This window comes from Triticum aestivum, chromosome 6D, assembly GCF_018294505.1.
Source record: "Triticum aestivum cultivar Chinese Spring chromosome 6D, IWGSC CS RefSeq v2.1, whole genome shotgun sequence".
NCBI classification, from domain to species: Eukaryota; Viridiplantae; Streptophyta; class Magnoliopsida; order Poales; family Poaceae; genus Triticum; species Triticum aestivum.
Window position 1 is genome coordinate 399,216,983 of NC_057811.1, and position 71,046 is coordinate 399,288,028.

The 71,046-nt window shown below is 47.4% G+C and overlaps 5 protein-coding genes across 6 annotated transcripts; 2 read left to right on the forward strand and 3 right to left on the reverse strand.

Annotated features, from left to right (window-relative positions):
* Positions 1-30,609: 30,609 nt before the first annotated feature.
* LOC123145350 (cellulose synthase-like protein E2) lies at positions 30,610-35,078 on the forward strand. Its single transcript, XM_044564749.1, has 8 exons — positions 30,610-31,042; positions 31,679-32,000; positions 32,188-32,328; positions 33,023-33,154; positions 33,254-33,466; positions 33,579-33,797; positions 33,943-34,290; positions 34,384-35,078. The coding sequence occupies exons 1-8, from the start codon at positions 30,744-30,746 to the stop codon at positions 34,924-34,926; spliced, it is 2,217 nt and encodes a 738-aa protein (XP_044420684.1). The 5' UTR covers positions 30,610-30,743; the 3' UTR covers positions 34,927-35,078.
* Positions 35,079-35,308: 230 nt separating this feature from the next.
* LOC123145351 (protein NOI4-like) lies at positions 35,309-36,206 on the reverse strand. 2 transcript variants are annotated; one of them, XM_044564751.1, is made up of 3 exons: positions 36,071-36,206; positions 35,700-35,912; positions 35,309-35,616 (listed from the first exon to the last, which is right to left on the reverse strand). In XM_044564751.1, the coding sequence occupies exons 1-3, from the start codon at positions 36,074-36,076 to the stop codon at positions 35,572-35,574; spliced, it is 264 nt and encodes an 87-aa protein (XP_044420686.1). In that variant the 5' UTR covers positions 36,077-36,206; the 3' UTR covers positions 35,309-35,571. The 2 variants fall into 2 exon arrangements, with proteins under 2 accessions (XP_044420686.1, XP_044420685.1); XM_044564750.1 differs by having other exon boundaries at positions 35,700-35,924.
* A 1,857-nt stretch (positions 36,207-38,063) lies between these two features.
* LOC123145353 (early nodulin-like protein 1) lies at positions 38,064-39,142 on the reverse strand. The gene is made up of 2 exons (XM_044564753.1): positions 38,873-39,142; positions 38,064-38,735 (listed from the first exon to the last, which is right to left on the reverse strand). The coding sequence occupies exons 1-2, from the start codon at positions 39,066-39,068 to the stop codon at positions 38,275-38,277; spliced, it is 657 nt and encodes a 218-aa protein (XP_044420688.1). The 5' UTR covers positions 39,069-39,142; the 3' UTR covers positions 38,064-38,274.
* Positions 39,143-39,416: 274 nt separating this feature from the next.
* Positions 39,417-42,184, forward strand: LOC123145352 (tRNA (guanine(9)-N1)-methyltransferase). The gene is made up of 3 exons (XM_044564752.1): positions 39,417-39,889; positions 40,592-40,951; positions 41,608-42,184. Exons 1-3 carry the CDS (start codon positions 39,488-39,490, stop codon positions 41,878-41,880), a joined length of 1,035 nt encoding a protein of 344 aa, XP_044420687.1. The 5' UTR covers positions 39,417-39,487; the 3' UTR covers positions 41,881-42,184.
* A 16,082-nt stretch (positions 42,185-58,266) lies between these two features.
* On the reverse strand, positions 58,267-59,454 carry LOC123141729 (nuclear transcription factor Y subunit B-3-like). The gene has a single exon (XM_044560806.1). The coding sequence runs from the start codon at positions 59,360-59,362 to the stop codon at positions 58,622-58,624; it is 741 nt and encodes a 246-aa protein (XP_044416741.1). The 5' UTR covers positions 59,363-59,454; the 3' UTR covers positions 58,267-58,621.
* Positions 59,455-71,046: the final 11,592 nt, after the last annotated feature.

Consider the following 71,046-nt stretch of genomic DNA (forward strand, 5'->3'; position numbering starts at 1 on the left):
GTCCGCTACAGCCCGGTTCACCGGAGTCCTGCTAGCCCAGCACTACTGCTCTGGACACTTGACTGGCCGGCATGTGTTTCATATCGTTCCTGTGTCTGTCCCTTCGGGAAATGTCACGCGGTGACATCCGGAGTCCTGCCTAGCCTGCTACAGCCCGGGTTCCCGGAGTCCTGTTAGCCCAGTGCTACAGCCCGGATTCGCACGCTGCTGACCGACACGTTCGATGTTGATTCATGTATGCCTGTTCCCATACGTTAGTGCCGCTTTGGGTTCACGACTAGCCATGTCGGCCCGGGTTCTCTGTCATATGGATGCTAGTGACATTGTCATATACGTGAGCCAAAAGGCGCAAACGGTCCCGGGCCATGGTAAGGCGACACCCGTGGGAGTACCGTGCGTGAGGCCGCAAAGGGATATGAGGTGTTACAGGCTAGATCGGTGTGACTTGGAATCGGGGTCCCGACACCTCTCCTGGTCCTTAACTGCCATTTTGATCTGATGGTAACCAGAATATGCATCCAGAAAGCTCAAACGCTCGCAACCCACTGTAGCATCAATAATTTGATCAATCCGGGGGAGGGCAAAAGGATCTGCTGGACAAGCTTTGTTGAGATCTGTGTAGTCCACACACATACGCCAAGTGTCGTTCTTCTTAAGGACCAGCACCGGATTAGCCAACCACTCTGGATGAAATACTTCGACAATGAATCCAGCCGCCAAGAGCCTGGCTACTTCCTCACCAATAGCCTTGTGTCTTTCTTCATTGAACCGGCGAAGAAACTGCTTGACCGGTTTAAACTTGGGATCAACATTAAGTGTGTGCTCAACGAGTTCCCTCGGTACACCTGGCATGTCAGAAGGCTTCCATGCAAAGATGTCCCGGTTCTCACGGATGAACTCGATGAGCGTGCTTTCCTATTTCAGATCCAAGTTAGCGCTGATGCTAAACTGCTTGGATGAATCGCCAGGAACGAAATCAACAAGCTTAGTCTCATCAGCCATTTTAAACTTCAAGGCCGGTTCATGCTCGGTAGTTGGCTTTTTCAGAGAAGTCATATCCGCCGGATCAACATTGTCCTTATAGAACTTCAATTCCTCGGTTGCACAAACCGACTCAGCGTATGTCGCATCGCCTTCTTCACATTCCAAAGCAATCTTGCGACTCCCGTGTACTGTGATAGTCCCCTTATTACCCGGCATCTTGAGCTGTAGATAGACATAACAGGGCCTTGCCATGAACTTAGCATAAGCCGGCCGTCCAAACAGGGCATGATATGGGCTTTTAATTTTCACCACCTCAAAGGTTAACTTCTCTGATCTTGAATCATGCTCATCGCCAAAAGCAACTTCCAGGGCTATCTTACCAATAGGATATGCCGATTTACCAGGTACCACACCATGGAAGACCGTGTTGGACGGTTTAAGATTTTTATCTGTTAACCCCATGCGACGGAAGGTTTCATAATAAAGGATATTGATACTACTCCCCCCATCCATGAGTACTTTGGTGAACTTATAACCTCCCACCTGAGGTGCCACTACCAACGCCAGATGGCCCGGATTATCAACCCGGGGCGGATGATCCTCTCGACTCCACACAATAGGCTGTTCAGACCAGCGTAAATATCGGGGAACCGCCGGTTCAACGGAATTTACTACCCTTTTATGAAGCTTCTGATCGCGCTTGTCCAGGCTAGTGGTGAAGACATGATATTGCCCGCTATTCAACTGCTTCGGGTTGCTTTGGTAACCCGACTGCTGTTGCTGATTCCCTTGATTATTATAACCACCTTGGTTGCCCTGATTGCCTTGATTGCCATGTCCACTCTGGTTACCGTGAAAGCCTGAACCGGAACTACCTCCACCGTAACCCGGCCCATGAGATCCGGGGCCTGAACCGCCACCCGGTCCATGGTCATACCGAAGAGAATCAGAATTTTTGAACTCCTGGATGATATAGCAATCTTTCCAGAGGTGCGTGGACGGTTTCTCCTTCGTCCCGTGCTTTGGGCAAGGCTGGTTCAACAGATAAGACAGGCGGTTCGGGTTAGGATTTGGTCCTCCACCACGCTGGGGCGGTTTACCTTTATGTCGTTGGCCTTTGTCCTGCGCGTTGGTAGTAGCCACAAAACCCAAGCTATTATCCGCTTTACACTTACCGTTGTTTCCATGGCCCGCCGGGTTGTGCTGCTGTCCCTTGGTATGTCCGCTCTTCTTTCCCTTCCCTGTCTTGTCATCGTCAGACTCGGGGTCCTTGGTACCATCAGAGTCGGCATATTTCACCAGAGCAGCCATGAGAGTCCCCATATCATTGCAGTGGCATTTGAGCCATCCCAACTTCAGCTTCAGAGGTGCAAACCGGCAATTGCCTTCCAACGTCAAAACTGCTGTATCAGCGTTAATGCGGTCCGATGAATGCAAAATCTCCGAAACCCGGCGCACCCAATGGGTTGTTGATTCTCCTTCCTCCTGGACACAGGCAGCTAGGTCCACAATTGACATGGGCTGCTTGCACGTATCCTTGAAATTCTGGATTAACCGGGCCATCAGCTCGGCCCATGACCCAATGGAGTTAGCCGGCAATTTTTTCAACCAAGTACGAGCTGTTCCTTCCAACATCATGGTAAAGTATTTAGCGCACGCAGCATCGTCCACATCCAGCATCTCCATTGCCATCTCATAGCTTTCCACCCATGACTCGGGGATAAATCGGCGGTGTAATTCGGCACTTTTCGTGGGCCTTTGAAATCCTTGGGCAGGCGCACGTTGCGCAGTGCTGGGACGAGACACGATACTCCCAAAGAGCTAGAGGTAACTCCTGGTTCCACCGACGTGGTTGGACAAACCGGAGTAAGTTGGCGAGCTTCATGCTGTGCTGCTAACTTGGCCTCTCGACGAGCTCTAGCGCGATCCACCACATCCTGAGCATCACCGCCACCACCCACCGGGTTATGGCCACGGGGTGGATCACGGTTTTGCGCATTGCTTGACACGGCCGGTTCATCAATACGCCTGTTGTAGCTCCAGCTTGGGCGGGGAGTAGAATGGATCCTCTCGCGACTATATGGATAAGCCTGCTGCTGAACCAGAGCTGTCTGAAGAAGCTCCCTAGCCCGTCACGTCTCGACTGCCATCGGAGACTCGCCTTCGATCGGGAGGGCCGCCAGCCGTGAAGCGGCTGCGACAATGTTTTCCATCGGGTTAGAATAATGACCTGGTGGTGTTGGGACATGCTGTGTCGAAACGTTGTTCTGACGAGGCGGATCCACCAAGCGTGGCTGAACCGGCGCCCCCGCTCCATGTGCCTCCGCCCGGTTTACCACCGGCGGATTACTGGTCCCCGCTCCTGGGGTATTAAAGAGGTTCCTGGCCTCATAAACCGGCAGCACGCGAGACCGGTACCTCCTCTTCAAGACATCGTTTGACGCGCTCTGATCCAGCATAAGCCGGTAAGCCTGTGCATCCAATGCGGCCCGTTCCGCAGCCATCCTGGTACCCTCAGCTGCCAAGTCGACTTTGGCCTGGGTGATCTGATCTTTCACCTTCGTGATTTCTGCATTATGCGCCTCTTGATCCGCCGGGTTAACCTCCGCCATCAGTGTCGCCAAAGCGTCGAATAAATCAGATAGAACCTGAGCCAGCGGCCGTACCGGGCCTCCTGCCCCAGCTGCCGTTGCCGCTGCTGATCCGGAAATCATCGCCGATGCGGTCGAAGAGTGAAGCGCTGGCTGCGTACCGGCCATGAAGATCGCAACCCGGTTTGGCGGATCAAAGGGGTCCGGAATACTGTCGCCATCAGAGCAGCCCCCAATCCGGCCGTCTTGCAACTGGTACAATGACTTGGTCTCTCCGGTCGATGATTCATCGTCAGAATAAACGACGGTATCACCACCATATTCCAATGTATCCTTAGATTCCACTCCGTGGATGACTCCCACGAAGGCACGCTTCACGGCAGGCTTAACCCGGGCAGATCTCGCATGCTGAGTCGTCTCGACGATGTCGGTGCAGATGTCCGGCTCAGGGCCCGGTTCGCCAATCTTACTAATGAAAACGTGTATACCGCCGAAGGGGACCCGGTACCCGTACTCGATTGAGCCGGCCTCGGGGGCCCAGCCTGCGTCATCGATGTAGATCTTGCCACGACGACTCTTAGTCATCCGGCCCACGGCGTAACCCTTGAGTCCTTCGAAGCTGCTCTCTAAGAACTCGAAACCATCGTGCGATAGCCCCACGGTGGGCGCCAACTATCGTGGTTTTGTCACAACAGATGTCCTAGAGAAAGGACTTAGTCGTGGAGCCATCGCTACGGATTAGCTTAAAGGGGTTAAAGCGGACAAGGGACGCAGAGAGTTTATACTAGTTCGGCCCCTTGCGGTGAAGGTAAAAGCCTATGATCCAGTTGTTGTGGGATTGCCTGGGTTTCAATGACCAGGGAGCGAATACGCTTTGCCTGAGTCTCGAGTTGTTGTCTGTTGTCCTCAAACCGCCGCCGGGTCGTCCCCTTATATACATGGGTTGACGCCCGTTGGTTTACAGAACCCCGAGGCCGACTCATAAACGTGTCCGGCTCGGTCTCTGTTCTTTCTATCTTATAACACAAGTTTACATATTAATGTCGGTTTATGTCTACAGGCCTTAAACCGGCTCTGGGCCTTGGGCCTTCATAAAGCGTCATTGTCCTTCTCTTCATGGGCTTCAGGTACAGTGAACCATTAAGGGGTTAACCCGGCCTCTCCTGGCCAGTTTATGCCCAGTAGTAATATCCCCAACATTAACCATAACCAGTGTACTTAGACCGGCACAATACCAGTTTGAATGACCATGTTTGCTTGTTGTTAAATGTTAGTCCTGTTGCAGTTAGCACACCTTTCCACTTGTTTTGCTTTACTAGCGTGCTTAAACCTGCACACTGAAGCTATCTTTTGGAGATTATTTTGTCTGCCATGTGTAATTTTGGTTGATGTTTAGCCTGTTGTGCTTAACATGCTTCTTGATGTACCTACACAGGACAATTTTGGGAACGACTGTTGTTTTCCATCGAGGTTAGTTTCATCCCATGGCTTATATCTGCTCACTGTTCAGGATATCGGTAGCTGGTACCATATAGGCCGGCGGCTGATAAGGGACTAATCGGTGAATCGGACTTTTAACTGAATATATCTGGAACCCATTTTTCCTTAGGTTAACTAGGGCCATATGTAATATATCTGAGGCTACATAGCAACATGCATTGTACTTAATGTCTAAATATACAATCCTAGGCTACATAGCAACAAGGAAGAGTGTTACATTAATGTTCTAGTGATGTCTAGATATACATAGAAGAGCAGCAGCAGCAACATCAACAACACAACCCTGTTTGGATACTCAACTTAGCTAGAGGTTAGACTTAGTTTCTAGCTCATTACTAACCCTGAAATAACTCCATCCAAAGAGTTGTTTGGATGGCAGGGTTAGATTGACAATAAATGCACTAGGAGAACTAGCTCCAATTAGCACCTCTTGGGTTGGATACTAGTTTTTTGGGGTGGGTTATGAAGGAAATATGCCCAAGAGGCAATAATAAAGTTATTATTTATTTCCTTATTTCATGATAAAGGTTTATTATTCATGCTAGAATTGTATTAACCGGAAACTTAATACATGTGTGAATACATAGACAAACATAGTGTCACTAGTATGCCTCTACTTTGACTAGCTCGTTAATCAAAGATGGTTAAGTTTCCTAGCCATAGACATGTGTTGTCATTTGATTAACGGTATCACATCATTAGAGAATGATGTGATTGACTTGACCCATCTGTTAGCTTAGCACGATGATCATTTAGTTTGTTGCCATTGCTTTCTTCACGACTCATACATGTTCCTACGACTATGAGATTATGCAACTCCCGAATACCAGAGGAACACTTAGTGTTCTATCAAACGTCACAACGTAATTGGGTGATTATAAACATGCTCTACAGGTGTCTCCGATGGTGTTTGTTGGGTTGGCATAGATCGAGATTAGGATTTGTCACTCCGTGTTTCGGAGAGGTATCTCTGGGACCTCTCGGTAATACACATCACTATAAGCCTTACAAGCAATGTGACTAATGAGTTACTTGCAGGATGATGCATCATGGAACGAGTAAAGAGACTTGCCGGTAACGAGATTGAACTAGGTATTGAGATACCGACGATCGAATCTCGGGCAAGTAACATACCGATGACAAAGGGAACAACGTATGTTGTTATGCGGTTTGACCGATAAAGATCTTCGTAGAATATGTAGGAACCAATATGAGCATCCAGGTTCCGCTATTGGTTATTGACCGGAAGTGGGTCTCGGTCATGTCAACATAGTTCTCGGTATTATGAGTTTATGTGTTTTGATGTACCGAAGGTAGTTCGGAGTCCCGGATATGATCACGGACATGACGAGGAGTCTCGAAATGGTCGAGACATAAAGATCGATATATTGGATGAATATGTTTGGACATCGGAATGGTTCCGGGTGAGTTCGGGCATTTACCGGAGTACGGGAGGTTACCGGAACCCCCCGGGAAGTATATGGGCCTTATTGGGCCATAGTGGGAGAGAGGAGAAGGGAGCCTAGGAGCCCCCCCCAAGCCTAATCTGAATTGGGTGGGGGGCCGTCCCCCCCCCTTTCCTTCCTCCTTCCCCCCCCCCCCTTCCTTCCTCTCCTAGTCCAACTAGGGAAGGGTGGGGGAATCGTACTCCCGGTGGGAGTAGGACTCCTCTAGGGTGCGCCATAGAGGTGTTGGGAATCATAGCATAATTTTAAAATTTCCCTACGCTCACCAAGATCCATCTATGGAGTATACTAGCAACGAGGGTAAAGGAGTGCATCTACATACCCTTGTAGATCGCGAGCGGAAGCGTTCCAATGAACGTGGATGACGGAGTCGTACTCGCCGTGATTCAAATCACCGATGACCGAGTGCTGAACGGACAGCACCTCCGCGTTCAACACACGTACGATGCAGCGACGTCTCCTCCTTCTTGATCCAGCAAGGGGAAGGAGAGGTTGATGGAGATCCAGCAGCACGACGGCGTGGTGGTGGATGTAGCGGGTCTCGGCAGGGCTTCGCCGAGCTTCTGCGAGAGGGAGAGGTGTAGCAGGGGTGGAGGGAGGCGCCCAAGGCTGTTGTGTTGCTGCCCTCCCTCCCCCCCCCTTTATATAGGCCCCCTGGGAGGGGGGGCGCCGGCCAAGATCCCATCAAGGGAGGGGGCGGCGGCCAAGGGGGAAGACTTGCCCCCCAAGGCAAGTGGGGCGCCCCCCCACCCTAGGGTTTCCAACCCTAGGCGTAGGGGGGAGGCCCATGGGGGGCGCCCCAACCCACTAGGGGCTGGTTCCCTTCCCACTTCAGCTCATGGGGCCCTCCAGGATAGGTGGCCCCACCCGGTGGACCCCCGGGACCCTTCCGGTGGTCCCGGTACAATACCGATAACCCCCGAAACTTTCCCGGTGGCCGAAACTTGACTTCCTATATATAATTCTTCACCTCCGGACCATTCCGGAACTCCTCGTGACGTCCGAGATCTCATCCGGGACTCCGAACAACTTTTGGGTTTCCGCATACTCATATCTCTACAACCCTAGCGTCACTGAACCTTAAGTGTGTAGACCCTACGGGTTCGGGAGACATGCAGACATGACCGAGACGCCTCTCCGGTCAATAACCAACAGCGGGATCTGGATACCCATGTTGGCTCCCACATGTTCCACGATGATCTCATCGGATGAACCACGATGTCGAGGATTCAATCAATCCCGTATACAATTCCCTTTGTCAATCGGTATGTTACTTGCCCGAGATTCGATCGCCGGTATCCCAATACCTTGTTCAATCTCGTTACCGGCAAGTCTCTTTACTCGTACCGCAATGCATGATCCCGTGACTAACGCCTTAGTCACATTGAGCTCATTATGATGATGCATTACCGAGTGGGCCCAGAGATACCTCTCCGTCACACGGAGTGACAAATCCAAGTCTCGATCCGTACCAACCCAACAGACACTTTCGGAGATACCCGTAGTGCACCTTTATAGTCACCCAGTTACGTTGTGACATTTGGCAAACCCAAAGCACTCCTACGGTATCCGGGAGTTGCACGATCTCATGGTCTAAGGAAAAGATACTTGACATTGGAAAAGCTCTAGCAAACGAAACTACACGATCTTCTATGCTATGCTTAGGATTGGGTCTTGTCCATCACATCATTCTCCTAATGATGTGATCCCATTATCAACGACATCCAATGTCCATAGTCAGGAAACCATGAATATCTGTTGATCAACGAGCTAGTCAACTAGAGGCTTACTAGGGACACGTTGTGGTCTATGTATTCACACATGTATTACGATTTCCGGATAACACAATTATAGCATGAACAATAGACAATTATCATGAACAAAGAAATATAATAATAACCATTTATTATTGCCTCTAGGGCATATTTCCAACAAGAGGGTCGGCCCTCCCCCCTCCTCCACTCCTTTATATACGGGGGAGGGGGCACCCCATAGACACACAAGTTAACATTGTCTTAGCCGTGTGCGGTGCCCCCCTCCACCATAATCCACCTCGGTCATACCGTTGCAGTGCTTAGGCGAAGCCCTGCGCCGGTAACTTCATCATCACCGTCATCACGCCGTCGTGCTGACGAAGCTCTCCCTCGAAACTCAGCTGGATCGAGAGTTTGTGGGACGTCACCGAGCTGAACGTGTGCAGATCGCGGAGGTGCCGTACTTTCAGTACTAGGATTGGTCGGATTGTGAAGACGTACGACTATATCAGCCGCATTGATATAACGCTTCCACTTTCGGTCTATGAGGGTACGTAGACAACACTCTCCCCTCTCGTTGCTACGCATCACCTAGATGGATCTTGCGTGTGCGTAGGAATTTTTTTGAAATTACTGTGTTCCCCAACAGTGGCATCCGTGCTAGGTCTATGCGTAGATGTTATATGCACGAGTAGAACTCAAAGAGTTGTGGGCGATAATAGTCATACTGCTTACCATCATGTCATACTTTGATTCGGCGGTATTCTTGGATGAAGCGGCCCAGACCGACATTACGCGTACGCTTACGCGAGACTGGTTCTACCGACGTGCTTTGCATGCAGGTGGCTGGCGGGTGTCAGTTTCTCCAACTTTAGTTGAATCGAGTGTGGCTACGCCCGGTCCTTTTTGAAGGTTAAAACAGCACACTTGATGAAAAATCGTTGTGGTTTTGATGCGTAGGTAAGAACGGTTCTTGCTCAGCCCATAGCAGCCACGTAAAACTTGCAACAACAAATTAGAGGATGTCTAACTTGTTTTTGCAGGGCATGTTGTGATGTGATATGGTCAAGACATGATGATAAATTTTATTGTATGAGATAATCATGATTTGTAACAGAGCTATCGGCAACTGGCAGGAGCCATATGGTTGTCGCTTTATTGTATGCAATGCAATCGCCCTGTAATTGTTTTTACTTTATCACTAAGCGGTAGCGATAGTCGTAGAAGCAATAGTTGGCGAGACGACAACGATGCTACGATGGAGATCAAGGTGTCGTGCCGGTGACGATGGTGATCATGACGGTGCTTTGGATATGGAGATCAAAGGCACAAGATGATGATGGCCATATCATATCACTTATATTGATTGCATGTGATGTTTCTCCTTTATGCATCTTACTTTGCTTAGTTCGGCGGTAGCATTATAAGATGATCTCTCACTAAATTTCAAGGTACAAGTGTTCTCCCTGAGTATGCACCATTGCAAAAGTTCGTCGTGCCGAGACACCACGTGATGATCGGGTGTGATAAGCTCTACGTTCACATACAATGGGTGCAAGCCAGTTTTGCACACGCAGAATACTCAGGTTAAACTTGACGAGCCTAGCATATGCAGATATGGCCTCGGAACACTGGAGACCGAAAGGTCGAGCGTGAATCATATAGTAGATATGATCAACATAGTGATGTTCACCATTGAAAACTACTCCATCTCACGTGATGATCGGACATGGTTTAGTTGATTTGGATCACGTGATCATTTCGATGACTAGAGGGATGTCTATCTAAGTGGAAGTTCTTAAGTAATATGATTAATTGAACTTTAATTTATCATGAACTTAGTCCTGGTAGTATTAGCATATCTATGTTGTAGATCAATAGCTCGCGATATAGCTCTCCGTTTATTTTGATATGTTCCTAGAGAAAAATCAGTTGAAAGTTGATAGTAGCAATGATGCAGACTTGGTCCGTGATCTGAGGATTTTCCTCATTGCTGCACAGAAGAATTATGTCCTTGATGCACCGCTAGGTGACAAACCTATTGCAGGAGCAGATGCAGACGTTATGAACGTTTTGAAAAAGCTCGGTATGATGACTACTTGATAGTTTAGTGCACCATGCTATACGGCTTAGAACCGGGATTTCAAAAACGTTTTGAACACCACGGAGCATATGAGATGTTCCAAGAGCTGGAATTGGTATTTCAGACTCATGCCTGAATCGAGAGATATGAGACCTCTGACAAAGTACTTAGCCTACAAGATGGAGGAGAATAGCTCAACTAGTGACATTTCCTCAGAATGTCTGAGTACTACAATTGCTTGAATCAAGTGGGAGTTAATCTTCCAGATAAGATAGTAATTGACAAAGTTCTCTAGTCACTATCGCCAAGTTACTAGAACTTCGTGATGAACTATAATATGCAAGGGATGACGAAAACAATTCCCAAGCTCTTCGCGATGCTAAAATCGGCGAAGGTAGAAATCAAGAAAAGCATCAAGTGTTGATGGTTGACAAGACCACTAGTTTCAAAAAAAAGGGCAAAGGGAAAAGGGGAACTTCAAGAAGAACGACAAGCAAGTTGATGCTCAAGTGAAGAAGCCCAAGTCTGGAACTAAGCCTGAGACTAAGTGCTTCTACTGCAAAGGGACTGGTCACTGGAAGTGCAACTACCCTAGATACTTGGCGGATAAGAAGGATGGCAAAGTGAACAAAGGTATATTTTATATACATGTTATTTATGTGTACTTTACTAGTGTTTATAGCAACCCCTCGACATTTGATACTGGTTCAGTTGCTAAGAGTAGTAACTCGAAACGGGAGTTGCAGAATGAACAGAAACTAATTAAGGGTGAAGTGACGATGTGTGTTGGAAAGTAGTTCCAAGATTGATATGTGTTGGGTTCTACGGTACGGTGCATCGACTGCAAATTAAAATTATCCTACGCGCAGAACAACCAAGAACATGCTACGGGAATGGATCACATATCGTTACCACTAGACGCGCAGTGCCGTGCAGCGAAAGAAGAGTTGGGGCAGCGCGTCCGCGTGGATCGTCTCCTCCTTGTCTGATCACCCTCGAACAGCCGGTCGTCGGTTCCCATGTACAGGTTCGCCGGAGCGGCGCAAGTGCACCGCCTCTAAGGGTATCCACGCGTGCAGGAGGAACGTCGTGCGGCGGACTGCTAGGTCCGATCGCACAACCGGCGGCGAGTGGAGGTGTCTATTTGCAACACATGCAAACCCTAGTGACAGCGTCGACGCGATCAATCTGCATGAGTGTGCACCACCCCCACTTTACATGGGCGTCCGTCGCGGGCTCAACACTTGGGCCTCGCACGGACCCTAAAGCCCACAAGTCTACTCAGACACAATCCGAATACAGCTCAGATCACATCCGACCAGTGTCCTCGGATCCGACCTCGTAGGTTCCTTCCCTTAAGCGCGCGACCCCTTAGGTTCTAGCCGGCTTGGTCGCAGTTCGGATCACCTCCGAACTGCACGGTTGGTAGCGGCCTCTAGCAAGGCATGCCGAACACCAAGCAGACTATGAAGCTGGTTAGGCGAACCTGTACATCACACTTCCATTCCTTTTGCCACACGATATATGTTGTCGAGCTCAAGGCGAGTCTGTCATCCTTGTGCTAGCCCGACCTCTTTCTCGTTTCAGTGATGCCGACCACTATCCGGATTATCTCATAATCCTTGTCGCATGGCCATGCTTATCCTGGTCGGATCACACGAGGGGCCCAGAGTATATCTCTCCTGATCGGAGGTGCAAATCCCATCTTGCTCGACCATGTCTCGCAGCATGGGATTGGACAAGCCTGAAACCTACCTTTGTAACTACCCAGTCACGGAGTAGCGTTTAGTCGGCCCAAAGCAAGTCTGTCACCATCCCGAGTACATGTGCCAGCTCAGGTCTTAGGACATAGAACATATGTTGTACTAGAGACTCACAGATGACATATCGCTGCGTCTCATAGTTGGGTCTGTCCAACTCGGACCTTATCTCGACTCAGATCCGACTACGTTGAATCCGACCGGATCCTTCCAAGTCCATATTATCCGGTTAGCATCCAATGCCCCATGGCTAGTGAGACCAAGCCATCGACCGTGTCATGTGCTAGTCTAGGTGGCGGCGTGTCCACACAGCCCTTTCGACTAGGGACCTTTTAGGACAGTCATCATACAATGCATAGTCCCACAAACAAGTCACGTACTTGCTGATACACATCATTGATAACGTCCAAGGACTATCTTTATTCATAAACACATAGGAAATATCATCATACATGATTGCCTCTAGGGCATATCTCCAACAGTCTTCCACTTGCAGTAGAGTCAATCAAATAGACATCGAATGCCTATAGCTCTAACGTGCCCCTCATGCTTGGGTTGTGGAAGCGGCTTAGTCAACGGATCTGCAACATTTGCATCCGTGTGAATTTTTCATAACTCTACATCACCATTCTTTATGATCTTTCGTATTAGGTGATATTTCCGATCTATGTGTCTGAGCTTGTGGTGATTTCTCGGCTCCTTGGCTTGTGCGATGGCACCAGAATTATCACAATAAAGGTCCAACGGTTTTACCGAGGCTGGGAAAATACCAAGATCATCCAGAAAAATGCCGGATCCAAACACCTTCCTTTGCAGCTTCACAAGCCGCAATGTATTCGGCTTCTATGGTAGAATCGGCCACCGTATCTTGCTTGGAACTCATCCAGCTCACTGCTCCTCCGTTCATGATGTACACGAAACCGGACTATGATCGACAATCATCTCTGTCGGTTTGGAAACTAGCATCGGCGTAACCCCTTACGACGAGCTCTTCCTCACCTCCATACTAGGAACATCTCTTTAGTCCTTTTCAGGTACTTCAAAAATAGTCTTTACCGCTGCCCAGTGACTCTCGCCTGGGTTGGCATGGTATCTGCTTGTTAGGCTTATTGCAAAAGCAACATCTGGCCGTGTACATATCATGGCATACATGATGGATCCAATTGCCGAGGCATACGGAATCCTACTCATCCTACTTCGCTCATCAGATGTCGAAGGACTCTGAGTCTCGCTTAGCCTTATACCATGTGAGAGTGGCAAGAACCCTTTCTTCGCCTCACTCATGTTGAACCGCTTCAACACTTTATCTATGTACGTGCTCTGGCTTAAGCCGAGCAGCCTCCTCGATCTATCTCTATAGATCTTAATGCCTAAAATGTACATTGCCTCACCAAGGTCCTTCATCAAAAACTTGCCATTCAATGACTCCTTGACCGAGTTCAGCATCGAAACATCATTTCCGATCAGTAGTATGTCATCCACATACAAGATCAAAAACACTATCGAGCTCCCACTTAACTTCTTGTATAAACAAGAGTCCTCTTCGCTTTTGATGAAACCGAGACCAGTGACGACCTCATCAAAACGAATGTTCCAGCTCCGAGATGCTTGCCTCAACCCATAAATGGATCTCTTGAGCTTGCATACCTTACTAGTGCTAGTCGGATCGACAAAACCCTCGGGCTGTATCATATACACGTCCTCGGTTAAATTTCCGTGAAGGAAAGCCGTCTTGACATCCATCTGACATATCTCGTAATTGAAATATGCAGCTATAGCTAGTACGATCCTCACCGATTTCAGCATCGCTACCGGCGAGTAAGTCTCATCGTAGTAAATTCCTTGAACTTGTCCATAACCCTTAGCGACAAGCCGAGCTTTATGGATCTGAACATTTCCATCCACATCGGTTTTCTTCTTAAAGACCCATTTGCAACCAATGGCTGTTACACCAGGCGACGGATCAACCAAGTCCCAGACTTGATTCTCATCCATGGACTTTAACTCAGATCTCATGGCCTCTAGCCATGCCTCAGAATCTGGGCTCGCCATCGCTTCCGCATATGTAGTCGGCTCGTCGCTTTCTAGCAACAATACATCGCGCACTCTGTGCAATCTCGTCGACCTCCGTGGTTCCGGTGCCGCTTCCACTACGAGTTCCTTGACTGACTCCGGTATGATCTCATCACCATCCGAATCGTCACCGAGTGGTCCTTGAATTTCTTCGTGTCGGACCGTCCTCCCACTGGCCTCCCGACTGAGAAACTCTTTCTCAAGGAAAACCCCGTTCCGAGCAACAAACGCTTTGTTCTCTTCCCGGTTGTAGAAGCTATATCCCAAGGTTTCCCTCGGATATCCCATGAATATGCATTTATCTGACTTGGGTGTAAGCTTGTCTGACATAAGTCGCTTGAAAAATGCTTCACAACCCCAAATCTTTAGAAAAGACAAACTGGGACTCTTCCTGGTCCATATCTCATGTGGTGTCTTGTCTACGGATTTTGATGGTACCCTGTTAAGTGTGAAAGCTGCAGTTTCTAGAGTGTATCCCCAGAATGACAAGGGTAAATCCAATTTGCTCATCATAGACCGGACCATGTCCGACAAGGTCCTATTCCTCCGTTCTGACACGTCGTTTCGGAGGTGTGAGCTGAGGTACTATACCTCGCCTTTTCAGATGATCATCAAACTCCTGGCTCATGTACTCACCTCCACGATCAGATCGTAGAAGCTTTATAGTCTTGCCGAGCTGATTCTCAACCTCGTTCTAAAACTCTTTGAACTTTTCAAAAGTTTCCGACTTGTGCCTCATCAAATAGATATACCCATATCTACTCAAGTCGTCGGTAAAAGTCACGAAGTACTGATAGCCACCTCTGGCAGTTGTGCTCATTGGACCACACACATCACTGTGTATAAGTTCCAACAGCTCAGACGCCCTCTCGCAACTCTTTGCGAAAGGAGACTTAGTCATCTTGCCGAGCAAGCATGATTCACATGTCTTGAACAACCCAAAGTCGGACGAAGTTAGGAGCCCATCATCATGGAGCCTCTTCATGCGTTTCAGACTAATGTGTCCAAGCCGACAATGCCAGAAGTATGTCAGATTTATCTCATTAGGCTTATGCCTCTTGACATTCACGTTATAGACCGGTTCTTGTTCCAGATTCAATATAAATAGCCCATCAACAATGGGTGCATAGCCGTGGAACATTCCATTCAAATAAAACGAACAACCATTGTCCTTTAAATTGAATTCATAACCCTGACTCATCAAACATGAGGTAGAAATAATGTTCCGACTAAGTGTAGGAATGTAATAACAATTATTCAATTCCAAAATAAATCCAGAAGGAAGCTGGAGTTGCATCGTGCCGACCTCCAACACAGCAACTCTTGCTTTGTTGTCGACCCTGATGTCAATCTCCCCTTGTGTCACACGCCTAGTTCTTACCAGCCCCTGCATCGAGTTGCAAATATGAACAACCGATTCGGTATCAAATACCCAAGAGCTACTAGGTATGTCAGCAAGGTAAATGTCTATAACATATGCAACAAGTGTACCTTTGCCTAAAGCAGCATTCCCGGCCTTCTTTCCATGCCCTGCAAGCCACTTGCTACAGTTCCTCTTCCAGTGACCGTTCTCCTTGCAATGATAGCAAATGGTCTTCGAGTCTGGTCTAGACTTCGGCGCAGTGGCGGAGGTTACCGTCTCCGTGCCCTTTGCCTTAACCTTTTTCTTGGACCAAGTCTTCTTGAACTTAGCCGATTTCTGCACCATCAACACTTGATGCGTGCCTTTCTTAATATCATGCTCTGCCACTTTGAGCATCCCATGCAATTCGGTGAGCTTCTTATCCATGTCATGCATATGATAGTTTGAGATGAACGTCCCATAGCTGGGCGGAAGAGAACCCAGAACTGCATCAGTAGCCAGCTCATCCAAGAGTGGGAAGCCCAACCGATCCAAAGCTTGCACATATCTGATCATCTTGATCACATGTGGGCTCAGTGGATCACCTTCCTTCAGCTTGCAATCCATCAAGGATCGCCATACGTTGAACCTTTCAGTCCTAGCCTGTGTCTGAAACATGCTCTTGAGACTCTCGATCATATCATAAGCCTCAACATTTTCAAAATGCTGTTGCAAATCGGGCTCCATAAAAGCTAGCATCAGACAGCTGATCTCCATTGATTCATCGACGAGTTTCTGGTAGGCATTCTTAGTTGTGGCATTAGCATTATCGGCAACTTCCTCTAGAAGTGGATCCTCTAGAACATGTTCCTTTTTGTCATGCTTGAGAACAATTCTCAGATTTCTATACCAGGTGGTAAAGTTTGTTCCATTCAGTTTATCCTTTTCCAGAATTGATTTCAATGCAAAGTTGGGTTGAGCAGGTGGTGCCATTGATCTACAACAGAAAATATGCAATCACTAAGCAATGTGTTTATGTAGAGTAATTCAAGCCTTAAACAGAAATACTCCCACTGAAGTTGGCATCCCTCGGCAAACTCTCAGTGATTCAGGATCCGACTAACACATGCGACTAGTGAGCTTTAGCATCACTGCTAGACAACATGCCTATCCGGTAAGCAACTCCTTGCTAATCGTATCTCTATACGACTCCTGTCGGTCGGGAAGGTATCTCATACCCCGGCCCCAACCTTCTTTGCCACAAGGCCCAAAACCGTTTTGATAGCCTTGTCAAGTTAACCTGATGCAGTGCATGTCCGTGTCCGACACGAACCCTTCAGTTCAAGGACACCTAGCAGCGCCCCAATTTTATGAGCCCACCACTAGACGTACTTGACGTGCGAAGGTGCAACATCGGGGATGACAATTCGCTTGATATTAACGAGGGATCTTTCTACCATTCTAACATGCATAGAAACAAAGAAGCATAACAATCACAAATAAACATATATTATGAAATAGTATGGATCCTTCATGGATGTTCTTCCAGGTCGGCTTCGACTCCGATGACCATCTAGGAACTCCATCTTGTTTGTCACGCCGGGGCGCCAAGCCACCAACCTGATCTCTATTATCCAACTACTACTACTAGTAATGAATTTTACATAGAGTCACAAGTCGACACGCAGGTTATTATACAACATAATGACGGCACTTCAGCTCCTGCCGACTGACAAACATGACACGCAGGCCATGTATAAATTACACACATGCATCACATACACATGAGCCATACTATTCACATCAAACCCTGCAAAATAAAGTTATTCATAGAATCGCATTCTACCGCTTTGAGTGATCATGTATGAAATACAAGGCGCTACGCACACAGCGGTCCCGATCACACCGAATTTTCCGATCTGACCGATCTTATCGATCATCGCGAGTCCAATTTGGATTTACATTGCACTGTTAACCCCGATAGCGGATACCGACCGGTAGGGGTAGGTTATGTCACGACCTCATCGACTCCGATCATCAGAAACCATAGCCACATCGATCCCCATGTGCAGTTGATCTTATCAACCGTGCACAAAGCCGATCTCATCAATGACAACAGATCTCATCTGCCGCCTCCACATATCTAATATGCATACGATCTGAATCCAAATCCTATAGCAGAGGCTCTGATACCACTGTTGGGTTCTATGGTAGGGTGCGTCGACTGCAAATTAAAATTTTCCTATGCGCAGAACAACCAGGAACATGCTACGGGAATGGATCACAGATCGTTACCACTAGACGCGCAGTGCCGTGCAGCGGAAGAATAGTTGGGGCAGCGCGTCCGCGTGGATCATCTCCTCCTTGTCCGATCTCCCTCGCACAGCCGGTCGTCGGTTCCCACGTACAGGTTCGCCGGAGCGGTGCAAGTGCACCGCCTCTAACGGTATCCGCGCGTGCAGGAGGAACGTCGTGCGACAGACTGCTAGGTCTGATCACACAACCGGCGGCGAGTGGAGGTGTCTATTCGCAACACATGCAAACCCTAGTGACAGCGCCGAAGCGATCAATCCTCATGATTGTGCACCACCCCCACTTTATATAGGCGTCCGTCGCAGGCTCAACACTTGGGCCTCGCACGGACCCTAAAGCCCACAAGTCTACTCGGCCACAATCCGAATACAGCTTGGATCACATCCGACCAGTGTCCTCGGATCCGACCTCGTAGGTTCCTTCCCTTAAGCGCACGACCCCTTAGGTTCTAGCCGGCTTGGTCGCAGTTCAGATCACCTCTGAACTGCACGGTTGGTAGCGGCCTCTAGCAAGGCAAGCCGAACACCAAGCAGACTATGAAGCTGGTTAGGCGAACCTGTACATCACACTTCCATTCCTTTTTCCACACGATATATGTTGTCGAGCTCAAGGCGAGTCTATCATCCTTGTGCTAGCCCGACCTCTTTCTCGTTTCAGTGATGCCGACCACTATCCGGATTATCTCATAATCCTTGTCGCATGGCGATGCTTATCCTGGTCGGATCACACGAGGGGCCCAGAGTATATCTCTCCTGATCGGAGGGGCAAATCCCATCTTGCTCGACCATGTATCGCAGCATGGGTCTGGACAAGCCTGAAACCTACCTTTGTAGCTACCCAGTCATGGAGTAGCGTTTAGTCAGCCCAAAGCAAGTCTGTCACCATCCCGAGTACATGTGCCAGCTCAGGTCTTAGGACATAGAACGTATGTTGTACTAGAGACTCACAGATGACATATCACTGCGTCTCATAGTTGGGTCTGTCCAACTCAGACCTTATCTCGACTCGGATCCGACTACGTCGGATCCGACCGGATCCTTCCAAGTCCATATTATCCGGTTAGCATCCAATGCCCCATGGCTAGTGAGACCAAGCCATCGACCGTGTCATATGCTAGTCTAGGTGGCGGCGCGTCCACACAGCCCTTTCGACTAGGGACCTTTTAGGACAGTCATCATACAATGCATAGTCCCACAAACAAGTCACGTACTTGTTGATACACATCATTGATAATGTCCAAGGACTATCTTTATTCATAAACACATAGGAAATATCATCATACATGATTGCCTCTAGGGCATATCTCCAACAATATGATCATCATCGCACACTCCCTATACTTTCAGGATTAGTGTTGAACCTAAATAAATGTTATTTGGTGTTTGCGTTGAGCATGAATATGATTGGATCATGTTTATTGCAATACAGTTATTCATTTAAGTTAGAGAATAATTGTTGTTCTGTTTACATGAATAAAACCTTCTATGGTCATACACCCAATGAAAATGGTTTGTTGGATCTCGATCGTAGTGATACACATATTCATAAATATTGAAGCCAAAAGATGCAAAGTTAATAATGATAGTGCAACTTATTTGTGGCACTGTCGTTTAGGTCATATTGGTGTAAAGCGCATGAAGAAACTCCATGTTGATGGGCTTTTGGAATCACTTGATTATGAATCACTTGATGCTTGCGAACCGTGCCTCATGGGCAAGATGACTAAAACTCCGTTCTCCGGAACAATGGAGCGAGCAACTGACTTATTGGAAATAATACATACTGATGTAGGCGGTCCGATGAGTGTTGAGGCTCGCGACAGGTATCATTATTTTCTGACCTTCACAGATGATTTGACCAGATATGGGCATATCTACTTAATGAAACATAAGTCTAAAACATTTGAAAAGTTCAAAGAATTTCAGAGTGAAGTAGAAAATCATCGTAACAAGAAAATAAAGTTTCTACGATTTGATCGTGGAGGAGAATATTTGAGTTACGATTTTGGTCTTCATTTGAAACAATGCGGAATAGTTTCGCAACTCACGCCACCCGGAACACCACAACGTAATGGTGTGTCCGAACGTCGTAACCACACTTTATTAGATATGGTGCGATCTATGATGTCTCTTACTGATTTACCGCTATCGTTTTGGGGTTATGCTTTAGATAGGTTCCATTCACGTTAAATAGGGCACCATCTAAATCCGTTGAGACGACACCTTATGAACTGTGGTTTGGCAAGAACCCAAGTTGTCGTTTCTTAAAGTTTGGTGTTGCGATGCTTATGTGAAAAATCTTCAACCTGATAAGCTCAAACCCAAATCGAAGAAATGTGTCTTCATAGGATACCCAAAGGAGACTGTTGGGTACACCTTCTATCACAGATCCGAAGGCAAGACATTCGTTGTTAAGAATGGATCCTTTCCAGAGAAGGAGTTTCTCTCGAAAGAAGTGAGTGGGAGGAAAGTAGAACTTGATGTGGTAATTGTACCTTCCCCCGAATTGGAAAGTAGTTCATCACAGAAATCAGTTCCAGTCATGCCTACACCAATTAGTGAGGAAGTTAATGATGATGATCATGAAACTTCAGATCAAGTTACTACCGAACCTCGTAGGTCAACCAAAGTACGTTCCGCACTAGAGTGGTACGGTAATCCGGTTCTAGAAGTCATGTTACTAGACCATGACGAACCTACGAACTATGAGGAAGCAATGATGAGCCTAGATTCCGCAAAATGGTTTAAGGCCATAAAATCTGAGATGGGATCCATGTATGAGAACAAAGTGTGGACTTTGATTCACTTGCTCGATGATCGGTGAGTCATTGAGAATAAATAGATCTTCAAGAGGAAGACGGACGCTGATGGTAGTGTTACTATCTACAAAGCTCGACTTGTCGTGAAAGGTTTTCGACAAGTTCAAGGTGTTGACTACGATGATATTTTCTCACTCGTAGAGATGCTTAAAGTTTGTCCGAATCATGTTAGCAATTGCCACATTTTATGAAATCTGGCAAATGGATGTCGAAACTACATTCCTTAATGGATTTCTTAAAGAAGAGTTGTATATGATGCAACAAGAAGGTTTTTTCAATCCTAAAGGTGCTAACAAAATGTGCAAGCTCCAGCGATCCATCTATGGACTGGTGCAAGCATCTCAGAGTCGGAATATACGCTTTGATAAGTTGATCAAAGCGTATAGTTTTATGCAAACTTACGGTGGAGCCTGTTTTTACAAGAAAGTGAGTGGGAGCACTACAACCTTTCTGATAAGTATATGTGAACGACATATTGCTGATCGAAAATAATGTAGAATTTTCTGGAAAGCATAAAGGAGTGTTTGAAAGGAGTTTTCAAACAAAGACCTCGGTGAAGCTGCTTACATATTGAGCATCAAGATCTATAGAGATAGATCAAGACGCTTGATAAATTTTTTCAATGAGTACATACCTTGACAAGATTTTGAAGTAGTTCAAAATGGAACAATCAAAGAAAGAGTTCTTGCTTGTGTTGCAAGGTGTGAAGTTGAGTAAGACTCAAAGCCTGACCACAACAGAAGATAGTGAGAGAATGAAAGTCATTCCCTATGCCTCAGCCATAGGTTCTATAAAGAATGCCATGTTGTGTACCAGACCTATTGTATACCCTGCCCTGAGTTTGGCAAGGGAGTACAATTTTGATCTAGGAGTAGATCACTGGACAACGGTCAAAATTATCCTTAGAGGACTAAGGAAATATTTCTCGGTTATGGAGGTGATAAAAGAGTTCGTCATGAAGAGTTACGTCGATGCAAGCTTTTACACCGATCCGGATGACTCTAAGTCACAATCTGGATACATATTGAAAGTGGGAGCAATTAGCTAGAGTAGCTCCATACAGAGCATTGTAGACATAGAAAATTTGCAAAATACATACGGCTCTGAATGTGACAGACCCGTTGATTATACTTCTCTCACAAGCAAAACATGATCACACCTAAGTACTCTTGGGGTGTTAATCACTAAATCACATAGCGATGTGAACTAGATTATTGACTCTAGTAAACCCTTTGGGTGTTGGTCACATGGCGATGTGAACTATGGGTGTTAATCACATGGTGATGTGAACTATTAGTGTTAATCACATGGTGATGTGATCTAGATTATTGACTCTAGTGCAAGTGGGAGACTGAAGGAAATATGCCCTAGAGGCAATAATAAAGTTATTATTTATTTCCTTATTTCATGATAAAGGTTTATTATTCATGCTAGAGTTGTATTAACCGGAAACTTAATACATGTGTGAATACATAGATAAACATAGTGTCACTAGTATGCCTCTACTTTGACTAGCTCGTTAATCAAAGATGGTTAAGTTTCCTAGCCATACACATGTGTTGTCATTTGATTAATGGGATCACATCATTAGAGAATGATGTGATTGACTTGACCCATCCGTTAGCTTAGCACGATGATCGTTTAGTTTGTTGCTATTGCTTTCTTCATGACTCATACATGTTCCTATGACTATGAGATTATGCAACTCCCGAATACCGGAGGAACACTTAGTGTTCTATCAAACTGCACAACGTAACTGGGTGATTATAAAGATGCTCTACAGGTGTCTCCGATGGTGTTTGTTAGGTTGGGATAGATCGAGATTAGGATTTGTCACTCCGTGTTTCGGAGAGGTATCTCTGGGCCCTCTCGGTAATGCACATCACTATAAGCCTTGCAAGCAATGTGACTAATGAGTTAGTTGTGGTATGATGCATTACGGAACGAGTAAAGATACTTGCCGGTAACGAGATTGAACTAGGTTGAGATACCGACGATCGAATCTCGGGCAAGTACCATACCGATGACAAAGGGAACAACGTATGTTGTTATGCGGTTTGACCGATAAAGATCTTTGTAGAATATGTAGGAACCAATATGGGCATCCAGGTTCCGCTATTGGTTATTGACCGGAAGTGAGTCTTGGTCATGTCTACATAGTTCTCGAACCCATAGGGTCCGCACGCTTAACGTTCGGTGACGATCGGTATTATGAGTTTATGTGTTTTGATGTACCAAAGGTAGTTCGGAGTCCCGGATATGATCACGGACATGACAAGAGGGGCCTCGAAATGGTCGAAACATAAAGATCGATATATTGGATGACTATGTTTGGACATCGGAATGGTTCTGGGTGAGTTCGGGCATTTACCGGAGTACCGGGAGGTTACCGGAACCCCCCGGGAAGTATATGGGCCTTATTGGGCCATAGTGGGAGACAGGAGAAGGGAGCCTAGGAGGGGGCACCCCCCCCCCCCCCAAGCCCAATCCGAATTGGGTGGGGGCGCCCCCCCTTCCTTCCTCCTTCCTCCCCCTTCCTTCCTCTCCTAGTCCAACTAGGGAAGGGGGGAATCCTACTCCCGGTGGGAGTAGGACTCCTCCAGGGCGCGCCATAGAGGGCCGGCCCTCCCCCTCCTCCACTCCTTTATATACGGGGGAGGGGGCACCCCATAGACACACAAGTTAACATTGACTTAGCCGTGTCCAGTGCCCCCCTCCACCATAATCCACCTCGGTCATACCGTTGCAGTGCTTAGGCGAAGCCCTGCGCCGGTAACTTCATCATCACCGTCATCACGCCGTCGTGCTGACGAAGCTCTCCCTCGACACTCAGCTAGATCGAGAGTTCGTGGGATGTCACCGAGCTGAACGTATGCAGATCGCAGAGGTGCAGTACTTTCGGTACTAGGATCAGTCGGATCGTGAAGACGTATGACTACATCAACCGCGTTGATATAACGCTTCCGCTTTCGGTCTACGAGGGTACGTAGACAACACTCTCCCCTCTCGTTGCTATGCATCACCTAGATGGATCTTGCGTGTGCGTAGGATTTTTTTTAAATTACTGCGTTCCCCAACAGGTTATAGATGCAACTAGCTCAAACTAGCCCTCATGTTTAGATATACTTTAGGGCTATTTGAGCCCGAACTAGCTCAAACTAACTGTAACCCGTGGATATAGCAGCAGATAATATGTAAGAATGAACTAAACTCCTTCCGGCCCATAATATAAGATGTTAATTCATCTAATATTTGAGTATATTGGATGTTATAAGATACTCCCTCCGTTCCTAAATATTTGTCTTTTTAGAGATTTCAAATGGACTACCACATACGGATGTATATAGACATATTATAAAAGAGTGTTGTACTATATCATTGTGCAATTGTTGTTTCGCTTCTAATATTAACTTGGTGCTTTTAGGTACATATGTCATTGGTAAAGATCCGCGTTTCGACCCTTTCTGCGTATGGGGCAATGAGATATCGATGAACCAGCATCAAGTGAGGAAGCTGATAAAGATTGTTAGTAAAATGGGTCCAAAGATGGCAATTAAACTATTTGTTTACACTTTATCCAAGACAACAGCGAACTGCAGGATGGTAAGTAAGAACTCTGCAGCCTTCTTTTTACTGCCCATAATGAGTTGTGTTAGATGACAATGTCTGAAATCTTTTTCCTTTGTAGTGGTTGCCAAATCAGTTTACTCAAGATTACCTCTCAAACTACATGATTGGTGGGCATGCAAAGGTTAAAGTATTTCTACGAGAACACGATGATTATCTAGATGTTTTCATGAAGACCGTGAAGGATGGGCGGTCAGCCATCACAAGGGGTTGGACTAGAGTCGTGCGTGCCTTCTGCATGGAGGAGGGCACAATATGGGCATTCTGCTTCACCTTGTTCAACAACCATAATATATTTCGCCTCTTTCTTTACCGTCTTTAATAGTACAAGTATACAACTGTGGTTCATCATTCTTTATTTGGTTCTTATGTAATTCTTGAACATATGTACCTATGAATTGAATAATGCATTGGTTGTTTGAACCTTATGGATATGAATAAAGCTGTAGCATACATTCAAATTCAAATCCAAATCCGGTACAATTTGGAAAAGTAGCAATTAAATTACGATGAAATTACGCTCTCCAGGTTGTTACGGCACACACGGTTGGAAAACACAAACGTTTGTGATATGCACCATAATCCGAGACGGTTCACAGAGAGGAAACGTGTGCAAGCATGCACACAGTTGTCGTTTACAAAGCGTGTGCGATGTCAGACAATATCACAAACGGTGCGGGCAAACAAAACGTTTGTGTTAGTTGCCTTATCGTACACGATTCGCAACCATGAACTGTTTCTGATGAAGTATGCATCGTAAATATTGCACCACAGAATAGCGTGTGCGATAGTTCTCGTGTAAGACGATGTTACGACGGTCCGACATTTTGTAATCCTGTCCGACACTCGTATGACGATTAGCTAATCTTTTTAACGGTGAACCGTTTGTGATGGGTCGTGCATCATACACGTTCTATAATAGTGAACCGTTTGTGATGGGCCGTGCATCGTAAACGTAGCACCACAGAATACCGAGTGCGATGGCAATGCAAGCAGAAACGAGTAGGAGTACTGTAGGGGCCCTATCCCCGATGGTTTCTGGGTCGTGTGGGAAGGACCCCCTATCTCCCACACTCACTTGGCGACGGTTCCAACTGCCGTCGCGGAAATGGGTTTTAAACCGTTTGTTTAGGACCGACGCGCACCAGTGTGTGTGATGTTACTCATACTAGTAGTAACTAGCTATGTTACTACATGCCTCTCTTTCTTCATTTATTGCTTGCCACATCATCTATTTTATCTAGATACGTGTGATGTTTACTACCTATGTTAGAGCAACTCCAATGGGGCGACCCATTTCGTCCGCCGCCATCCGTTTGGGACGGCGGAGACACAAAAGGCGGCCCAACGCGCCGACCCAAACGGACGCGCGTCCGCTTTTCGTCCGCGGGCGACCCATTCCCGGCCCATTTTTGAGCCGGATTTGCGTCGGCGCGGACACGCGACGGACGCGCGCACGCTCGCCTTCTCTTCTCCCCTGGCCCGCTGGTTGGTGGCTCATTGGCCTCCCCCTCACCCCCCAGCCAACAGCAACCCTCGCCCGCCTCCTTCGTCGCCGACGCCACCGCCCATTTTTGCCGGCGACTCTGCCAGCTGTCGCCGCCTCCACATCCGCCCAGCAACGCCGCCCACTCCCCCGTCGCCCGCCACCGCCGTCTTGCCGCCGGGGAGCAAACTGCTTCCCACCGCCGCTCCCCCCATCGCACAGGCGCCCGCGACCAAGAAGACGCCTCGCCGCCCCGGCCAGATCCTCACCGGCACGCTCGTCGGACGCCGGCCCACTCATCGGACGCTGGCAGGGTAGCTAGCTGGTCCGTGCGCGCCGCGATTCCCCTCGCCGGCCGTCTCCTTCTTCGACGTCCGCAAGTTGTTCGACAGTTTGCCAAGGTACGAAAATGGACTGCGCCGCCGAGTTCTTTTTCCACAATTTCCTTTGCGACTCCGACGATTCGTTGTCCGACGACGAGGATGAGATATTGGCTGCCGTGTTGGTCCATCACCACCTCAACAGCCAGCGGCCGTTGTTCCGTGGCTCCATTCCGGGCCACCTTCCGGCGTTGAATCGCAACCGAGAGAGCGGGCATTTCCTTCTTTGGAAGGACTACTTTGATACAACAAACCTGTTGTTCAAATATCAAAAATTCCGCCGCCGTTTCCGTATGAGTAGGCATTTCAACCGTATTAGAGAGGGGGGGGTCGGCTATGATGACTATTTCGAGTGCAAAGAGGATGCCGTCGGCAAGATCGGTTTCTCCTCTTATCAGAAATGCACTGCCACCATCCGAATGCTTGCATACGGAGTGCCCGGTGATCTCATTGACGAGTACGTCCGTATGAGTGAGTCTACATGCCTAGAGTCTCTATATAAGTTCTGCAAGGCTGTTATTCCTGTGTTTGGCCCTGAGTACTTGAGAGAGCCGACAGTTGAAGATACAACCTGTTTGTTGGCGATAAATGCCAAAAGGGGCTTCCCAGGGATGCTTGGCAGCATAGACTACATGCACTGGGAGTGGAAGAACTGTCCTTCTGCCTGGCAAGGGCAGTATAAGGGACATGTCAGGGCTTGCACTGTCATACTAGAGGCCGTGGCGTCTCAAGATCTCTGTATTTGGCACTCTTTCTTTGGCATGGATGGATCACACAATGATATCAACGTGCTTCAGCGCTCGCCGGTTTTGCTAGGCTTGCCGAAGGCAACAGCCCACCGGTGAACTTTATGTTGGGGAACGTAGCAGAAATTCAAAATTTTCTACACATCACCAAGATCAATCTATGGAGTTTACTAGCAACGAGAGGGAAGGAGTGCATCTACATACCCTGTAGATCGCGAGCGGAAGCGTTCAAGAGAACGGGGTTGATGGAGTCGTACTCGTCGTGATCCAAATCACCGATGATCCTAGCGCCGAACGGACGGCACCTCCGCGTTCAACACACGTACGGAGCAGCGACGTCTCCTCCTTCTTGATCTAGCAAGGGGGGAGGAGAGGTTGATGGAGATCCAGCAGCACGACGGCGTGGTGGTGGAAGTAGTGGGATCCCGGCAGGGCTTCGCCAAGCGCAAGCGGGGAGGAAGAGGTGTCACGGGAGGGAGAGGGAGGCGCCAGGGCTTGGATTGCTGCTGCCCTCCCTCCCCCCCACTATATATAGGGCCAAGGGAGGGGGGGCACAGCCTTGGCCCTTCCTCCAAGGAAGGGTGCGGCCAGGGAGGAGTCCTTCCTCCCCAAGGCACCTCGGAGGTGCCTTCCCCCTTTAGGACTCTCCGTTTATCTTATCTGTTGGCGCATGGGCCTCTTGGGGCTGGTTCCCTTGGCCCATATAGGCCAAGGCGCACCCCCCACAGCCCATGTGGCCCCCCCGGGGCTGGTGGACCCCCGGGCCCCTTTCGGCACTCCCGGTACAATACCGATAAAGTGCAAAACTTTTCCGGCGACCAAAATAAGACTTCCCATATATAAATCTTTACCTCCGGACCATTCCGGAACTCCTCGTGACGTCCGGGATCTCATCCGGGACTCCGAACAACTTTCGGGTTACCGCATACTAATATCTCTATAACCCTAGCGTCACCGACCTTAAGTGTGTAGACCCTACGGGTTCGGGAGACATGCAGACATGACCGAGACGACTCTCCGGTCAATAACCAACAGCGGGATCTGGATACCCATGTTGGCTCCCACATGCTCCTCGATGATCTCATCGGATGAACCACGATGTCGAGGATTCAATCAATCCCGTACCCAATTCCCTTTGTCAATCGGTATGTTACTTGCCCGAGATTCGATCGTCGGTATCCCTATACCTTGTTCAATCTCGTTACCGGCAAGTCTCTTTACTCGTTCCGTAACTCACATCATCCCGTGATCAACTCCTTGGTCACATTGTGCACATTATGATGATGTCCTACCGAGTGGGCCCAGAGATACCTCTCCGTTTACACGGAGTGACAAATCCCAGTCTCGATTCGTGCCAACCCAACAGACACTTTCGGAGATACCTGTAGTGCACCTTTATAGTCACCCAGTTACGTTGTGACGTTTGGTGCACCCAAAGCATTCCTACGGTATCCGGGAGTTGCACAATCTCATGGTCTAAGGAACTGATACTTGACATTAGAAAAACTCTGAGCAAACGAACTACACGATCTTGTGCTAGGCTTAGGATTGGGTCTTGTCCATCACATCATTCTCCTAATGATGTGATCCCGTTATCAACGACATCCAATGTCCATGGTCAGGAAACCGTAACCATCTATTGATCAACGAGCTAGTCAACTAGAGGCTTACTAAGGACATGGTGTTGTCTATGTATCCACACATGTATCTGAGTTTCCTATCAATACAATTCTAGCATGGATAATAAACGATAATCATGAACAAGGAAATATAATAATAACCTATTTATTATTGCCTCTAGGGCATATTTCCAACACTTTACTGTCAATGGACACAACTACGACAAAGGATACTACCTGGGTGACGGTATCTATCCTCCGTGGACCACAATTGTCAGGACAATACCCAGCCCTGTCGGAGAGAAGAGAAAAAGATTTGACCAAGAGCAAGAGAGTGCTAGAAAGGATGTCGAGCGTGCATTTGGTGTTTTGCAATCTCGATGGGGCATCGTTCGGTATCCTGCTAATACCTGGAGCACGCAGAAACTGTGGGAGGTGATAACTGCTTGTGTGATCATGCACAATATGATTGTAGAAGACGAGCGCCCGGAACGTTTGTACGATCAAGGCTTTAAGTTTCGGAAAACAGTTTGACTAATTCACATCTAGATGTTTTTTAAGGATGTCACATCTAAGCTCCCACAAATATATAATGCAGCAATAAGAAGCAAAAAAAACTATGACAAAAAAATAGACCACAAACAGAGTGGACATGAGCTTAGATGTGACATATCTATATGTCACATCTAGATGTGTCCTAGACAGACCCTTTGGAAAAACTAACGCCCACATGTGTGTGCGTTTGCACATCGCCCACACGCCTCCATCACCACTCATTTTGCCACGTATGAACAGATGACATCAGCAGAAATCTTTTTGGTTTTCGGCTTAAAAATATTTTATCTTCTAATTAAAAAAGCGAATTAAAAATCCATTTTCACCATTAAATCCGTCTCGACGAGATCTTCAAAACTAGACCCCATGTTGATATGTTTCGACGAATTTTTTTTACCCAGAAGTTGCCATGATGTTTACACTGTAGTTGCCATAGTGCTTAAACTAAAGTTGCCATGTGGCAATTTTAGTTTGTAGAACATGGCAATTTTAGCTTTTTATGATGGCAATTCCAGTACTTTGATCATGAAAATATTTTTTTGTATGAACCATGACAATTTTAAGTGCATGTATCATGGCAATTTTAGTTTATGATGCATGGCAAGTCTAGTTTCTTAATTCCCTGTTTTATAATATGTCAAAATTTATTTTTAAATGTAGAAGAAAATAGCTGAAACAATCATGGCAACTTCAGTGTAAACATTATGGCAATTCATGTGCAATAGACACGGCAACTTTTAACCAATTTTTTTTTTTGAAATATATTGATATGAGATCTAGTTTCGAAGATCTCGTCGTGAGGGATTTAATGGTGAAAACGGATCTTTAATCGGATTTTTCATTTAAGAGATAAAACATTTTAAAAACGTAAAATCCAAAAAAAAAATCACATGCATGCGGTGACATGGCGTAGTCTGTATGTTATAGAGGATGTGGGCGGGTTTGGCTCCCACCACACGTGTGGGCGTTAGCGTTGTCCTTCAGTTTCAGGGTGAGAATGTTGTGCCTAAGAATGGAGGAGCGGCAACGTTTGAACAGTTCATCCAATTTCATGAAGACATGCGTGATTGAGAAACTCACGTGCAGCTGCAAAATGATTTGGTTGAGTATATGTGGGCTCATGTTGACAACCAATAGATGTATTTTTTTATTCGTTTGCAAAACTATGTGAAACATTTTTATTTGTATCCGGCTTGTAAAACTATACTATTTTATTCGGTAAACTATGTTATTTGACAATATGTTTGAATGCAAATCAATGTAATATTGGGCGGCCAGCCGGCACATATGGATCAGCGCATTGGGCGCACTGCCGACCCAAATCTAAAAAAGGACGGATGCCGGGTGGGCGGCCGACCTAAACAGACAAAAAATGGACCAAATCGCCGTCCGCTTTGGGTCGCCCTATTAAAGGCCCTATTGAAGTTGTTCTTACTCCTAGTGGGTAGTCTAAGCTACAGTGTCTACTAGTAGACGACTGACAAGAGGTCAAAGCTCTCCAACACAGAGGCGGCTCCAACGGGGAGGATCGTTGACTATCCGCTACATACCCGGCCTCTGCACCTCTGACCCAGGGACCCAGGCCTACCCGTCACGCTCCACACCACACCTGCGTTCTCGCTCGCTCGCACTAGCAGGCAGGGAGGATGGCCGGGAGCAGCGTCTCCGGCGGCGGCGGCGGCCGCCCGCCGCTGTTCGCGACGGAGAAGCCGAAGCGGGTGCTGGCGTACCGGCTGTACGCGGGCACCATCTTCGCGGGGATCCTCCTCATATGGTTCTACAGAGCCACCCACATCCCGGCGAGGGGCAGCAGCAGCCTGGGGTGGCGGGCGGGGCTGGGGCTGCTCGTGGCCGAGCTCTGGTTCGGCCTCTACTGGGTCCTCACCCTCTCCGTGCGCTGGAACCCGGTCCGCCGCGCCACCTTCAAGGACCGCCTCTCGGAGAGGTGAGTGCCTGATCTGCGCTGCACCTTTTCTGTTTCTCGTAGAGCAGAGACTGTTTGATGAAATGGTTAGCTAGACAAGTAGAACTCCGGCAGACCATGTGAGTTCAGGGGGCTTGCCTTTAGAGGCGACTTCCGTTCAGATTCTGAATCACACCAAGTCCAGCAACCTGCATCTGTGATCCGTGAAGGCGTGTTGTTGATGAATAATGTGACATCGAGAAGGAACCTTGCATTGTAGTGTATGGCTGCAGTGTCGATAGCACATTGCCCATTTCCTATTGCAATCCAGATATTTTGCACGATTAGACCAAATTACGAAGTTCTTTGTCAGCTGGGCTGAAGCCTGTTATGTCTACTCAGAGTTGTGTATACAATTGAAACATCACGCACTAGAATACGATTTGTTATATAGATATATTTCAGCTAGGAGTCACAGCTACTGCCAAAAATCAGATACCGTAATACCCCATCCAGGACCTCCATGGATATTGTAATACTGCACATCCATGGGCCATGGCTAGTTACATGGTTCAGATAGTGTGATATCTGCATAGCAACATCATATAAACAAAATTAGTTTGACCGTATTACCTATGTCTGTGGTGAATGACATGTTAAAGTACTGGCCACAAACAGGTATGATGATGACCAGCTCCCTGGTGTGGACATATTTGTGTGTACAGCGGACCCAGCTCTTGAACCACCCATGCTTGTCATCTCCACGGTTCTGTCTGTTATGGCTTATGACTACCCGCCAGAGAAGCTAAACATCTATTTGTCTGATGACGCTGGTTCCGCTGTAACATTCTACGCTCTTCATGAGGCATCTGAGTTTGCAAAGCACTGGATTCCATTTTGCAAAAATTACAAGGTGGAGCCTAGGTCTCCAGCTGCCTACTTTGCCAAAGGGGCTACCCCTCATGATGCTTGTAGCCCTCAAGAATTTCTTCGCATGAAGGTAGAGCGCAAACTTGTTCTTCATCTATCCTGATGGGATGCAGCTTATCTCAAAAGAAATAATGTTGTGGCAGTCTGATACAATATTAGTGGTGTAAGGGCCTGTTGGCTTTCCATTTGTGCCGTGTTAGGCTGTGAAGCCAACACATTATTTTCTTATTAGCTTTACCCTCATTTCTGAATTGCAGGAGTTGTACAAGGATCTGACAGATCGCATGAACTCAGTAGTACATTCAGGCAAGATTCCCGAGGTTCCAGAATGCAACCATAGAGGCTTCTCTGAATGGAATGAGACGATAACTTCTGGAGATCACCCTTCAGTAGTCCAGGTAAAAAATGGTAGTTTGGTCAGAGTCTGACTACTAGATGGAGTGCATGGTAATTGATTTTGAAATTTAAAATCATATGATAACTATGAGAAGTGTGAAAACCAACTCGTGTAGCTAATAGAAAGCTGGTGAATTGGTTATAAAAGCTAACATATAAGAGTGTTGGTGAATTGAAGTATTGTGGAAAAATAAATATGTTTTTATGTTTATCAAGTAGTACCTACGGCGAATAATTCTAGCAATCTGTCTCACTATTAAAACTATTCTAAAAGGAGCTTCCATGTTCGCTCTGAGAAACTAGAAACCCCACATTAGTCGGAGGAAAAAGAAAAAGATATACACCGCTTATTTTAGTGGCTCTGCAGTGTAGCGGTGCAAATTAGTCAGTGTACAATAGAGCGGTTATTACAATTATAAAAGTTTAAGCATCATGTTGGTGTAAAAAATACAATTGTTGTTTAGTTTTTTTAATATCCAACCATGCAATTGATAGTGAATTCAGGTAGTTAAAATAAAAGCATAGGTGCTTGTTTGGCTGAATGTAATTCAACCTGATGTAAGACGAGCCAGACATGGTTGATATTCATCCAGTGAAGAATCTACCTTCACAGAAAACTGTAATAGAATAGTACAATTTATCTTTCTCTGCATAATTTTGGTGATCCCATCTAATCAAATGGTTCTCCATTGCTAGATTCTAATTGATAGAAACAAACGGAAGGCAGTTGATGTAGATGGAAATGCATTGCCAAAACTTGTGTATATGGCACGCGAGAAGAGACCTCAGGAGCAACATCACTTCAAAGCTGGATCATTAAATGCTTTGGTAGGTGTCCTCTCTTGGTATAGTCAATGATTTTCTAGAATTACCATTTAGAATCAACCTTCATTGTGTTTATATACCTTAATAAGGTCAATTGTGCAGATAAGGGTATCTTCGGTGATAAGCAACAGCCCAGTCATTCTTAATGTCGATTGTGATATGTACTCCAACAACTCTGAGTCCATTAGAGATGCATTGTGTTTCTTCCTAGATGAAGAGCAAGGTCAAGATATCGGTTTTGTGCAGTACCCTCAGAACTTTGACAATGTGGTGCACAATGACAGCTATGGCAATCCCATCAACGTTGTCAATGAGGTCAATCGAAAGATAATATAGCACCTCCTAAAATTTCGACGAAGGACACACCTATGTCCGAAGCTGTAATTAAGACTAATCTGGTTTGTTGTTTCATTGACTTGATGTTCAGTTGGATAACCCTTGCTTGGATGGATGGGGTGGAATGTGTTACTATGGCACTGGATGCTTCCATCGCAGGGAGACCCTCTCTGGACAAATATATAGTAAAGATTACAAGGAAGATTGGGCTAGAGGAGTGGGGATAGCAGAAAATGCAGATGAGCTGGAAGAAACGTCCAAGTCACTTGTGACATGCACGTATGAGCATAACACCCCATGGGGCATTGAGGTCTCTTTATCTCTTTCTACAAACCTGAATATGAACATACAGAAAATCCTTCAGTGATGCCCGCAGGATGTTCTTCCTTCTATGTGTGTACTGTTAAGTCTGTTATGCAGATCATTTTTGATGAGTTTGTGTTTCTGAATTGCAGAAAGGAGTTAGATATGGGTGCCCACTGGAGGATGTCATTACAGGATTGCAAATCCAATGCCATGGGTGGAGATCGGTGTACTACAACCCGGCCAGAAAGGGCTTCTTAGGCAAGGCCCCTACCTCACTAGGCCAGATCCTGGTTCAGCACAAGAGATGGTCAGAAGGGTTCCTCCAAATGTCCCTCTCCAATTACAGTCCCTTTTTATTAGGCCATGGTAAGATCAAGCTGGGTCTTCAAATGGGTTACTCGGTCTGTGGCTTCTGGGCCCTGAACAGCTTCCCCACCTTTTACTATGTCATCATTCCTTCACTTTGCTTCCTCAGTGGCGTCTCTGTTTTCCCTGAGGTAATGATTAACATTCTACAGTATGTTGCCAAGCTCATTTTTACACACCGCAGTTGAGTTCTGACACGATGCTTGCATGTGCAACTCATTCAGATAACCAGCCCTTGGTGCATTCCATTCATATACGTCGTGGTAGCTTCATACTCCTGGAGCCTAATGGAATCGCTGCAATGTGGTGACACTGCAGTGGAGTGGTGGAATGCACAAAGGATGTGGCTCATGAGAAGGACCACCTCCTACCTCCTGGCGGCCATCGACACGATTGGTGGAATGCTGGGCGTCTCCGAGTCCGGATTCGAGCTGACGGTGAAGGTGGATGAGTCGCAGGCTCTGGAGAGGTACAAGAAGGGGAAGATGGAGTTCGGGCCCATCTCGGGTATGTTTGTGATCATCACCACGATCGCGCTGTTCAACCTGGTGTGCTTGGTGCTCGGGCTGGGCAGAGTTCTGTTGCGCGGAGGCGCGGAAGGGCTGGGGCCACTGTTTCTGCAGGCTGTCCTCTGCGTGGCCATAGTGGTGATCAATGCCCCGGTCTACGAGGCCCTCTTCATCCGCAGGGACAGCGGAGGCCTGCCTTATTTCGTCACCCTCGTTTCCCTTTGCTTTGTGTCGTCGCTCTGCCTACAGGCTATCTAGAAATGAATTCGGGCGTGATGACGATAGACAGACATGAATGTGGAATGTTGGGTTTGAGCCTTGCTATGAGTAAACATTTTGAAACAATCTATTTACATGGCTCTGAACTTGCATGTTATTGGACAGCTGCGACAACGATGTGGTATTCTCTACACCCATACGATTAACAGCTAGTGATGCATCATCATTTTTGCATATACTTTTAGCCCTATCATCTGGTGGTTGTGCAGGGCAGATTCCACATCGAACGGGGCATCTCGGATTGAAGCTGCCGGTGGCAGGCAGGATGGGGTCGTGCAAGCAGCCTGAACATGAGGTGAGCCGGTTTACGCACGCACCTGAGGCTGAGAACATCTGAAAGGAAAGCAGATGTATCCGCATGGTATGAGCAAGTTTCTTTCTCTTATGCGAAGCCATACATCACGCCTGGCGACAGGGCCACGCACGACCATCACATAATTACATCAACATCGTCTCATCTCATCCCCGAAGTGGCAAGTGTTTGTGTATGTACGATAGTAGTACGTTTGTTTATAAACGAAGCAGCGGCATTGACACTCCCCTCTCCTCCGTCCCATCGCATTCGCATTCGCGCGACACTCCGCCCGATCCCCTCCTCCTCATCATCATCATCCTCGTCCTAGCTCAAGGCTGCGTGGGGCTCGGCGACACGCAGCAGAACCATTTCTTCTGCAATATCAGATGGGAATGAATGGATCTCTTGAGAGAGAGGAGGAGGAAGAAGAAGAAGAAGAAGAAGAAGAAAAGAGTACCGAGGTGTTGGGCCTGGAGTTGCTGTAGGATTGGTTCATCTTCGAGTCGGGCCTGGCGTCCTTGCCGTCGGCGGACTTGCTGGCCTTGTGCACGTTGACGGGGGCCTTCTTGTCATCCCTGGCCTTGCTGAAGATGACCGTGAACCCGTCGGCGGAGGCCGGGTTGTTCACGTCCCAGGCGCCGAACTTGGGGATTGTGCGGCCAGCCTCCGTCTGAACCATTTTCTTGTTTCAATGCATCATCACGTTATTTGTTTGCGACGACATTAAAAGAAGATCCATATATGATCAATCAAGGCAGTGCAAACAAGATGAACCAGAGATCGATGAATCCATAGGCGTAAATTCACACAGGATCTTGATCAACTCACCGACATGTTTTATGTCTTGACGGGGTGGCGCGGTGCCCTTCAGCGGTAGACGCGAGAGAAAATTTTGCCCCCTTAAATGGATATGAAGCGCTTCGGGGCAAAATTTCCCCCGGGATGAGAGGGAAGGCGGTCAAATATAGCAGGAGGAGAAGATCGCAATGGCACCCGCCCACTTATACCCGCTAATCTCATGCATGCTCTGCGTGGGACGTTGCCTGCCTAAAATTAAGCACATTTCCCAGCGGATTTAGTTTACTCCTACTAACTTTTTTTAACACGGCGGCTCTGGTTTCGGAGGCAGCAAAACGGCCTAGGGAGCCAGAAAAACTGGATTAGAGGGGCCAAGTGCTGTCAAAAGAGGCTGGGAGGGCCAAACTATAGGAAAAAGATTTTTAGCAACAAATAGTGACTATTTTCCCCCTGCTCATAAGTAAAATTAGGAGCAGTCCTTGAGGGGGCTTGCTGGCACTCCCTGTCTCCGTCACTGCTTCCGCCGGACCCACCTGGTAGCTGCGTCCTGTTTGAAGCTAGGTGGTGGAGTCGATGGATCACATGCCTTTTTTTTGGCATCCTCGGAGTAGTGCGTGGAATAGCGAGCAAACACGCACCTTTCGTGCACACCGTGCCTTTTCCTAGGCTCGGGCCAAGAAGATGGAGTAACGGCGGCGAGGCGTAGGAGGTGGCGGACGGATGAGGAAGCACTGAGCCTGAGTCGGTGACGACGCGACAGTGGAGCGATTGTTGTGAGGCGTAGTTGATGGTGGACGGAGGGCGAAACACTGAACCCGAACCGCTGACAACGCCCGACACAAGTGAAGGCAAGGACGAAACTTGAAGGGGAAGACCAGGGCGGCAAGGGTAGGGAGAGACACCGAGGTGGTGCAGCATTGACACTGGCAATGGGTGGTGGGAGCGAGCGGTTTAGCTGATGCCGACCAGCGGGTCGTTGACGCGCGGATATGTCGATGAAAAGGGAGAACGCCGGTGGCAATAAAGAGGAAGAAGGTGACGGGGAGACATGACATCCCACAGACTCGCAAGGCACATGTTACCTCCTCTATTCCGCGCATTGAGCACTGAATAGGAGGACTCGTATGCGAGTAGCGGAGCGAGATCCAAAAGGTCCTTCTAGTTTCATTCCACGAAGTGCGAGAGAGATGGCACTGCACAAGACATGGCTTTGTGTCAACTAAAGTTTATAGTAACAGAGCAAGGGATTTTTACGGAATCATGTAAAGAAATACTATATAAATTTAGGTGATGAATGTGCTTAAAAAGACCAAATAGCTGAGAATATATTTGGAGGAATGCTGCAAAGTCACCGTCGGGGGAAAGGCAGGGGTATAAGGGAGGGGTGTAACACCCCGACCAAACCCACTGGTTACTGCCCATTGCTTCTGAGATCTACACCAACAATAGTTTTTGTTGCGCACTTTCATCCTCACTCGCATCCGAGATCAACTTCTCGGTCGACCACCCATTCTTAAATTACTCCAAGTCAAACACGCTTATTTTTTATGTTTTTTTCGAATGGGCTCCTAAAAAAGGTGAGTAGTCTATCTCCCTTCGTGCCGGAGGAAGAAGACAGTGAGTCATTCGGCCAAAAGTTCACATAAATTCAAAAATTTACAGAGGGAGTAGTTTGGTAACTGGTATGTTGGCCCTACGTTGGTATGTTGGTTCGTAGTTATGTCGTTTCGGGAGGCACAGGGCCTCTGCCATAGCTTCTGAATTCGTGTCGGTAAGTCTACACATGGAACAAAATAACTAACACAAAACATTCTAAGAGCAACTACCACCCCTACAAGTCATCACGAGAATAGTGGAAATGCTGGAATACTCTGACTTCTTGGAAGCAGTAGACCACACCGAATTTGTGGGCAACTAGCTCAACAGACCTCCTACCGATTGGCAAAATGCACCGTGAGAAGACCTCCTACCGATTGCTGCTGATCGACAGGAAAACGGCGATGGTAAACGAACATCGACAACACAAGGCGAAATTTATCCATTTTATTTGACTGGATCGAATGGATTACATGACACCAAGGTCTCGCCTGAGTAATTCACCTAAGACTCCATAACGGATGTTCCTCTCTACCATTACCTATAGATCTCAAGACTAACATTAAACCCTACATCGATGAAACAGACCTAACGATCGATAGCCCACATTAATAACCTCTTCCAAGTTCCAAGTAAGATCACGCCAACGCGATCATGGCGACGACACCGGCGACAAGCCCAACGACAGTGGAGAGCGCCCGCCTGGACGCGCCACTGGGCTCGGTCGACGGGCTGGGTCCGAAACCGGTCGTCGAGGTGGATCCGCCAGAACTGGACCCGTACGACGGGGACTCCGGGGCCGAGACTGCCCGGCTGGGGCTGGGGCTGGGGCCGGGCGCGTGGCCGCCGACGACGCCGACGGAGGGCGGTTTGGCCGGAGCGGCGGCCAGCGTGGAGTGCCCGATGACGCTGGCGATCATCCGCTGGCCCGCCTCGCAGTGTCCCGGCACGCCGCTGACGAAGAAGAAGAAGCCCGTCCGGTCGAACTTGAACTTGGTGTCGCCGTCCGCGAACCGGGTCAGGGGGGTCACCGTGCTGCACATCTTGTAGTCGTCGTGGTTCACCAGCAGCACCGAGTCCTTGGCCGCGTACTTGAAATCTGCACGCCGGCCGGCCGCCATGAATCAAGAAGTCAAAGTGAGACGCGCACCAAACTAATCAACCAGGAATGAATGCTTTGCAATGATCAAGAAGAGCGTTATGGGGTTCGATCTGGATGCGGCGGTAACTGCTTACCCAGGACGTCGCCGACTTGGAAGCGGTTCTTCTTGGCCCAGTGGTTGTACGTCTCGGTGCCGTTGCCGGCCGGCACCGTCCACCCCCTCCCGTCGCCGACGCTGTACACCGCGGGCTCTGACGAAGCCGGCGATACCGAGGCCGCTAGGAGAATGCAGCAGCAAGCAGCAGCAGCGAGGACGACGACGCTGGCCATTGGCGTGCACCGGAGAAGGATCAGTAAGGGCACTAGTGTGTAGTGTAGTGGTGTTGGTGTGAGATCTACCGATGGTGGCAGTGGCCTTTTATACCGAGGATCCGGCAGCGAGTGGCGCCGGCGAAACGGAGGTCAGTTGCCTAACGTGCAGGAGGAGAGAGCGGGGGTCGTTGCTGCACAACGGGAGGAGCCGTTGGGCTGTCCGGTCTCCGCTGCATGGCGATAGGAGGCGTTAGCTTCTGCGACGAGTCGCGGGTTGAATACGTTAGCCTCGTTAGAAGACGTATTTACTGAAAGTACGTCAACGAGCGTCTGTTTACGGTAAGTACTCATTTGTGCCTACCCTCCACCAGATTCCACGGAGAAACCCAAACCCCTCTCCGAACCCAGGACTGCTCCCTCGGCGGCGGCGCGTTGAGATGGCTGACGGCACGGAGAGCGAGCAGGCCGCGGTCGTGGGGGACGGGAACCCTTCGCAGTTGTCTAAGAGCGCGAAGAAGAAGCTGCTGAAGCAGGAGCGGCAGGCGGCGCGGAAGGCCGAGCGGAAGGCGGGGGAGAAGGAGCGCCGGCGCGCCGACATAGAGCGGCGGAGGCGCGAGTGGGAGGAGTCTCTGGCCGCGGCACCCTCGCAGGAGGCGCGCGAGGCGATGCTGGCCGCGCGCAGGGAGACGCGACTCGAGCGGGTGGGAAAGCGCGTGGAGGAGCGGGGCGCGCGCGCCGAGAGGCTCCGGCGCGCCGCCGAGGGTGGGCAGAAGGTGGTGCTCGACCTCGAGTTCGCGGACCTCATGCGGCCCAACGAGATTCACAGCCTCACGCAGCAGGTGAATTCCCCTTGTCCTTCTTGTTGCCTTCCTCGCTATGTTTTATGCTCACCGTAAGTAGTACTAACATTGATGATCAGAGACTCATAGTAATGCAATTGAAAGGGGATTATGCGATTCTTTATGATTTAAACTAGTTCGTATGCACGGGGAGAGTATCTGGCCTTGTTGCTGTAATTGGTGAACTGGAAGTGCTAGTTAGATTAACATTAGACTCTAATGTTGTATTTGTTCAATTTTCAGATAAGCTCCTTCGTTGTTGTAGTGAAAGCTTTAGTCCCTTTCTTTATTATTTTGATTAGTGGGATGATTACATCTACCTGAAGGAGATGCGATCTTAATAATTGGCTTAATTGTGAATGCATATGAAAGATCATTTGCGACATGGCCTATTTCTCGGTTTGCATCTTGAACATATCGCTATTCTCCCTCTAAGAACTTATCAATTTGTGTAGTGTTGCTATCTATCAAATGTTGATCATGGATGTGATATACCCAATTCTTTCTTGTCTATCTGAAACATCTAGAGCAATGTAAAATGCACTAGTATCAGCATCTGCCAAGCAAATAAAAATGAGAGTGTCATTTCCGATACTGTGTGCTTAGGTATATATAAATTCCTATGTCTACCAAGATCCTTACCACCTTCATGAATGTTTAGTCTGAGTAAACATCCGAACCGTGAACTAATGCAAGTTACAGATTATGTACTGCTATGCAGTGAACGGGAGATCAGCAACCCCGGCTCATCTCTGGTTGACAGGTTGCAGCGGAGAAATGGGGACCCAGGTTCAGAGGATACCTGGCTTTGATAAGTGGATCATAGAAAAAGAAGCCAAGTCTTATCTTGAAGCATTTGCAGACTGTAAAGAAAATCTTGTGTATCTGACAGCGGATGCTGAGACTGTCCTTGATGATCTCGACATGTCGAAAATATACATCATTGGTGGTCTAGTGGATCGTAACAGATGGAAAGGCATAACACAGAAGAAGGCAGTTGATCAGGGCATTCAGTCTGCCAAGCTCCCCATTGGAAATTATTTAAAGATGTCAAGTTCTCAGGTGCGCATATATGCATGTTCCTCAATTTTTTCATTAGAAAATGTTAGCTTGTGCAGTTAATATTATATATATACTTTGTTGCCTCAATTGTTTATAAGGCGGTAAGGCGGCCTAGGGCGAGCACCACCCTCTCTAGCGCCTAAGGCGGGCATATTTGTAAGGCGCTGCTAGGGCGCCTTATCACCTAAGCGTCTAGGGCAGGACACCTTAAAAACAATGGTTGCCTCTGTGGCATTAAATTTGTTATTGTGTTTGTATTTCGAAATATACCTCGGGTATGCCTCTGTGGCTAAGATGCCTAGATGTTGTCATGATGTCTTCTTTCAAATAATATGGACAGCTTCGGAATCATATCACCATTTCTAACATGTTAAAAGAACCTGAAGAGCATTTTACGAAGGGGAAATATACCACACATGTTTTTCCTGATTTTCTAGAGAGTACTGTTTTCACATTTTAATGCAGAAACTGGAGAACCTTTATAATTATGCTGCTGCTTATTTTAAACCACTACAGCAAGTTGTCAATTGTTGATCATGTAGGTTCTTACAGTCAACCAAGTGTTCGAGAATGTATTAGTCTTGGTTTTGATGGACCTTGGAGAGCTGTACTAAGAATCTAAGATTATTGACTCTCTGTGCATGTTGATCATGTAGGTTCTTACAGTCAACCAAGTGTTTGAGATAATGCAAAAGTTTGTGGAAACAAAGGACTGGAAGACGGCATTCTTTCATGTGATCCCACCGAGGAAACGAGGAGAAGCTGGAGCAGCAAATGATGATGATTCACCTGAGGGGGCTGCAAACGGAGATCTTGACAAGTGTTTAGAAGAGGAGGTTGATGATGATGACGATGATGGTGATGGGGATGAAGAAGCCGATGTTGCTAACAAAAGACATTGTTTTAGAAGTGAAAATGGAAAATCTTAGAATCACTCTTTTGGTGCAGTGGTGGAAGCGACTCCTGGATAGGTTATTATCTCCGGGGAAGAGCAGAGGGAAAGAGCAATCTACTGTGCCGACGACTGAAATATGATTCATCTCCAAGTGTATCATTACTATTAACTTTGCTGAACTGCTTTGTTTACCTAGGTTTACTTGTTTGGAGTACTCTGAGGTGTCGTAGTATTTTTGTTTTTGTTATCTGAACTACACCCTGTACTTTTGTACGGCGCGAGGAAGGAACGCGCTATATAACAGCACAGATAAATAGAGTGCTTTTGTTCTCATCTTTGATGGTTTTCTCTTGGAATTCAGAAAACACATGTAATTTTGTAGACAACACAGGCATATATCTGCTTTAGAAACACAGATATCACCCAAACTCCAGCGTGCCTACAGACAGATTGTTGCGTTCGTTTGGGTTCACATGAACAACCCAAACAGAAACCATGGTTTTGTGTCACACGGACAGGAGACGGACATGCCGGTCGTCCGCTTGGGCCCACACGTCAGCCACCCAAGGCGACATCCGGCTCCTTCTAAATGCCACGAGTGTGCGGGGGTGGGGGGACCCATCCGTACCACTCTGGTCCCCGTCGCCAACAGGCAAAACCCTAGTCCACCGTCCACCGCCGGCGCAATGTTGTGGAAGTGAACCCCGGCCAGCACTGCGAGGAGGCCGACTCCTCCTCAGGGCGATGCCGCACGGCACCTTTCACCGTGACGTCAACGGGGGCTGCACTCCCCGTGCGCGACCATATGTACGCATGTATGTTCCAGTCGTGACGCGTCAGAGGTACTGGGAGGCAGTCATCCCGGTGCCCTGGCCAGATGTGCAACTGCCCAACGGCTGGCATTTGAGCCCGAAATGGTTTTAGTGCCGGTCGTTCTGGCCTCCAGTCGCACGGTGGAGATCCACGCCATCACGATCTACTGCCCGATGATCTCCTCCACGACTCGACGTTTGCCGAGGACTTCCGCCCCCCCCTCCCACTAGGATATGTGGTTCGACGACGAGCATGTGCTCCAGCGCCATCGCACGAGCCGCCCGTGGTGAAGGAGGAGGGCGACCAGGCCCTCAAGGCCTCCGAGCTGGGCGAGCTAGCACACTGGTCTGACCTGCCACTGTCGCTCCACTCATCAACGGTCGTGGCCACTGCACCGGCGTGGCCATACCCATGATCACCTTAGTCTACATCGACCTCGTCAGCATCGAGGATGAGGACAAGGACGACGAGCAGTAGATTTAGGTTTCTTGAGTTATGTTTTTTAGTTCAATTAATGTAATGAACGCACTTTTGGCGGCAATTTATATTTTTTATTTTGAAAAAATGATAGTCGACGTATTGGGCGCACTGGGGAGCCGACGAACACAAGCGGACTTTTGTTGACCACATGACCACCCAAATAGACAAAAAAGGACACATTTTGTGTCCGTTTGGGTCATCCCGTTGGTGTTGACCTAAGGAAAAGTCTCGCCCACCCCCATGGCTTTTCCTATTTGGCGCCTCAGACGTTACTATGCAATTTGCAAACGGACGCACATCCCCTCCGTGCTGGGCCGGCTCATCTACCATTTTTTTCTTCTGTTTTTTACAACGCAAAAATGTGCGAACTGGTGCCTCCATGAATCAAGTTGAAATAACCACCCCGCATGGAGTACTTACATCTTTTTGGTTTTTTCATTCTTCCTCCTTTTTTTCTTTTTCTTTTTTCCTTCTCTTCTTTTTTTCCTTTTATTTCTTCTTCCTGGTTCAATGCAATATTATTTAAATTCGTGAGTTTTTTAGTGTTTAATGAATTTTTAATTCAAATTTGTGAACTTTTTTCGAATATCATGACCTTTTTCAAATTTGACAAAAAACGATTTTTTTAAAATTCGATGAACTTTTTCAAAAAAGTCGATGACCTTTTTCCAAATTCGATGAATTTCTTTCAAATTCAATGAAATTTTTAAAAATTCGATGAACTTTTTTCAAATTGGAGAACTTTTTCGTATTTGATGAACTATTTTGTAAAAATTGATGAACTTTTTTCCAAACTCACGAAGTTTTTTTCAATTTCTCGTTTTTTTTCAAATTCATGAAGTATTTTCGTATTTGCAAATTGTTTTTCAAATTTTGGAACTGTTTCCGAATTGTGCGCCAGCGGCGCTAAGTATTTCGACCCTGCTACTGTACCTGGTGAAGTTACAGTATTAAAGCCGTTGCAATACATCAAGCCTGCTACTTTACTGAGCAAATGGGCGGGCCCAATTACAGGTGCTCTGTGTGCCAGGAAGGAAAACTGGCGCTAGAGGCGCCGATTAGGAGCTCCCCACCCTTTTTCAAAAAAAAAAGGAGCTCCCCAACCAGGGACCTCCACGCATTTTGCGAGCGTGCGAGGATTTGATCCCACGACCTCACACACCACACACAACTGACCACTAGCCGTTAGCCACTACACCAAACAACATTAACTGAACGTCAAGGCGCAAAACAGTATAAGAACACACAACAGCGTTGAGACTCGGAAAACATTTCTTGAAAATTACAAGCAGTTTTGGAGAAGTGAAGATTTTTCGTAATTCCGATTTAAAAAAAAAACACGAACAAATTTTTGCAAATCCCGAACCGCTATCTAATACGCGAATAATTTTTCAAAAATTTAACATTAAAAAAAAGCGCAAACATTTTTTGAAATTTCTGAGTATTTTCTGAGATCACGAAGAGTTCTTAAACTTTGCACAAAATTGAAAACAAGAACATTTTTATAACTCAGAATAAAAAGTTAAAACAGAACATTTTTTGAGATGCTAACAATGTTTGCATCGTATGCATTTTTAGAAATACGAACAAAATTTGAAACAAGGGAACATTTTTTGAAATTGCAAACAAAATGTTGAATCCACGAACGTTTTCTGAAACATGAACATTATTTTTTAGATGGTGAACAAATTTTGAAAATGAGAACATTTTTTTGAAATGCCCGAAGATTTTTAGAAACACGAACATTTTTCTGAAATTGTGAACAATAAAGTGAGAATATTTTTTGAAATTCCGGAACTTTTTTTAAATTGTGAACAAATTAGAAAAATGGGAACGTATTTTTGAAATTGTGAACAAATTTGAAAAATGAGAATTGTTTTTGAAATTCCTGAAAATATTTTCAGACACAAAGATTTTTGAAGCTTGTGAACAAAATTTTAATACTAAAACATTTCTTAAAATTTCGAACAATATTTGAAATCTCCGAACAAAAATAGACAGGAAGAATAAAAAACCAAAACAAAAAAGAAAAACGGAAAAAAGAATAGGAAAATAAAAATAAAAATAGAAAACCCAGCTCAGTAACCTTCTAGAATGTTCCCAAAACCATAGAAAGCGGCTGGTAATTTGTGGAAGGTTCCTAAAACCGAAAACGCTGCAACACGTTAACGGCTAGCCCAGCTCACCACTTTGATCGCCGGCCTGTGCGAAAGCTTAACAATTTGACGAACACGTTAACGCGCTGGCCTAGCTCACCACTTCAATCGCCAGACTGTGCGAAAGGTTGACAATTTGACACGAAATGCATCAAAAAGGATTCTCACGAAATCACTAATTAAGGAGTACTCGTTGAAAAGAACACTCCACCTTTCCAGGTCACGACAAGTGGCGCACATGCAGCGCGCCACTTGTCGCAATATGAAAGTTTTCCCTTTTTTCGTAGATTCGTTTATTCAAAACATTTTATCTCTTAAACCGTGCGTCCAAATCTCAAACCGTTTTCATCATTGGATTCCTCACGTCGAGATCTTTAAAACTAGATCCCATGTTGATAGGTTTTGACGAACTTTTTTTTCATAAAAAAAAGCGGACGAGAAAACCAAACCGGGAGCACGGTTTTTTTCCCTTTCTGAAAGAGGCACGCCCGTGCCTCTCGCGAAATCACAACCGTGCCTCTCGCGAAATCACAACCGTGACTCTCGTGGAAGGAAAAAAAACAGAAAACGCGTTTTTTCCCTTTCCGAAAGAGGCACGCCCGTGACTCTCGCGAAAGCACAACCATGCCTCTGGCGAAAGCAAAACCGTGACTCTCGCGAAAGAAAAAAAAACAGAAAACGCATATTTTTTTCCCTTTCCAAGAGGCACGGACGTGACTCTCGCGGAAGCAAAACCGTGACTCTCGCGAAAGAAAAAAAAATAGAAAACGCGTTTTGTTTTTCCCTTTCCAAGAGGCACGGCCGTGACTCTCGCGAAAGCACAACCATGCCTCTCGCGGAAGTAAAACTGTGACTCTCGCGAAAGAAAAAAAACAGAAAACACGTTTTTTTTGTTTTCGAAAGGTACGACCGTGACTCTCGCGGAAGAAAAACCATGACTTTTCGCGAAAGAAAAAAAACGCGTTTTTCGCATAAAAAAAAATTTCCCGAAATTTTTTTTTGTCGAAAAGCTAAGGAAGACCAGGGGAAAACCAAAACGTCGAAAAAACCCAGAAAAAAACCGTTTAAAAAGCAAAAAACACGTGCGAAAAAATTAAAAAAAATCTGAAGGGAGCGTCCAGAACGCGACACGTGGCGAATGGCTGAGAGTGTGCCAAGTGGCGCTGATTGCGAGGCTCCGAAGGAGCGCTCGTTTTAAGTAGTTGCTCTCGGATTCCCATTGAGTTCTGAAACGAAACCATCCACTGACTATGGGCCAATTCTATACACCACCTGTAGCAGCGAATGGATGGGGCGACGCCCCGCAGCGAGGCGCCATGGGCTGACCCAGTTCCTCGTTTTCTCTTACGGTTGTTTCATTCGCTAACATTATGTTCTTTTCTTTAGGACATTTTTTCTGTTATTTTTTGTCATTTTTTATTTCTGGTTTTTATTGTTTTGGTTTTTTATATTTTTCCAGGTATGGGTTTTCTTCCATTTTTTCGTTTCTTTTTCGTGTAGTATATGAAAAAGTTCATCATGTATTACAAAAATATTCATCGCATATTAAGAAATTGTTCATCGTATATTAAAAAAATCACCATGCATTATGAAAATGTTCATCATATGTTTAAAAAATGTTCATTGTATATTAAAAAAATTTAATGTGTATTTGAAAATTGTTTCAAGGTATTTTTATGTAAAAGTTCACCGTATTTAAAAATTATTCACCGTATATTACAAAAAGTTCATGGTGCACTATAAAAATGTTCAACGCATATTACAAAAATGTTTAATGTGTATTTAAAAATTCTTCAATGTATACTACAAAAGAGTTAATTGTATTAGAAAAAATCCAAAAAATCCAAAAATTGTTCACAATCATATTTCAAAAAATGTTCAAAATAAAAACCGACCAAAAATTGGGCTCGCTATAGTAAACGAGATTCTACGCTGTTGGGTCGCTACAGTACCTTCAATCCCAACAACGTTGGGCCGGCCCAATATGTTCGTGCCCTGTGCGAACGCTCGTCCGTTGGAAGATCGCAGGCATCCTCTAGGAGATTCTTCAGACTATGGGTGTGTCTGTTATCCTCCATAACATCCAACCAGTCCTTGGGGATGCAACTTTAGGCCGTCTGGTGACCTGAGCGTGCGACTGGGCGTGCATATCAGGATACTCAAAGCAGCTCAAAGACTGACTGTGAAGGAATGGCCGAATTAACCATTTCCAACGAGCCAGGCCCAAGCGAGCACAAGAGGGCACGCGGATGCACACATGGAGACTCACATGAGACGTCGTGTTGTTTTCCGAAGAAACGCCATAAATATCCTCACCCTTCTCTTACCGTTTACTCTCCCTCCTTCGCATTTTCACCCTCTCTAGCGAGCAGTGCGGCGAGCATCGGTGGCGAAAAGATCTAGTCGACGAGCACCGACGGCGGGAAATATGAACAACGATCACTGGCTTCATCACCCCTTCGCCAACCCTTCGCCAATGGCGGTAAGCACTTCTCTGGTCGATTTAGGGATCGATATAGGCATCGATTTAGACTTTGAGGCTTCGATTTATTGTCTGAAGGGCTCAATATATATGGCTATCAATTTGGGTGTGCATTTAGGCTTCAATGTAGGTTTCGATTTAGGGAAGATCAAATCGATTTGGCGGTACATCAATTTGATTTCCTGGTAGATCAGTTAGATTTCCTGGTAGACCAGTTAAATTTCCTGGTAGATCGGTTAGATTTCATGGTAGATTAGTTAGATTACATGGTAGACCGGTTCTGGTAGTACAACAGTTCGATTTTCATTCTAGTTGAGTTACATTTCATGGAACATCAGTTCTGTTTCGTTGTAGATCAGTGTCATCTTCATTGTTGTGCAGTTTGTGTATTCGGGTGATGGTAAGTACGAGGGTTGATTCTACACATTGTAGTTCTGATCCTAGTACCAGCTGTCCCCTTCTATATGATAGCATGCAGTGAAGATCATCACCATTGTACCTCTGTTCCATGTGTAATATGCATAAGTTCTTCACTGGAGTGCTCTGCCGAGAAGTTGGTCCTCGGCAATGTTGTTGGCGGCAACTTCTCCAAGGGCAAGGAGGTAACAGATGGCAACGCCTCAAAGAGGCCTCGTGGGGAGGCGACGAATGTCAACCATTTCCATTAGTTGGTATGACCCACTTCTCGGAGGTGATTTTAGCACCTTTTTTTTTAATGAAAGAGGAGCCACTCCCTCTGATTTCTATTATGGTAACCATTTGGTTCATGCCTAATACAAACTGTTAGCAAGCATTATCTTACAAAGAGCTCAAGATCATGACGGATCTCCAGCGGACAGAAGCCAAAAGCAAAGCAAACCTACAACAAGGAATGTTGTCCACGATCATAACCACATCACCAGCCAACCCTAGACTCCAGACTAAGTTCAAACTCCGAATTACATCAAATATGAACAATAACTAGCATTACTAGTAAAACAAGGAGAAGAAAAACAAAGGTAGATGAAGGTGGTCCAGAAACTTTCGTAGAAACCAACACTAGCAGAGCGTCAGCCCTGAAGATTTTAGCCACCAATCCGCAAAACGTTGCGCCTGCACCCCTGCGATGAGTGATAAACTTCACTTGCTATCGGCTCAACAGTCTTACCCCAACGTCAGCAGCCTTTCGATTTCCTCCTTTATCTGTAGAATTGACCATCTAGAAATCCAATAGGCAATCAGTCTAATCAAAGTCAAAGGATCATCGATAAATTTTCTCTCAAAAATCCAATAGATTTTCTGTCAAAAAATCACATATGCTCGTTCGTTGGAAGCTTGTAATAGTACTACCAGGGTACTACTGGTGGAGTAGACGGGTGAATGGAAGCGTCGGAGGGCAAATTTGACAATTTTGACCTATAATCGAAAGCAAATCACAGAATGAACTGGTTCCGAAACTATTTCACACCCCTGACCCTTTTGTGTAGCGCCCACCACGCCGGCGCCACACCCTACGGTGCAGCGCCTAGCTCCGGGGCGTTGCACCACTGTCCACCGTGGCAGCCCACGGGCCCGCACCCAGCAGTGCAACGCCTCCGAGCTAGGCGCTGCACCTGTAATGTGCAGCGCCTAGCCGCTAGGCGTTGCACGTGTAATGTGCAGCGCCTAGCCGCTAGGCGCTGCACTGTGACTTATATGCAAACGCGCCAGCCCTCTCCTCCCCCACCCTCCCCATTGGCAGTTACAGAAAAAAGGGCGGCGGCCATCTGCACTCCCCCTCTCAATCCCCTCTCCCAAATCCTTCCGATCCGACGATTTGGTCCGTGCATTTGTTCACCAATCCATCGTAGAAGGTACTCTCCTCCGATCCCCTTCTTTCTATCCATAGAAAATATTATATTTTGAAGATTTGGGGAACCCTTGTTTGAATCTTGCATGTATTAGATTTGGGCAACTTTTGTTTGAATCTTGCGTATATTAGATTTGGGGAACCCTTGTTAGATTAGAATGTGGTTTGGATAGATAGGTTGACATGTTATTTATATAGTTTGGATACATAGATTGACATGTTTTTTGTATGGAGAAGTAGATTGACATGTTATTTGTATGGAGAAGTAGATTGACATGTTATAGTTTGGATACATAGATTGACATGTTATTTGTATGAAGTAGGCCCAAGTAGGGGGAAGCACCATATGCTTTGGATCTTGCATGTAGTAGGCCTACTTTAGTTTTTTTGAATTGAAAAGATAATCGTGTTGACAAGAATGCTTTGTTGAAATTGTTAGGATGGTTTGGCTTCTCGATGATCACTGGGACCATCAACACCGGTCGTACGCTATGTCGGTGCAGCAGCGGGTAATACTGAAAGTGGCCGGTGTTATGAATTTCGTATGTTTGTTCAAACACAAATGCCCCATATGTAATGTTATGATTTGTTTGTTTGTAGGAGCTTGCACCTCTGAAGCTTCGGTCTCACGGGATCAGCCTTGGAGGGATGAGCTATGATGAGCGGTACACACCTTATGTTAGGGAGGCAGGACTTCTCCCTTTCATTGAGTTGGTCCGCCGGTCGACGCCACCCAACAATGCTGCAGCACTCACCGCGCTTATTGATCATTGGAGGCCGGAGACACACACTTTCCATCTTCGGACCGGGGAGATGACCGTGACGCTGCAGGATATCGCTATGATCACCGGTCTTCCTATCGATGGCAATCCTTTATGTATGAACACCGATTCTGAAGGGTGGCGCGCGCAGATGCAAGCCCTTATCGGTATGGTTCCTCCGGAGCCTCGGGAGCCAGAAAGGGAAGATAAGAAGAAGGAAAGAGTCGCAGCGGGCGCTACTTTCACGTGGATATCATCGCACTTCGCTCATTGCCCCGATGATGCTAATGAGGACATGGTGAAGACTTATGCTCGTGTCTACATGTGGTACGTGGTATCGAGGACAATGTTTGCTGATGGCACAGGCAAGAATGCTCCATGGATGTGGCTGAAGGCGTTGACCGTCTTCGATAGCAAATGGAGTTGGGGTTCGGCGACACTAGCTTACTTGTATCGACAGGTATGAAGTTGTTTCCTTTTCACTTCATTGATACATTATCAATGCGCTCTTGCGGCAAATTTGACCATGTTCTTTTTTATGTGCAGTTGGACGATGCCAGTTGTAGGCACACTGGAGGTATTGGTGGTTGTCTGCTCGCACTTTCCATATGGAGCTGGGAGCGTTTGCCGGTTGGACGACCTAAGACCGTGAAGTACGAGGATTGGGACGATAAAGACGACCCACTACGGCTCCCCACTTGGGCTTACAAGTGGGATGTGTTAAATGAGACGACGGATGATCCCTCTGTAATGTACAAGTTGTACAAGAGCGAGCTGGACGCGATCACGCCTGAGCAGGTGAACCGACCTTGCATAAGTGATTATCATGCTTGTATCTTCACTCGATATCAATTTTGCATTCAATCCCATTTTGCAGGTGGAATGGGAGCCGTATGGAAAAGGAGAGAGTTTTGGTAACCCTATAGAGTTCAGGCTTAATCCGATGTGCATTAGGGATAGGGATCTCTGGCATATGCGGTGCCCACTGATATGCAACTGGGCGGTTGAGCTTCACCTGCCACATCGGGTGTTCCGCCAGTTTGGTTTGTTCCAGCCACACCCGCCGGAGTGGGAGGACACGGACAAGTTGCTACACGCGTAAGATATAATTAACCTTGAGCACTTAGCAGCTTCTCGACGGTTTCGATGATGCTAATATCTTGTTTCTAACTTGCAGGTTGGATAGGAAAAAGCAACGGAAGATCAAGGATTGGGCCAGCCATCACAGGAAGTATGTCGTGCAGTTCGCTTTTAGTGTGGAGCAAGCAAGGGCTGGAAAACGAGCCCAGCTTCGTGAGCACTGCCCGATCGCGTTCAACAACTATCTCGCATGGTTTCTTGCAAGTACCCGCGTGGAGGTATGCCAGCCGGCGTATGCTGAGGAGATTCTGGAGGAACCCACCGTTTTTGATGAGGTAGCCCAGCACCAGTACAACGCATTAGTCAGGAAAGGCAACTCGGTGATCCCTTCAGCTCCAATGATGAACTTTGTGGTTAGCCCTTTTTGCTTTTCCATTCGCACTTTTCACATCTTTGCTTGCCTAACACTTTGATACCGTTTCTGTTCATAGCGTGCCCAGATCAAGAAAGCAGCTGACGAGACCGAGACTATTCTGGAAACAACCCCGGCTGGCAAAAGCGATGGGGAAGGTGCACTTTGAGAATTCATTAAGGTTCACATCTCCTTCAAACTAGCACTTAACATTTGTTGGTACGTTCCATGTCTCATTCACTTGTACATGTTGCAGCGCCAGGGCCAAAAGTTAAGGCGGCTATCAAACCTTTTCGGTTGTCGTGACCCCGAGTATGTATCACCAGAACGGTCTAGGTCGGCGACACCATCAGATCCCGCTTCGGGGCAGAGCCATGGTGAACAAAAGTGCCTCATGCACCATCGATGGTGCAACGGAGCATGCCCGGGAATGTCAATCTCCACGGCGTTAAGAATTCCTTGATTCCGATCCGATATGACACAAATTTCCCTTTGAGCGGGTAACACCTTCGTCCTCAAAAGATGCAGAAACCACTCCCAGTTGTCATTGTTTTCCACCTCAACCAAAGCAAATTCCAATGGCAACACCCGGTTATTGGCATCACTTGCTATCGCAACCAACAAGGTGCCCTTGTATTGTCCGGTCAAGAACGTGCCATCAATTGCGATGACCGGCCTACAATGTTCGAAAGCCCTCACACATTGCTCGAACGCCCAAAAAGCACGGCCAAATACTCTGACTTTCCTTCCTTCATGAACCGTTGTTTGGTGCCCATGAGGCTCGACCACATGAACCATGCCCGGGTTTGTCGCGGCCATGGCTAACAACAACCTAGGGATTCGGTTGTATGCTTCCTCCCATGTACCATACAACATCTTAAATGCGGCTTGCTTCGCCTTCCATGCCTTGCCGTATTTCACTTGGTAATGAAAGATGGCTTTCACAAGGTCAATGACATGTTGGACGCTCATTGTTGGAAGTGTGGATATTGAGTTCGAGAGCCTGTAAGCGATGAACTCGGACGTGAGTTGTTTGTGGTCTTGGGACACAATCTTGCCATCCACCCTTTTGCCTTGGCACATGTGAGTTGGCACACAACTCACTACATGCCAAGTAGGACCTCCTTTCCATGGTCTTGCACGCACAATCCACGGACAACCGCCACGGCGTCTTGCCACTCCTTGTTGGACCTCCTTTCCACGACCTCTACCACCACCACGGCCTCTTTTAAGTCCAAGTTGGACCTCCTTTTCATCTTCACATGCACATGCAACCGTGTAGCGCACATTGACGTCCGAGTGCACCACCTTGTGTGGACGATAATGCGTAACTGAGTAGTTGTCGAGCCACATCTTCAAATCCAACAAGCTGTCGAACTTAGAACCTTTAGCAATCCGGTTCTAGTCGTCTACCAAATCACGGTGAGAGCTTGGCCTAACCCCAAGAGCTACACATTGGCCACCATCTACCACGGCTTCATCCGCGAGACTAACATCCTTGAACAATGTAGTCCGATGATCCCGACCAAATACCTTCTCGAAAGCTTCGGCCTCCTTCACCGTGAACCCCTCCGCATCAACTTGTTCATCGGGACCATCGTCATCCGAGTCCGATGCATATGCAAGGGAAAAAGGGATGGAATGGTCCATTGTCTCTTGCAAATGATATTTGTCGAGATCACCCACATTGTTGTCATGAAGATCAACTTCATTGTCATCGTCCGCATACTCATCGTTGTCCTCTTGCAAAGATTCATCTTGGTTGTTTCTACACGGGCTCAATGTTGGCCTCACTTCTTGGGTCAAAAGAGGTTCAACAATTTCATCTTGCTTCAAGGGTGGGGGGCTACTAGCAACCAAAGGGGAGGGGTTCCGGTTCAAGTCCAAATGCAAACTTGACTCAACCTTCTTCGTTGCAAATAACTCAAGAGCCTTGTCTAGTGATTCGGCCACCGTCTCCTTGTATGCAACCCAACGTTGCTCCGAGTTTACACGCATTGTCTTCCAACGGATGTGCATTCCAAAACCAACATTATGCCTTCCCTCCAACTCAATGATATCACTAGGGTCCATCCAATTCAAATCTTTCCTAACTTGTTGCAAGAGCTCCGCATAGCTAGGACTACTATCAAACACAATGTCAAGCTCATCCGGGTCCGGTTCTTTATTGCCTTTCAAAAAGGCGTCTTTGTCCCCATGATGAACAAACACACATGTTCTTCCCATCCCTATAAGCAATGAACACAAGGTAACATTGCTTCCATGAGTACTAATCCATGGATTAACACCGAATACAAACCCTAATATATATATAAAACAACAACCCTAACCCTAACCATAACCCTAACCCTAAACCTAACCCTAACCATAACCCTAGCCCTAAACCCAAACCTAGCACCAACATAAGAACACCCATAAGAATAACCCTAGCATACTAACAAAACCTAATCATAGAAATTGGCAAACAAACATCTCACATCTCCATGCAAATCTCTAGATCCAAACTAAACTAGGGTTTCCCCAAACTACCAACAAATGAGCAATGGGAGAACTTTACTTCGATCAAAACAAGGGGATCGGAGATTATTACCTTGAGGGAGGGTTTGACTTTGAAATCCACGGACAAATTCTTCAAATTTGCAAGATTTGGAAGAAGATTTGAGAGGGGGGAGAGTGGGAGAGGGGGCAAAGCTCGGGGAGAGAGTGAGAGAGTGTGTGGTGGGGGGGGGGGTGGGGGAGGGAGAGGGGGCCCCAGCCAAGTGGCTGGATAAGTCACAGTGCAGCGCCTAGCCGCTAGGCGCTGCACATTACACGTACAACGCCTAGCGGCTAGGCGCTGCACATTACAGATGCAGCGCCTAGCTCGGAGGCGTTGCACGGCTGGGTGCGGGCCCGTGGGCTGCCACGGTGGACAGTGATGCAACGCCCCGGAGCTAGGCGCTGCACCGCCGGCGTGGCGGGCGCTACACAAAAGGGTTAGGGGTGTGAAATAGTTTCGGATTTGCTTTCGATTATAGGTCAAAATTGTCAAATTTGCCGCGTCGGAGCGAGGCGGTACGCGGTACGCACGCAAGGGCCGTCGCCGCACAGTGCGGTGCATGGCTACAGGGGTTTTGCAGGTCCGGGTGTTTCGTCACGTACGCAGGGCGCGGCAGCAAAAAAACAGAAAAAAACAGAGGCGTGAGCTCACGCGGCCATGCGTACAGTAGAGGGACAGGGAGGGAGGGGATGGTCACTGGTCAGCGAGGCTAGCCCGTAGCTGGTGCATAGGGAAGGAGCTGGCTAGCCAGCGAGAGAGCTCACGGAACAAGGCGGCCTGCGGGCTGCGGTTCCCGAAGCGGCAGCAAGGCGGGCATGCACTGGAGCAGGGGAAACGAAACAAACCAAGCCCCTGCCCTCGTACAGAGTACTGATACGTGCAGCGGCGACACCAGCACTAGCGCCAGCGAGAACCGATATATTAACCCGGTGGAACCTGCGCGTGCCCCGCACTTGTCGCGCGCCCGCCAGCGGATTGCTACACGTGAAAGATGTACGCCGAGACCGTACGCTTGTTCGTAGGAGTACCGTACCTCGGTCATGGGTGCGTACGTACATCAGCACCCTCTACGTAGTACGGCTCTTCACTGCTCGGCCGTTTCCTCGGTAAGATGTACATGTGTCCGTTTATATAGATGAGTGTATGTCCATGTATATAAGCATAGAAGATTGTACTGTGTTAAAAAACATTTAAAGTCAGCTATTTTTTATTTTCAAGGAACCAGCAGAAGCACTGTTTTTTTATTTCAGACGAAAAAGAGGGTCTATGTCTAGAGGTGTTAGGTTTTTCCTAGCAGTTTTTTTCTCTAGAAAACCACTCAAAAAACCTCTAGAAACCAACAGTGTATTAAAAATCAACCAATACTGGTCACCACTTGGCCCAGGCCAGGCCCTTTGCTTGATGTCATCAAATGCGAGAGCTACCACCTCTATTTGGATGAGACACGAGATCCATTTGAAGATATGACGGGGGCTGTATGGTTGCCTAAGAGCAAATACAATAAACTTATATAAGCAGACTATAAGAGAAGAGAGAAGAGGGGTCGGCTGCAGAATAATAGCCAGTTGTAACACACGCTCCTAGACAATACTCCCTCCATCCACGAATAAGTGTACGTATTGTTTCAAAATTTGTCTACAAAAGAGGATACTACATCTATCTTCTTAATGCACTTTAAAGTAGAAAAAATGCTTCTCTTTCATTACATGATAATCAAGATCAATAACATTCAACAAATGGTCTCCTCACTTTCTACATGCAATTAGCTGATTGGGGTGGAGTAATTAAAAAGGAGGGAGATGATGACTTGCACCTTTCCACTGCATTTTTTATTTCACTCCATAATCATTTCTATATGTACACTTATTCGTGGACGGAGGGAGTATGTGATAGTGGGAGGCGGGCCATGTATTAACAAAGTAACACATCTTTATATCTAACTATTTTACTTGCGGGCTATAAGCTTGGCTATAGATGACATGGAAACATCATATAGCCATCAGCTGGCTGTACTATTAACCATGCTCTAAGAAAAGAATCCAGTTCAGACGAATTTTCCACCACCGTATAATCTATATCTAACGGACCACAGTCTTCTTCCTCCTCCTTCAGTGCACGATGCTCAACCCACCTTTCGACGCAGGACGAAACAATCGGCTTTAGCCACCCCCGGCTGACGGCGCTACCACACACATCTCGTCGCCCTGCCTGGCCAGAGTTGTCTCCCATGCCCAGTCGCCGCCGTCTCGTCCTTCCCTCTAACCCCCACTACTATTGCCAACCCTCCCTTCTCCGGAGGCGCACACCCCTGCACCCGAACTAGGCAATCTCCTTTCTAGCCTCCACCGGTGTCCTCACGGGGAGCCACAACATCCCCATCTCTGCCTAGGTCTTGGCTCGTGCTCGTCGATGATGCTACAGCCGTTTGCGGCAACCCCGTCTCACCCTCAGAGGCTATGCAGATTCATCCCATGACTGATCCAGACGCCCGAAGAATAGCAAACACGCCCAAATTATCATGTGTCTTGCTTGATATGCTACCCACTTTTTTGAAGAAAAATACACATGGTTGTGTGTACCCTCACGAGCTAGCAACTTGGCGACACTTTGCCATGTGCTTTTCACTAAACGCTTTATAGATAAAGCGCACACCAAAATATATGGCTAAACCGTACCAGGCAGAAGCCTTTTTACAAAGTAGATCCCGCGATAACCAGATACTTGGCATCATTGAAACGATGCTAAGTGTCGCCGCTGCCTAGTCCGAAACAAATAAGGACCTTAACTCAGACCCTGTCATGGAAAGTATAGAACCACAACTGACTCCCTCAAGAGGAGAGTGACACCTATGAGGATCGCCGCCAAAACGCAGGGATTTTGCTCGTAGCTCACCCGTGCCACCACGGACGACCGCGACGATCACAAACCTCTAGACCAGGGTTTGAGCGTCACCACTATCACTTGATTTCGAGCATCGTTTTCCTCTCGTACGTGGCGGCTGCAACCCTAGCCACCGCCAGAGGCCGATCTTCCAACGCCGTTCTCCGGCGGCTCCCCTCCCCCGGCGACCTCGGTCGTCGGTGGTGAGGGGGGTCGCCGGATCCACTCGTGTGGGTCATTTTTACTCATCCGTAGTCTAGGTTTTTAGGTTGTTCATCGTCTTTGCTTCGGCGGCGACGATGACGACGCTGAATAAATTTTCTTCGGATCCTTTCCTGACAAGGCTATCGGTCCTATGGTTGGGAATGGATTTGGAAACCAGTCTGTTCAAGCAAGGATATCGTGGCGGCGGCGACATCCTCGTGGTGGACCTGTGTCCTCGGGCTTTGCCGTTGCGACGGCGTTTGCTCCAGCGTCGGCGCGGAGCTTGGGAGGTAGTCCAGGAGCGAATGCAGATTGTGGTCTGCATTGACGACATCTGGAAGACGGAACATGTGCTGGGCTCGTGGTTCGTGGATGCAGGTATGGTTTCCTCCTTCGGCACCTTAGTCGTGGTGGGGTTTCAGATCTGGAGTTCGATGGCGTGTCCGGGGTATTGCCCCGGTCTGATTCGTTCAACGGCAAGGGCTTCACTTTTGGGGAGCCACCTTGAAGATCCGTAAAGCTGCATATTAGCGATGGAGCCGCGTCAAGCTCGGGTGAGGTGGTGATTCGTCATTTTTTTCTTCGATAGCTGCTGCGGTGGTGCCCGAGGCAGGTGACAGGCATTGGTGTCAAGCTCAAAAATGTTTTGCTATCTTTTCAGTTTTGTCATATTGGTCTTTACATGACTTGTACTTTGTTCTTTATAATATGAATGAGACACGTATTATCATGAAAAAAAAATCTTGCGAAGGCATGCATTCACAATAACCCCAGCTGCGAGGCTGCACACGACGACGTCATTAAAATGCATAACACACTAGTCTTTGAATTTGCGTGACGGTTTGATCCCTTCGATTACATAACTAAGATGGGAGATAGATCGATGGTGCTCCATCGCGATGGTTGCAGCACAGCTAAATTTAGAAGACGCGCACCACACACTAATGTGCACTGCACTAAGCTTAGAAAGATGCTACACGAACAGTGAAACTGGATGCTCGCCACGCGAACGTGGCAAATGCGAACTGGATAAAAGGGGCTAGATGCGCCTAAGGTAGTTTCAACAGGCTGCATCAGACGCTAGATTGTAGCTACTGCACGCGCTCCTTCGGTGCATGCAGGTACGCAGGGGTTAGATAGCTACTTGTACCCGAACGTCTGATGGTGCTCGAAGTTGCCCGCCGGCGGCGTGCTATCACCGCCATGGCCATTGCCGCTGCTGCCACTCCCGTCGCCGTTATTACCGCCGTTTCCGGGAGCGTAGGGCCCTCCGTAGTACGCGGCCATCCCATGCTCGCCGCCGTACATCTCGTACTGCGGGTACTGGCCGTGGTGCGGCGGCATGTGGAACGGATGGTGCGGATGCGGGGGCATGGCGCCCCCGCCGTACATGCCGGCGGCGTGCATCTGCATGTCGCCGTGCGGCACCATGGGCCCCGGCGCCCCGCGGGGCTTGAGCATCATGGGCGGCATCCCGTGGTGATGGTGGCCGGCGCCGGCGCCCCGCGCCTCGCCCTCGAACTCGCGGAAGCGGTGGAGGTAGATGCTGAGGGGCTCGACGTAGTCGTCGAAGCCGAGGCGGCTCATGGCCCAGAGCACGTCCTCGGCGGTGATGGTCTTGCGCTGCTCGCGCTGGCACCGCTCGTTGGCCTCCCCCGTGATGAAGCTGATGTACTCGGACACGCACTCCTGGATCGTCTCCTTGGCGTCGTCCGAGATCTTGGCATGCGGCGGCAGCACGCGGCGCATGATGCGGATCACGTTCGCGATCGGCATCAGCCTGTCCTGCTCGCGCACCGCCGGCGCCTGCCCGCCGCCGCCGCCGTTCCCCGCGGCCGCCGCCGCAGCGCCGTTCGCCGCGCCGGGGAAGCCCATGTCCATTTCGTCTGGCTAAACCTGATCGGGCGAGCTAGGGTTGTTCGCGCACGTAGTACCTAAGCTAGTGGGAACACGGACTGTTGCTCGCTCGCTCTGGTGTGTGCTCTTTGTGATGTGCGAGGGAGGGAGGATACGTTAAATAGGAAGCTACGAGCGAGGTGTTGACTGGAGGAGCTAGAGCTCGAGGGGCTGGGGCATGCATGCACCGCGAGGTTTCGCCGCGCCTGTGCGTGACAAGTGGCGGCGGCTTCCCTGTGAAATTACTGCTCCATCTTTGAACTGGTGATGCCGCGATATGGCATGCATGCTCTGCAAATCTGCATTGAGCCATGGAATCGCTATTATTCAAATACTATAAAGCCGGAGTGACCAACCAAGTTGTTTTGCTATTTCCCAACACACGCCCAGTACTTAATGCACGCTTCAGATTAATTTACTGCTCACGCTACCTCTGGTAAAACTGGGGTTTATCGCCGTTGGATGCATGCGCTTATTTTCAAACGGTTTGATACTTAGGGTGCAGCTAGCTCTCATTTATAAGACTACCCACAATGGAAGTAACATAGGTGATAACATCACACTTATCTAGGCAAAATAGATAATGTGACATGTAATTAATGAAGATAGAGAGGCATGTGATAACATAGCTAGTTACTGTAACATCACACATATCAAGAAAAGATGAGTCTACAACGTAATAAATAAAGTGATGCATGACACAACACATATGTTACTACCCATTGTGGAGGTAGTAACATATGCATGTTACTAGTCTAAGTTACTACCCATTGTGACTAGTCTAAGATAGTTGATAAAGTCACGTAACTTCTACTACGCGGAGATACATGGATTTTTTTTCTTTTCTTTTTGTTTGATTAATCAAGGTGTAGAGGTTGGATGTCACTTTGTTAATTTTTCTAGATGAGGATTAGAAAATCCATGACAATTATATGAGTCGCCTGAAAATAGGGTTGGGATAGCAGCAAGGTAGCCCCAAGGCACTAGCAGAGTTTAAGAGCACAGCCGTTTTCCCATGTCTCCCTACCTTTTCATTCTAGTAGCGGATGTGCTCCAACTTATGATCTCGTGCTCGTTTCAGCCAAACTCCTTCTGCCACCCGATAAACAAAGATGCTTCACCGGTTACCTTGCAATACGCCGACGACACTCTCATCATCGCTCGTGCGGATGTCAATGCTGCTTCCACCCTTAAACACACTCTGGATGATTTTGCCTTGGCCATGGGCCTAGTGATCAACTTTCAAAAAACTGCGCTGCTCACCATTGCCACAAACTCTGTCCTTGGAGTTAGATATTGCTTCTGTCATGCTTTGCAAACGGGATGAATCCCCTCTAGTCTATTTAGGCCTTCCACTATCTTCTACTAAGCTTCCTCTTTCAGCCTTTGATCCTATTATTTACAACTTCAAAAAATTTCTGTTTGGCTGGGCTGCAAGACTTCTGTCTCGCGAGGCACGTCTAACTCTACTTTCCTCCGTCCTAGATTCTCTAGTGGTTTATTTTATGTCAGTTTTTCGCCTGCCAAAATTTGTGATCGCTAAACTAGATGCGCTACATAGAGCCTTTTTCTGGTCTAACGAGGAAACTTGTACTGGCGCTAGCTGTCTCATTGCTTGGAAAAGTGTTTGTAAACCGAAAGTTCATGGTGGTCTAGGCATTTAAAATCTCGAGTTTCATAACCGCTGCTTACTCTTGAAATTTTCCTTCAAACTGCTACAAAGCCCAGATCTTCCATGGGTTCACTGGTACAAACAAAGGTACTCCCACAACATCTTGGCAACCACTTCACGACCTTCTTTCCTTTGGAAAGTGGTTAACCAAAACATCTACACTCTTATTAACCACTCCTTTGTTGTCACCTACAATGGTTTGGCCATGTTCTTCTGGCTGGATAAATGGCTACTAAACTCGCCTCTAAAGTTAGCTTTCCCCCACCTGTTCTCCCATTCCATAAACGACAAGGTTACTGTGGCTACTGTTTATCAAACCAGCTTATTATCTAACCTAAGGGATCGCCTTACTAATGCTGCTTCTCGAGAACTGGACTGTCTATTGTTGTTACTGCAGGATTTTCGTCCCTCAAACAGGCCGGACGCGCGAGCCCTAACGCATGGGCCGCCCCTTTCGGCCAGGAATGCTTATACTACTATCTCCGCTGACGACTACTTCGACCTGCACTATGACTTCATTTGGTCCTTTGCTGTGCCCATCAAGGTCAAGATCTTTGCATGGCTTCTGTTTCGGGATTGGCTCAACACCAAAGCAAACTTAGCGCACAAGCATATTATGCAGTCTGCTGCTTGTCCACGATGCCAGGACCCGTGTGAGGATGCAACACACCTCTCCTTCTTCTGCTCCTATGCTATTCAAGTCTGGTAGCTCATTGGCATCACCCCCAAACTCTCTGTTGAATATCCAAGAAGCTTTATCTCCTGCAGGGCTAAACCCCAATATCTGGCCCTCCGTAGCCCTAACTATCTTGTGAAAAATTTGAGACTCAAGGAATGCAGCTGTTTTCAAGCATGAAGATCTCCCTGCTAGGATCACGTTGAGGAACATTGTTGCTGTTTTCTCCCTTTGGGGTTTTCGCTTTAAAGACCTGGAGCTTAGAGACTATGCTAGGCATTGGCTAAGCTTTCTGTCAGCCAGTATTCCCTCTGTGTGAATCTTTGATGTAATCTTTCCCTTGTACCTTGTTGAGTGGTAATATATTCAGGTGGGGAAGCTCTCCCCCCCGGTGACCGTTCACAAAAAAGGCACCAGCAGAGGCGTGGATGAAGGTTAATCGGTGTGGTAGGAAGGCCTTTTCGATTTGACAGCCAATAGATTGGACTGAGATTGAACTAGAGAAGGGGACGCCATGGCCTACCGGCGAGGACTCGAACAAAACCTCTCCGGAGGCGAGGTAGGGGGAGAGGAGGGGCGGTGGGGTGAAGAAGAGCATGTGTTTGAAGGAAGAAGATGAACATTGTCAGTGTGTGTCTGCAGGATGGAGAAGAGAGACAACCGCTGGATTTCACTCCAATTGTTCGGATGAAATCGATTAAAACATAACATATAGACGGTCTCATTTTCAGAACTTTGAACATAATAGTTTAGCCTTAGTTATATAGAGGCTGAAGGCTGACATAAGTGATGTATACATAAGAAGAGTAACAATGAGACTCGTTTTAGAGACCGGGCTCAAAGGAGCCGGATATTTCAGAAAGACCGAAAATGTTATTCCTTAGTTTTAAAAAATAGATTCATATAGATGTTGTTTCACATGTATGTAAAATTTCATAAAAAATACAATAATTTGTAGCCTGTGTAAAAGGACAAATCCTGGCCCAGAAATAGTTAAAGAATGGCCCGTTTTTATACACGTATTTTCTTTTTCATATGCGCCACATATAAAAAATTATATGCACGTCTATATGTGTATGTACTTTTTCCAGAATATTTTGAAGTGTTTTAGTGTTTAAAATCAAGTTTCTGGCTAAAAAGTTAAAGAGCTGTGTGGAACACTCAATACTCCAACTCCCTAAACACCTCCCAAAATTGGATCGAGGAATTGCGAACCAAATTATGGTTGGACGGTTATAAGGACAGTGGTATCCTCATTTCATCAGGGTTCAAATTCTGATATTCGCATTTATTCTGAATTTATTTTAAAATTTCTGGCAATGTGTGCGTCTCTACCTGCGTTAAAAAAAACATCGAATCGAGGAATCATCGCAGGTAGTGTGGCTAATATGCTTCCAACCATGCATGCGTCTGCAGTGTGCTCACCCTGGCAGAGCCACAGCACTAGTGGAATACTACGTACTGATGAAATTGTCAGGTCGTGCATAAATTGGGCTTGCGTACACAGAGATGACGTGATCGTAAGTACATGGACACGCCAACACTATTGACTTTTTCTTAAAGGACATGAGGGCGCAAACTAGGTTACGTACAAAACATGCATATACACGGAGTGCAAAGGAAATATGTAACCACTATAGAAAAATGTAATGTGTCATAGCATCTACAGCAAGGTCTCTCATACCGACCGTCCGGTCAGTGACCGGTCACAAAAAAGATCCAACCAGATCTCTCAAACTGCGGACAAACGCCCTGGTTGACCGGCACCTCTCATTCCAGCCCAAATATGGGGCGTCCCGAGCACACCCGGGCGTGTCCGCTTGACAGGCCCGGCCCACCACGGACCCCACAAAAAACCCTAATCCGGGGCGGCGAGCTCAAACTCTAGCGCACTCCCTCCCTCTCTTGCTTCGTCCATCCACTCCTCTGCTGAGTAAATAGGCAATTTTTCGATTAATTTAATCCACAAATAGATGACTAGCATGGCATTGACAGAATTAACAACGTACTGATACTCAACTAAACATGCACGTACCACGCAAACAGTAGACAGATCTGCACATAGTGCTAGTATTGCTAATATGGAAATAATCAGGAGAGGGATAAACGTGTTATACCCTCTAGTAGGCCAGGCAGAAGCCCCGGCGGCGGTGACAGCAGCAGCGGCATCCTCGACGGCCTTCTTGTCGGCTTCAGCTTTCTCGGCGGCAACACGGTCGGCGTCGGTGGACATGGTGATGACGAGGACGAAACAGACGTAGAGGAAGTAGACGAACAGCGAGCAGTCGCGTAGTCGCTTCCCAAAAACCAATTCGCCTCTCTCCGTACAATCCGGAGAGAGACGTGGTTTCGGAGACCCGCTCTCCCGTCGACCATGTACGCGGCGGACGGGATGGAGTCACCGGCGGCAGCAGCAGCAAAGGAACGACGGTGGGCGTGCGCGTGGAGCAGATGTGATCTGTTCGTGGCGGCTAGGGTTAGGAGACACCTTACACTTATATAGGCGCAGCCGTGTGGAGAGACGTGGGCTCGACCCACATTAGGCGCAGCCGCATGGGCTCAACCCACGTTAGGCGCAGCCGCGTGGAGAGACGTGGGCTCGACCCACGTCTGAGTCCGTGACAGCCCACGATCCGATGTCTCAGATCGTGGCCCAGCTGTCAGAAACTCTCCGTTAGCGACTGGCAAAAATAAGCGCGTAGGTGTGAGCTCGGCTCGGCTCAATCCCGCAACCCGCGTCGCGTCGTGACGAGGCGTGGCGTGGCGTGGCGAGGTGGGCGGCGGAGGAGGAGTGCGCGAGGGCCTCTTCTAGTCTCAAGCTCCAATAACATGTAGAAGAGAATCCCTTATAAGGAGGTCCAACTCCTCTTCCACTTCCGGGGTGGGACTAAGCTTCACACCTCCACCTAGTGCCAATAAACCCACATGGGCCCTTAGAGATTTTCAGAAATTGCTATATGGGCCTAAAGCCCATCCCAAATTTCAGCAATCCCCCACCAGATCTCGAGGGCCCATTGTGTCCTCTGTTCCAATTGCTGTTTCGATATACCAGTATTTCAGTGAAGACCTGTTAAGGTTGAGCTTCACCTAGAGCAAGTAGCTACACTCCTTCAGAACTGAACAATGGACTATGCCTTGAATTGTCAGTTTGGCGTAAAGAAGTTTCGCCACTTGTCTTACTAGTACTAGGCTGCCGAAGGCTGACCCCTCGGGTGGAGCATATAAGTCACACTCCTGGCTATTCATGAGCTTACTAGAGATCACCCCAATCTCATAGACTGTGACCAGCAGCCGGGCTCACATAGGTGTGTTCCTCCAAAGATCGCCCTATAGGATAGCATCTTGCTTGCATAAGCTTTGGAACACATTAAGACAGTAGTCATCCTACCATACAGAATCGAGAGTATTACATCTCCAACGGAGTGGGTTAGTATAGTTACTCTCCTCAGTTCACCACTGGCTTGTTTTCCCAAGTCCTACTTCACAGGATCTCCGATCACATAGGTTGGGTTACCACCATGGAAACTCATGTGGGTCTCATACCCATCTCCCTCGATGCACTATCTATCACAACACGTGATAGCCCTTTTGTAAAGGGATCTGCCAGATTCTTAGCCGTATGGACATACTCCAACGCTATCACTCCGGAGTTTTAATTTTCTGACAACTTTTAATCTCATTCTTACGTGTTTGTTGGACTTCATGTTGTCCTTTGAACTCTTCACCTTGGTGATGACAGTCTGATTGTCATAGTTCATAAGGATAGCCAGAACCGGTTTATCAACCAATGACAAGTCCATCAAAAGATCTCGAAGCCATTCTGCTTCGACACCAGATGTGTCTAATGCTGTTAATTCTGCTTCCATTGTCGATCTCGTTAAGATCGTTTGCTTGCAAGACTTCCAGGAAACAGCGCCACCTCCAAGAGTAAACATATACCCAGTCGTGGCCTTCATCTCATCAGCATCAGAGATCCAATTCGCATCACTATACCCTTCAAGTACCGACGGGTACCCCGTATAGTGAAGTCCGTAGTTCATAGTACCCTTCAGATAGCGCATAACTCTCTGAATAGCATGCCAATGTACATCACCCGGGTTGGAAACAAACCGGCTCAGTTTGCTCACTGCAAACGCGATGTCTGGCCTCGTTGCACTAGCTAGGTACATGAGTGAACCAATGATTTAAGAGTATCTCATTTGATCCTTAGTTGTGCCTTCGAACTTTCGAACCAACACACTAGGATCATTTGGTGTTTGAGATGGTTTGCAGTCCGAGTATCCAAAACGGCTCAACACCTTCTCAACATAATGGGATTGCAGAAGTGTAATCCCACCCTCATTATCTCTCAGTAGCTTGATGTTCAAGATAACATCAGCCACACCAAGGTCTTTCATCTCAAAGTTCTGAGACAGAAACGACTTGACCTCCTCAATGACTTTGAGGTTGGTTCCGAATATCAGTATGTCATCATCAACATACAAGCACAGTATAACTCCTTCGCCCCCACCATGGCGATAGTATACACATTTGTCAGCTTCATTAACAATGAAGCCAACAGATGTCAAAGTTGTATTAAACTTATCATGCCATTGCTTAGGTGCTTGTTTCAGGCCATATAAAGATTTTAGCAACCTACACACCTTTCTTTCCTGACCATCTATCACAAAGCCTTCTGGCTGTTGCATGTAGATTTCCTCGTTTAGCTCTCCATTCAGAAAAGCTGTCTTAACATCCATTTGGTGGACGAGAAGACCATGCGAGGCCGCCAACGAGAGTAATACTCGAATGGTGGTCAGTCTGGCCATAGGTGAATAAATATCGAAGAAATCTTCCTCTTCTTTCTGGTCATAGCCCTTGGCCACAAGCCTAGCTTTGTACTTTTCAATCGTACCATCAGGCCTAAGCTTCTTTTTGAACACCCACTTACATCCCAATGGTTTACAACCATAGGGACACTCAGTGATCTCCCATGTCCCGTTAGCCATGATGGAATCCATCTCGCTACAGACCGCATCCTTCCAGTAGTCAGCTTCTGGAGAGGCATACACTTCTGAAATAGAAGTGGGAGTATCATCCACGAGGTACACGAAGAAATCATCACCAAAGGTCTTTGCAGTCCTTTGTCTCTTGCCCCTACCAAGGGTTTCTTCATCATCCTCCTCAGGATTTTCATCATGTGTTTGTTCATAATATTCCATAGGAATGGTAGGCTCAGGAGTCTCCTCAGATTCCTGTCTAGAAGTGCTTTGCATATCTCTCATAGGAAAAATATCCTCGAAGAATGTAGCATCCTTAGACTCCATAATTGTACCGACCTTCTGGCCAGGTACCTCAGATTTCACTACTAGAAATCTATAGCCAACGCTGTTCTTAGCGTAGCCCAAATTAACGCAGTCCACAGTTTTGGGTCCAAGCTTACGCTTTTTGGGGATCGGCACATTGACTTTCGCCAAACAGCCCCAAGTACACAAGTACGAGAGTGTTGTCCTTCTCTTCGCCCATTTCTCGTAGGGAGTGATCTCATTATCCTTTGTCGGAACTTTATTCAGGACATGACATGCCGTCAATATAGCCTACCCCACCATGCCTTGGATAAACCCGATGTATCTAACATGGCGTTAACCAATTCCGGCAACCCCGTTTGACTGGGGTGAATAGGGAGGCGTACTCTCATGAATAATGCCGTGTTCCGCACAAAAAGAATCAAACTCACTCGAGAAGTACTCACCACCACGATCTGATCGGACTCGTTTAATTTTCTTGTCAAGTTGATTCTCAACTTCTGCCTTATAGATTTAGTGTAGAGCCTCATCTTTAGTATTTAACAGATACACATAGCAATATCTAGTGGAATCATCTATCAATGTCATGAAGTATTTCTTTCCACCTTTAGTCAACACACCATTCATCTCACAAAGATCAGAATGTATGAGTTCTAATGGTGCCAAGTGTCTCTCCTCCGCGGCCTTGTGAGGCTTGCGAGGTTTCTTAGCTTGCACACATGAAAGGCACTTAGAACCTTTGGCTAAAGTGAAACTCGGGATTAAATCCAACTTGGCTAGCCGCGTCATAACACCGAGACTAATGTGACAAAGACGTGAATGCCAAACTTCAGATTCATTAACATTCGAATGAATATGGTTAACGACTTTATTAAAAAACCTGCGAGGGAAAGGCGGAACATCCCTACGCTCTCATAACCTTTTTCCAACAAAGAGTCCATATTTCGTAACAACTAATTTATTAGACTCGAAAACCAACTTAAACCCTTCTCTACATAGAAGGGAGCCACTAACGAGGTTCTTCTTGATGGCGGGGACATGCTGCACATTCTTCAGCTGCACGATCCTTCCCGAAGTAAACTTCAGTTCGACCGTGCCAACACCATGAACAGAAGCACTTGCGCCATTCCCCATCAATACAGACCCGTGGCCTGTGACCTGGTAAGAAGAAAACAATGAAATGTCAGCACACACATGAACACCTGCACCCGTGTCCACCCACCAATCGGTGGGCTGAACACTGAAAAAACAGTAAATAAATTACCGTGCCCAGATGCACCATTCTCATTGTTGCCCACAATCATGTTGACAGACTTGGAGTCCTGTCCTGGCTTCTTGTACTTGTTTGGGCACTTGTTGGCCCAATGTTCAACCGAACCACAAGTAAAGCAGCCCTCATCCTTCTTATTCTTCTTGAAGGTCTTCTTACCCTTCTTCTTAAAGTCGGTATTGTGTTGGGCACCGTTCTTTCCCTTGGGCTTGTGGGAGTTGAAGTTCTTCTGGTTCACCATGTTGGCGACAGAAGTCCCTTCGGCCCCTTTTCTGTGTGAGTCTTTTGCCCTCGAATTCTGCTCAACACTCAGATGGCCAATGACATCCTCCACAGAGAATTCACGCCTCTGATGTTTCAGAGTGGTGGCAAAGTTCCTCCAGGAATTAGGGAGCTTAGCGATTATGCAGCCCGCGACAAACTTGCCTGATAACTCGCACTTAAGAAGCTCAAACTCCTTAACAATGCATATTATCTGATGAGCCTGCTCCAACACAGGACGGTTTTCAACCATCTTGTAATCATGGAACTCCTCTATAATATACATCTCACTCCCGGCATCGGCGGCCCCGAACTTAGATTTGAGCGCCTCCCACAAGTCCTTGGCGACAGGCACATGTAAATATGCGTCGACCAGTTTATCTCCGATCACGCTAAGAACTGCTCCGAGAAACACAACGGTGGCCTCCCTAAACGCCTTCTCCTGTTCAGGAGCAATCGTTCTCGTGGGGACACCGGTGACCCAGAACACGTTCATAGCCGTGAGCCATAAAGTGGTCTTAGTCTGCCAACGCTTAAAGTACGTACCGGTAAACTTATCCGGTTTCAGCGCAGCGGCAAAGCCACTTGCCGAAAAATTCCTACACATAATAGGTTTTTGGATTGCTGAGTAAATAGGAAAGTTTTTGATTAATTTAATCCACAAATAGATGACTAGCATGGCATGGCAGAATTAACAACGTACTGATACTCAACTAAACATGCACATACTACGCAAACAGTAGACAGATCTACACATAGTGCTAGTACTGCTAATATGGAAATAATCAGGAGAGGGATAAACGTGTTGTACCCTCCAGTAGGCCAGGCAGAAGCCCTGGCGGCGGTGACAGCAGCAGCGGCATCCTCGGCAGCCTTCTTATCGGCTTCAGCTTTCTCGGCGGCAGTACGGTCGGCGTCGGTGGACATGGTGATGACGAGGACGAAACGGACGTAGAGGAAGTAGACGAACAGTGAGCAGTCGCGTAGTTGCTTCCCAAAAACCTATTCGCCTCTCTCCTATACAGGAACCGGAGAGACGTGGTTTCGGAGACCTGCTCTCCCGTCGACTGTGTACGCGGCGGACGGGATGGACTCACCAGCGGCAGCAGCAGCAAAGGAACGACAGTGGGCGTGCGCGTGGAGGAGATGTGATCTGTTCGTGGTGGCTAGGGTTAGGAGACACCATACACTTATATAGGCGCAGCCGCGTGGAGAGACGTGGGCTCGACCTACGTCTGAGTCCGTGACAGCCCATGATCCGACGTCTCAGATCGTGGCCCAGCTGTCAGAAACTCTCCGTTAGCGACTGGCAAAAATAAGCGCGTAGGTGTGAGCTCGGCTCGGCTCAATCCCGCAACCCGCGTCGTGTCGTGACGAGGCGTGGCGTGGCGTGGCGAGGCGGGCGGTGGAGGAGGAGTGCGCGAGGGCCTCTTCTATTCTCAAGCTCCAATAGCATGTAGAAGAGAATCCCTTATAAGGAGGTCCAACTCCTCTTCCACTTCCGGGGTGGGACTAAACTTCCCACCTCCACCTAGTGCTAATAAACCCACATGGGCCCTTAGAGATTTTCAAAAATTGCTATATGGGCCTAAAGCCCATCCCAAATTTCAGCATCCTCTCCTTTCGGTTCCGATACCATCCACCACCATGAGCAGCTCCGGCAACGACGCTGGCTCGGAGTTCGACTATGAGGAGGAGATGGCTCTCCGCATTGCGCTAGAGCGGTCCAAGGCGGAGACCGGCGACAGCTCCGGATTTGGAGCGTCGCCGCACCTCCCGTGCCGGCGCAGCACGGATGCCAGAGCTGGACCCTCCCAGGCCCCGCGCAGCGATGCCCGGTCAGCATAGTCCGCGCCGGCCCCGCGTAATCTCCTTCACCCGCCGGCCACTCTTGCACGAAGCCAACGGTGGGTGCTTGTGCCCGCGCCTCTGGCCCGCACGCGCACTCTGATGTCTACTACACAACTTGTTCTTGTAGACCCGTGTTGGGCCTCCAAGCGCATAGTTTTATAGGACAGTAGCAAATTCCCTCAAGTGGATGACCTAAGATTTATCAATCCGTGGGAGGCGTACGATGAAGATGGTCTCTCTCAAATAACCCTGCAACCAAATAATAAAAAGTCTCTTGTGTCCCCAACGCACCAAATACAATGGTAATTTGTATAGGTGCACTAGTTCGGCGAAGAGATGGTGATAGAAGTGTAGTAATGATAGTAGATATTGATTTTTGTAATAGGAACAATAAAAAACAGCAAGGTAGCAAGTAACAAAAGTGAGCACAAACGGTATTGCAATGCTTGAAAATGAGGCCTAGGGTCCATACTTTCGCTAGTACAATCTTTCAAGAATGCTAATATAATTGGATCATATAACCACCCCCCAACGTGTGATAAAGAATCACTCCAAAGTTCTTATCTAGCGGAGAACATAAGAAGAAATTGTTTGTAGGGTACGAAACCATCTCAAAGCTATTCTTTCCGATCAATCTATCCTAAAGTTCCTACT

Excerpts from the sequence above, each read along its gene's own strand:
- LOC123145353 (XM_044564753.1), bottom strand. The coding sequence starts at position 39,068 with ATGGCCAGCGTCGTCGTCCTCGCTGCTGCTGCTTGCTGCTGCATTCTC. Across the intron at positions 38,736-38,872 it reads CCAAGTCGGCGACGTCCTGG|ATTTCAAGTACGCGGCCAAG; the intron begins GTAAGCAGTTAC and ends GCCGGCGTGCAG.
- LOC123141729 (XM_044560806.1), bottom strand. The coding sequence starts at position 59,362 with ATGGACATGGGCTTCCCCGGCGCGGCGAACGGCGCTGCGGCGGCGGCC.
- LOC123145350 (XM_044564749.1), top strand. The coding sequence starts at position 30,744 with ATGGCCGGGAGCAGCGTCTCCGGCGGCGGCGGCGGCCGCCCGCCGCTG. Across the intron at positions 33,467-33,578 it reads CCATCAACGTTGTCAATGAG|TTGGATAACCCTTGCTTGGA; the intron begins GTCAATCGAAAG and ends CTTGATGTTCAG. Across the intron at positions 33,798-33,942 it reads ACACCCCATGGGGCATTGAG|AAAGGAGTTAGATATGGGTG; the intron begins GTCTCTTTATCT and ends TCTGAATTGCAG.
- LOC123145351 (XM_044564750.1), bottom strand. Across the intron at positions 35,617-35,699 it reads ACTCCAGGCCCAACACCTCG|AAGAAATGGTTCTGCTGCGT; the intron begins GTACTCTTTTCT and ends CTGATATTGCAG.
- LOC123145352 (XM_044564752.1), top strand. The coding sequence starts at position 39,488 with ATGGCTGACGGCACGGAGAGCGAGCAGGCCGCGGTCGTGGGGGACGGG. Across the intron at positions 39,890-40,591 it reads TTCACAGCCTCACGCAGCAG|ATTATGTACTGCTATGCAGT; the intron begins GTGAATTCCCCT and ends TGCAAGTTACAG. Across the intron at positions 40,952-41,607 it reads TAAAGATGTCAAGTTCTCAG|GTTCTTACAGTCAACCAAGT; the intron begins GTGCGCATATAT and ends TTGATCATGTAG.